The 52,644-nt window shown below is 34.2% G+C and overlaps 2 protein-coding genes and 1 non-coding gene across 5 annotated transcripts; 2 read left to right on the forward strand and 1 right to left on the reverse strand.

Moving 5' to 3' along the window:
* Window positions 1-12,534: 12,534 nt before the first annotated feature.
* PLDALPHA2 (phospholipase D alpha 2) lies at window positions 12,535-19,755 on the forward strand. Of its 3 annotated transcripts, none has more exons than XM_039024444.2 (4): window positions 12,535-12,823; window positions 15,879-15,975; window positions 16,441-18,340; window positions 19,126-19,755. In XM_039024444.2, the coding sequence occupies exons 2-4, from the start codon at window positions 15,886-15,888 to the stop codon at window positions 19,557-19,559; spliced, it is 2,424 nt and encodes an 807-aa protein (XP_038880372.1). In that variant the 5' UTR covers window positions 12,535-12,823; window positions 15,879-15,885; the 3' UTR covers window positions 19,560-19,755. The 3 variants fall into 3 exon arrangements, with proteins under 3 accessions (XP_038880372.1, XP_038880369.1, XP_090174291.1); XM_039024441.2 differs by having other exon boundaries at window positions 12,626-12,823; window positions 15,876-15,975; XM_090318165.1 differs by having other exon boundaries at window positions 12,670-12,823; window positions 15,053-15,975.
* Window positions 19,756-26,357: 6,602 nt separating this feature from the next.
* LOC120070472 (small nucleolar RNA R71) lies at window positions 26,358-26,460 on the reverse strand. The gene has a single exon (XR_005479967.1). It is a non-coding gene; the product is annotated as a small nucleolar RNA R71 (small nucleolar RNA).
* Window positions 26,461-27,357: 897 nt separating this feature from the next.
* Window positions 27,358-28,599, forward strand: LOC150038866 (uncharacterized). Its single transcript, XM_090314776.1, has one exon. The coding sequence runs from the start codon at window positions 27,358-27,360 to the stop codon at window positions 28,597-28,599; it is 1,242 nt and encodes a 413-aa protein (XP_090170902.1).
* The last annotated feature ends 24,045 nt before the right edge of the window (window positions 28,600-52,644 follow it).

Consider the following 52,644-nt stretch of genomic DNA (forward strand, 5'->3'; position numbering starts at 1 on the left):
CTTTTTTGGACATCCTCTTCTGAGTCTTCTTTGATCTGGAAAGACACCTTTCCGTCATGTATTCTTTCCCTTATTTGTAAAGGAGAGTGATTTACATTTTCGTTTAATGAACCTTCCATTGATATTTTTTTTATATTAATATTAATACTTAACTTGTTAACACTAGTTATATATAGTAAATAAACTCCAACTCACAAAGATTATATATAAACTAAGATAATGGAGAATAGTTTGACAATACACATGAGTTCATCCCTTAAATTATAAGATTCAAATTCACATATTTCATATTATTTTATTTAAAAAAAAAAAAACAATTTAACTTTAATTGTGAAACTTTGTGATAATGAACTTTTTCCCCTTTAGAGAACCCTTATAATAATGTAGTAAAAAAAACATTTCTTTTAGTTTAACTGTTACAATTTTAATCTCTTAACTTCAAGTTTTCATTTAATACATACTCACTTTCAAGCATTAATGTTAATGTTTATTAATTAATTAAAAAAATCAAAAAATTATTATTAATTAAGTTTCACTATAGTTTTTCATCCCTATTAAAATTAATTTTAAAATTTTACTTCATAATTATTTAAAATTAATTAATAGACATTAACATTAAAGACTGAAGTGAGTTTTTAGTGTAATATCGAAATTAAAAGTGTAAATCTTGAAATCTATAAACTAAATTGAAACAAAACTCAAATCTCATATAAAATAGTAGCATTTTGAAACAGAGAGACTAAATTAAAATCAAGTTCAAAACTTAAAAATGAAAATGATAACAAAAAAAAAAACCTAAACATATTTTACTCATTTTTTTTAGGGTTGATTTCTTTCATTTTCTCGGAACCAAACAGCTAGGTTCGAGCCAACCCAAACATTGAGTTTCAGAAAGTTGTGATGTTTGAAAACTTAGGGTTTTTTTTAGAAAAAAAAAATATTTTTCTTATTCAATGGAAAAATAATAAATATATAATGGAAAGTGGGTAATTTAAAATAAAGATGGCCTAACTCTTTGTATTGTATTTGTTTGGATATGGATTTTAAAGCTCCCATCCAATTTGAAAGCTAAGTCTTTATATTTATGTCTTACAACTACTCTCTATGCCATTTTCAAACTCTTCTTTAAACACACTTCCAAACATTACTTAATTTCTTTCTTTAATTTCTTATATATTGTTCCTTTCATTTCTTCAAGACAAATTGTATTGATGAACTTTTTGAAGCGTCTACCTAACTAATTATATACCTCAAATTGTTGTTGTTTTTATTATTATTTTTTCAATTTTTTTTGTTTATTAGATTTCTTTTTCTAAATCTCATTACTGATTTCACTCATTTAGATCACAGTATATATATTTTGATTTTTTCATCTTAAACGTTAGTAGAAAATAAGATTCTTTTTCTTTTCCAACTATATGCGGATTGAGGAATTCAAACTTCTAATATTTTTGGTAAAAATACATGAGTAAGTAAATGGAGTGACGATGAAAAATGAGATGAAGTGACTAGTTGTGGTGTATTATTTTACTTATTTTCTATTTAAAGTTACTTTTTTACTTATTATTTATGTTTTCTTTTTAGGGTTCTTTAGATATATGGTCAAAAAGATTGTCTTTTTTAAAAATAGACAAACAACTTTGTACTTATAAAAATGACCAGAATATTCTAACGGCATGATTTTGTATTTAAAAAGTGACAATTATACCCTCATATAAAATCTCTATAGTTCTTTATTAAGAGCAAATCCTCCATGTTTTATTAATTATCTATTTTCATATTTATAAAGAACAGACCCTCCATGCTTTATTAATTATCTATTTTTCATATTTATAAGGAGGGTATTTTTGTTTTATATTATGTTCCCCATTCCTTTACTTCACATTCATAGCATAGCATTCTGCATATATCTTCTACTTAAAAATGCTAAATTTTTCTTCATGGTTTTGCCATACAAGTACACTAAATTTTTCATTAGTCTTTTAGCAAAACAAAATACCTAAGACAATTTAAATCTTATACCATATAACAACTTAAAAAAATACCTTCCTTCCAACAACTAAAAAAACAACTAAAGTGAGTCATATTGTGCTATGAAATTACTTTGAATTCGAAATATATACGATCGAAAAATCTTCCTAAAATCTACAATGATAACAAAAAAAAAATGATCCATTTTTTAAAAAAAATTATTAAGATATATACATATAATCGTAACCTAAATAATTGTTGTTTTTCCAAAGGATTGAATGGAGTATTGGAAGGTTGGAGATGAAAGATGGGTGTTGAGAGGGTTTTCATCGGATATGGAAGATGAACGAACAAACTACAATTACAATTAATCAAATATATAGCATTAAAAGATTGAGAAATTGAACACCTAAAAAGCAATTAAACACCTACAATTTTCTTAACAAAAACCACCAGAATAAGGGAAGAAGCCTCGAAATTCCAAATGCACATTTGGAAGAAGCCTTCTTTTGCTGTTGTGTTGATCCCAATTCAAAATACACATCTGGGAAATGTAACCTCCGAAGGAAAGAATATTTTTCATCGCAATTTTAATTACATCTGAAATAATATCTAATAATTAGAAAATTCGTTCTAATAAAATCTCACCTAAATCTCCAAAATGCACACTTGGCAACGTAACCTTTAAAAAAGAAAAAAAAAAAGTCAATACTGTAATTTTAATAATTTTATTTAAATTCAAAATAATATCTGTTTTTTAATCAATAAATTGCAACAAAATCTCACTTGAATCTCAAAAGTTTAAAAACTACTTGTATGTTGCTAAAATTGTGGGATAGGAAGCATTAATTTGTGGGGGCAGTGTTGGAAAATCAAATGTGTAGAGAGGACCTATATATCACATTTTGGTCATAAATCAAACGATTTAGAAAGTGATCATATGTAGTTGTAGTAGGTGACCAGTCAAAGGGTCTTGGGCAAGAGAAATAATTGATATTGGGCTGTAAAAGCCTCAACATGCCCAAAAAAAAACTTCACTTTCGTAATATGATGAAATACTTTTTTTGTCCGAGAGTTTTGAATATGATTTTTATTTGATTTTCAAATTTCAAAATGTTACACCTTTATCTCTAATATTGAGTTTAATTTTCATTTGATGTCTAAATTTCAGAATATTACATATTTACTCTTGAGTTTTGAGTTTGGTTTCCATTAATTGGTTCATATGCTTCAAGTTTTTATACTTTCACCTTTAAATTTTAGCTAATACATATTTGGATTAGTTTTATATTAATAGATTTTAAACATTAAATTATTTATCATTAATTTTCGCTCAAATAATTACTTAGGAAAAAATAAAAGGAAAGTTATAGTGAAAGAAAACAATTAAATTGTAAAGTGATTGAATGGAGCCTCTGATCTTAAGTTGATAATAAATTCTTTGTGTCAGTCGAATTATATTATTTTGATAATTTAGAGAGAAAAATTAGAGATTTATTTATTAGAGAAATAAGACGTAGGGAAAAATTTTAGAAATATTAAACAAGTTAGAGAGAGAAAGTACATAGAGAAGGAGAACCCTTTGGGGAAAATATTTTGACATGTTCCAATAGGACTAAAATTTTTCTTCGTTAAATAAATTAATATATTAGGGGTTGATTGTAAATTATGAGAGAAGACACGTGGAAGGAAATGATTTGATAAAAGAAAAGAGTGCGAATGGTGGGACGTCCCTACTCATATAATAATATAACTTTGACAAAGATCAAAATGATTGGTGTCAACATCTTAATTTCTGACCGTCGGATGTTCCACAAAACTGTCGGCATCCTCTGTCTTCGTGCCACGTTCTTTGAAGACTAACAAATCACGTAAACTCACTATTTCAGGCAAAAATATAATGAGAAATTGAATGTTTTGTATTAATGTTTGAAATTTGAGATTTGCTTTTCCTTCTTCTTCTTTTTCTTCTTCTTTTTTTTTTAAAAAAAAAATTCTTAATTTTTAGATGTTTATACTGTTATATTTGTCTAAAACTTTAAATTTTGTGTAGATGTTTGATAATTTTCAAATTCTTAAAAAAAAAAAATAAATTGTTCTATTAGATATAAGTTTGAATTTTTTTGTCTATAATAAATTTTTAAGGCTTTGATTGATAATTATTTGGTTTTCTGTTTTTGGTTTTTGAAAATGAAGTCTATCTTCTCTCTCTTTTTTTCTAATGGTTTGTACTTTCTCAAGTATAAGAATAGAATTCTTAACTAAATTCTAAAAACTAAAACTACTTTTTCTAGTTTTCAATTTTTGGTTTGGTTTGAAAAAATGTGGGTAGAAAGTAGATAATAATGTAAGAAATCTAAAGGTGTAAGGTATTTATAGGCTTAATTTTCAAAAACCAAATAATTATCAAACAATACCTAAACTTTCAAGTTTATGTCTAGTAGAGTCGTGAATTTTAAAAAATTCGAAAATTTAGAGACTAAATAGATACAATACTAAAAGTTTAAAAACTAAATTTATCATTTAAAAAAATAATGATAATAATAATTTGACCTCTCTTTATAATTTTAAACATATTCACACTAAGAATTAATTTTAAAAATGGTTGAAAGTATAGTAACTACATTTCGACAATTAAATAGAATAAGGCTCAGAGTTTTTTTTTTTTTAGAAAATCATATTTTGACTATTTATTATCATTTCATTCGGGATTTATTTTTATTTTTATTTTTATTTTTAAGAAAAAGAAAGTAAAGAAAGGAATATGGTTATTTTTCTCAGCTTTGTCTTGAGTTTGAAGGAGAGAGATACATTATCTCTTGAGTTATCTTCGAATTCATTCTTTCTCAATTCAACCTTTATTAGTTAAATAATCATAAAAATAAGATATTATAATTAAACTTTTGGATGAGGTTGCCTTTTCAGTTTAGTTTTTACCATTTTAAAGTTTCTAATTTGATTTGTACAATATTGTTAAATGTATCTTCCAAAATAATCTATGGTGTCACGAAAAAATTGATGAGTGACATGATAATTTCAACATAATATTGTACGAAGTTAAATGATTAAGGAAATATTTTATCTTAGATTAATGGTTCGAAGTTCTATCCTCACATATTATTTTATTTATTTAGTTAAACACAATATTTAGAGGAGGAAAATCGAACTCTAAATCTTTTAATCGATAGTAACTAGTTATGTTTAAATTAGTTAAATGTCTGTGGATGAATATTTTATTTCATTTATCCACTATCATCAGCATAATAATTATTATTATTTACAATGGCATCGTCACAATTTAATGTTCATGTATAAGCTTAATTTACTCGTGTCATAATGATGAAAGCATTGCCCAAAATAAATGAATAAATATATATATACTTTTCGAGATTTAGCTGTCATTATCATGATTATTCAATTAATAAACATCAAGTAGACAATTTTGCATTATTTAATCGTTCCTTCCTAGGCTCCTTAGCCAAGCCCCCTATTGAAAATTATTCAATTTTGCATTCATTATTGTTTAATGAAAAATTAACACGGTTAAAGGTGTTTAGGACAATAAATTGAGATATGAAATTTGAAATTAATATATTAGAGTTAGAAATTTTGTATTTAGAGTGCAGAGGTGTAAGGTAGAATTTTTTGATATATGTGTAATATTCGATATTAAACACTATTAAAATTAACACTAATTTATGAAGTTGGTGGATCAAACATCTTCTTAAAGTAGAATTTATTTTTAATTATAAAATATTTTAATAACATATCAACTTTCTAATATTATATTTTTATTTTCTTTTTAGGGAAGAAACGTATTTAAAATTTGATATACAATAAAGGGTTATTGTTTTAAATAGTAAAATTGGTGAAAATATTTATAAATATAACAAAATATCATTGTATATCAGTGATAAACCGCGATAAACTACAATAGATATCTATCACTAACACTAATAGATACCAATAGACCGTGATAGACATCTATCATCTATCGCAATCTATCACTGATAGACATAACATTTTGTTAAGGTTGAAAATGAAAATTTTTAGATATGAAAGACCAAATTAAGAGAAATGAAAAAATTGAGGAGCCAATGATAAAAGATATAACTAAAATTGTTCTTTTTTTCCTCCTTACATATGTGTAAAATCTTAACGATGGGGCATATATATTTGACTTATGAGAACACTTTCTTCATAAGTACTTGATATGAAAATTCTAGTTAAATTGAATTATAAATCTTTTGGTATGTGAACCCTTAATTCTCAAATATCAAAAGCTTCAAGTTGATTGATTTTAACTTTAAGGAATTAATATCAAAAGCTTCAAGTTGATTGATTTTAACTTTAAGAGAGTTAAGGTTAGCTAACCGATATTGTTTCATAAATATGAATTTTAAATATCTAAAATAATTAATGTATATGTTTAAATATATAGAAAAATTAATGTTTGTGAATTAAATATTTATTTGTTTTATCAATTTTACATAAATAAATAAAAAATGAATAATGGCCCTAATCAAATGTAAGCGAATCATTAAGGTAGTCATGAATTAAATTTAATATTATTTAATATAGTGTTGTATTAGTTAATGATTAAATCAATTAAAATAAAAAAATCAATATCTTCACTTTAAATATTCTTTAAAAGTAATATTGATAGTTAAATAATTTAATTCCTAAAAGTAATTGACTAAGTATAAATTAATTAGAGTATCAATTATTAAGATTAAAATATTAATTGTAAATATATTAGTTTGATATTTATGAAGTATAAATAATATATTTATATTCAATAATTAATTAAAATTAATTAATAATGATAAATTGACATTAATTAGTTATATTTTTAATGTTCATATGGCAGATATAAGAATTCTACATATATGAAGGATAATGAAAAATTCATATCGAATGAATTTTAAATTTTTGGATAAATAATAACTTAGATTTTTAAAATAATCATATGAAACCAACAAGAATATTAGGCCCCGTTTGCTTCATGGTCCAAAAATTATTTTAAAAAACAAAGAATTCAATAGAAAATAAATAACAAATTTTTTTTCTTCACTGTATTTTAAAATACATTCGGTTTGAATTTAAAATTTTGAAATTTAAATTCAAAATTCAAATTTTGTGTTTGGTTATGAATTTAAAAATGCATAGTGTATTTCATGTTCATAATTTTTTAAACAAAATTAAAAACAAAGAAAACAATAATTTATTATTTTAAAAATTGGCTAATTCAATAGTTGTTTTAGGAAATCGTTTCTAAAAACAAGTATACCAAATACATTTTTTTATTGTTTTCTTGTATTTTTTTTTTTTTGAAAATATAAAAACAAAAATGAATCACAAACCAAACGAAATCTTAAATATCTCCTCAAAACATTTGGCATATTTTATTATACTTTTTTTTTGAAATGATTGATGTAATATTTGTTTTTTAATCACCAATGAGGACGTAGAAACAATAGATAAAACATTATGGACTAATAACATAACATATATATGTGAAAAGGTTGGCAAAAACTCATAGGCTTTGGCTCTTTTTCACAAAAATGACTTTTATTATTATTATTATTGAGAAATTAGAAACTAGAAATTTAAAAGATAAACCTTTTTTGGTAGATAAAATAATGTCTCAATGGCTTGCGCAATGTTCAAATATAGAGTATTGTTATATTTTTATATGCATTAAACATGTGGGAAAAGTTAAAAAAAATCATCATTAGTATGTCTTGAATATGTTATTTTGGCAGATCGATACGATCCGAGAGTAATGCATCCCAAAACCTAAATTAGATTGAGATTATGTTTGATTTTTGTTTTGAGCCTTTAATTTGGATCTATTTTGTTTAGGTTTCAAAAAGTGTGTGATATATAAACTCTCTTAATCCCTTGCATATTATTTTCGTGTTATGTATTATGTTCTAATCAAGATAAACAAATATTTCTTTAATTATAGATTTAATTAATTTTTTATTAATGAACCACCTAAATTTATGTATCACCTTTCTTCCTGTTATTTATTCTTTGCTTGTTGATTTGTTTTGTCCTAACCAGCCACTAAATTTCAAATCAATGTGTATGTTTCTTTCTGCTATTATTATTATGACAGAGGAAATGAATGCTTTTCAAAAGTAAATAACCATTTGCTGAAGTTTATTCCCACTTTAATCCTCTCCAAAGAAATTAATACGAAAGAGAAAAACATATTGTCCAATCTTCTCTTGAGACAGAAGAGGACTACAACAATTGAGTCGATTGTATCCATAAACTTCTTCCTTCCAAAATAGTAATAATAATAATAATTTACAAATTTTCAATGCAAAAAATTTAGTTCTCAAATATAGCATAATTGTAGAACCACTCATAGGTATGACAGAGACAAAAAAGGGTAAAAAAAGTCACCAACTACTTCCCTTCAAGTTTGGAATGTTGAGAAAAAATATAAATGGAGAAAGTGAACCTTTTAAAAATTAAGGGTGGAACTAGTCTGGTTAACTCGATAAAATTTAGGCCATGTTTATTTTTCAAAAAACGTAACCAATGATAATTTGAAAAGTGGGCCTTATTTGATTACGTTTGAAATTTTAGAAGATGGTTGTAAGCACTCAATATATGTCTCACACAATGTCATGACACATTCATAGACAACAGCAAAAGTAACCTAAAGAAGATTAAAATAAACACACCAAGATTGTTACCCCAGTTCGCTGATAAACCACCTATGTGTGGGATAGTATGCCCAGGAAAGATAATCCACTAATGTAAGAAAGTCAAACAAATTACAATGTTGTACTTATATGTAAAATAACAATATTACAATGACACCCGTTCAGCCCAACTCTGTTGAACATCTAGACTCTCTCTAGTTGTGAGACTCCCTCTCTTGAACTTAGGCTCCCCCTAAGTATATGAATATTAATGATGAAACACTTAGACTCCCCCTAAGTGAATGACACTCTCTCTCACGCAATAATATCTTTTCTTCTACTTGTAAACTCCCTTCACAAGAGTACTTAGGATTTTAACAGAGTCTTAAACTCCCTCTAAGACCAAACAATCTTCGTGAACAATGAAGAGAATTAATGAAAAATATATCACAACAAATGCAACACAGAAAACTTCATCTTGACGCAAAGAGAAAACACTCTTACAGAATAAGGATTACGGACAATATGTTCAAACAATGAAAGAAGTGGCAACCTTAACAAACGATCTTCTTGAGCGTAAATAGTACAGCAGAAACAAGGAAAATAATCCCACAAAAAATCGTCAACCCATCAAAAAGGAAAATTTACATAAGAAATATTCTATAGAAATATGATAAATAAGGAACGAAATATTTTGTAAAATCAGCAACTGAAAAGGCAACTTCTGAGACAAGATCCATCTGGGACAAGAGATAATTCCAGAAAGCTCAAGAAAATAAAGCTAGAAACTTAAACAAATATATTTAGCCAATATCATATTTCTAACAATGTTTATTGTAGTTTACATGTGTTCTGTAATAATCGTAATAATGTGGGATCCGCAACCAAATCCATAACAAAAAACATCATTTAGTTGCGAAGCTAAGGGTGATCAAACCGATCGTGTTTCTTGATTATGTGAGACCCACTAGGAGATATTGTTATTATTATTGCAATCATTACAAATATTGTTATCATAACAATATTAGAATCTTACTGCTACCTTTATAGATATTGTTAATGATTAACCATAAATGGTAATGGTGTTGGTCAGAAGACAATGGCATTAAATTAATGCGAAGTAAACAGCCTCAACCGTAATTAAATTATATTTATAAAATGCCTAAGTAAACATGATAAGAAAAAATCAATTAAATTACATTTGCGAAGACTCATTATGATCGGTCCATCAATGGAAATCCATTATAATTACACCAATTTGGATTATGAATGGATAAATATGACCTTATTATCAACATGAACATGATCACTTACCAATTAAGTTGCCTATTTTTTTTTTATTGTGGTTGGAGATTTAAAAATTCTTTCGCACATGAAAAATATATAAATGTGCATAGCGGTTGGAAACAATTTTTTTTTTCTCTTGAAATTATATTTTAATGGTTAAGTTACAAAAATATCCATGAACTTTGTCATTTATTCCATAAATTACTCATCTTCTTTCCAAAATTGTAGTAGTGCTTTTGATATCTCATAAAAGCTTCAAAACTACATTTGGAGTGAAAATCTGTTAGAATATTTGGATGAATATTGGTATCTAAAACAACGTTGCCTGGAGCAATATTGGTATAGGGTTCGAGTACAATTCTAGGGTCACCACCACTTTGTCCTAGGTCCCAATGTCTATCCAAAAGATTCTAACATATTTCTAGTTCAAATTATAGCTTTGAAATATTTATGAAAGATCAATAGTAATATTTATAACTTTGGAAAGAATATGGATAATTTTAGAAAAAAATAGTGCAATTTAGAGGTTTTTTTTAAAAAAAAAATAGTTTGCTTTAATTTAGCCCACCAATATAATTTAAAGATTAAATTACAAGTTTGGTCCATGAACTTTTAAGTTTGTGTCTATTTGGTTCATGAACTTTCATAGAGGTCAAATAAGTTCCTAAACTTACATGTTCGTATCTATTAGGTCACTAAATTTTAAATTGTCACAAGCTATACATTTTCAATTTTGTATTTAATAGATCCATTGATTTTCAATTTGTATATGATGTATGATTAATATATAAGTTCTTTTTAAAAATTCACGCATCTGATGGACACGTAAAATTCAATTTACTAACGCATTTATTTTTGCTTTAAATTTTCTATCATAACAACTTTAGTTTTGCTTTAGATTCCTAATTTATCTCTCTTTTTTTTATAACAATTTTAGCTTAGATAACAAAGTAGGAAAATTTGAAATTTAATTTACTAACGCATTTATTTTTGCTTTAAATTTTTAAGAAAAATTATTTCAAATATTTACAAAATATAGTAAATTTTCAAAATCTATTAATGATAGACATTGATAGACACTGATAGACTTTTTTTTCCTACCATCAAAATGAAGAAGAATGGAAAGGGAAAGAGGAAACGAAGGAAAGAGGGAGGAAGCAGAAGGAGGAAAGAAAAAAAAAGCAGTCACCGACGATCGCCAGTGGGTGACTAGTGACAATCGATGCATAATGGATGGTTAAGAGAATCTAATGATCCACGACCAATGTGTTTGATGTCATACTTTAGTGGTTGAAGCTATTAGATGAAAGAGTTAATTTCTTGCTTTTATGTGTGAAAATAAGTAAGAAAGGTAGGATGAAGAAGAACAAAAAGGGGAGGACGAGCATGTTGTAGTTTTCAGTGTTGTGGTTTGAGGGTAATATCCCTCGACATTCCTTTATTGTGTGGTTAGCAATTTAGGATAGGTAAGGGACGCGTGGTTGGTTGCATAGGAGGGATGAAGATATTTCGATTGCTTGTCTTCTATGTGTGGATGGGTTTGAGTTAACGAATCACTTGTTCTCTGATTGCTGGTTGTGTTAGGATGTTTGAAATGGTGTGGTGTCGTTGATGTCTTTGTCCCCTAGAGTGTTTGTGAAGGAGACTAAGTTGTATGGATATGCCATACTAGTAGGGCGAAATGGGTGTGTGGTAGAAGGCTGCGGCTGGCGTAGTGTGTTGTGGTCTACTTTATCTGGCAAGAGCAAAATCATCGACTTCATGGTAGTTCTGCTTGGCCTCCCCATGTTATTGTGCATTTCCTTTGATCTGTTATCCAAGTTTTTGTTGTTCTTTTGGTCTGGTGATCAGGCTAGTCGTGGTTTTGAGTGTTTACTTTTTGCTTTTAATTTTTAGTTGGTTTTTGCATGTTTTCATTATATCTAAGGTTTTCAATGTTTATCTTTAGTCTGATCTTGTGTTGGCTTATTATTTTTCGTGGCATTTTGTGCTGATCCCAAGTCGTAGGGTCCTCTTGGTTTGTTGTGTTAATATACTACCTTTTGAAAGAAAAAACAACAATGGGTGGTGGCAACAAAGAAAATTTGATGATTCATGACTAGCACAATCGATCATCACACTTCAACGTTGAAGGTCCTAGAACAAGGGAGTTTGTTTTTAATTTTTATTTGTGTGAAAATAAAGAAAGGGAAATAATAAGGCATCCAAGGGAAGGAGGAGGAATGACAGCAAGAAAAAAAGGGTCATTGATGGCCAACGATCATGGTCAACTAGTTGACGCTAATTACCAACCGATCACAGTCTACCATCCTATGGTCGACTAGTGGCATTTGTCAACTATCACGATGGTTGATCGTTGATGGTTACAACAGTTGATCATTGACGGTCAAAACGATCTACTTTTATTACATTATTGCTGACAGTTAATGATAACTACCGATAAGATATAGAAGATGTATGGGATTTTTCACAAACCCATTACATTAATTGAAAAAACTCTATTTCAAATTAAGATTTGATTTTTTAATCTCGAAAATTTTATTCCAAGTGTATAAAAGTGGGCAAACCAAACTCTCCTTAATTAAAAGTCTAGAGACATATTAAAAATAAAATTGAAAGTCAAATTAAATTAAAGAGTTTTGAATTTATAGGTAAAAGTTAAAATTTGAAACAAAATTTGTAATTTAGTAAAACTAAGACCAAATTACCTTGTGTGCAATTATTTGATTAGAGTGGACATTTGGCATCCAAAGAAGGAAAAGCCTCTCCATTTTCTTCATTTTCTTTTATTTTCCCTCAAAACTCTTCCCTTCTTCTATTATCCTCCTCCCGTCTTCTTCTTCTTCACTGAAGCTCAAGAAAACAAAATCTGCAACAAACAGCACAAAAAAAGCTTCGAAAAGGTAATTTTAACTTCCTTTAATTTCTATCTACTTTTCCTTCTTGTTCTTCCCAATGTCTTTTTGCTCGCTTTATGAGTTCACTCTACTACTTCAATTTTCTGTGCTCTGCGATTACTTCTCGGATTTTCTTTACTTTTCTCTTAAAAATCATTAATCTAAGAGGATCCATTTAGAGGATCTTGTTAATCGCCGGGATTCTGCCGACGGAGGAGCCGATTACGGCAGATCTCCACGGTGGTTAGTCGCTGTGTGACTCCGGCGGAGGTGGGGCTCTGTAAGGAGGAGATCGGAGAGTAGGATGGATGTGGACGGCGGAGATCCGCCGTGCGAAGTGGAGACCGCCGTAGCTAATTATTTTTGGATATTATTATAATAATGAATTATTTTGTCGTTTAAGTTTGAGCCGCCACTTGGTGTTATCGCGTTCGCTACTTGGGCTCCATGAGGTCCATAGATCCAAACCCAAAATGGAATGTTTTTTAAACTTTATTTATTTATTTATTTTTATTTTTCTTCTCATAATTATTACTTTTAAAAAATATTCTTTTGAGTCCTACTTTCGTGTATTTTTGTTCCTTTTTTTTAAGAAAATTTTCGCATATTGAAAAAATATCAAACTATTTATAGAAATAGAAAATAAAAATATTGATAAACACTGATAAATTTTTATCAGCATCTAATACTATTAATCATTCTCTATCAATAAAGATTAAATTTTATTATTTTGTGTAAATAGTTTCATCTACTTTTCTATTTTCTAAAATCTTTTTTTTTTTTTTTTTTTAATTTGTTCTTTTGGGTAAAGTATAACAAATACGACGGAATATTTAAAATTTTGACCTCTACCATTGAACATATTTACAATGGGTTGGATCTCTCTTTTTCTAGTTTTATTTTATAATTATTTGACTTTTAAAAACTGAATGTATAGACATAACTTTCTTTAGTTTGTTGTATATTTTCATAGATATTTTAAAATTCAAACTAAAATTTGAAAACTAAAAGATAGTTTTAATTATTTTTATTAAAAAAAAATTGACATAAAATTCATTTGTATCATCAGAATGATCGATAAAAAACGTGAGAAGAAAAATGCAATTTTAATAACCAAATAAGTCATCAAATGAATAACTTAGTTTTTTTCTAATTTTAAAAATGTCTGTTTATGATTTTGAAAAAAAAAAGAAAAGAAAAAGAAAAATTGTGTTTTTAAGTTATAGTGCATTATTTTAGTTCGTTTATTTTATTTTATTTCATTTCACTGTGTTCAATCACATTGTCCACAGAATACTACATTTACTAATTTTCTAAAACACTATCATAATTTCTATTAAATATGAGTTTTTTTAGTTTCAAAAACGTCATTTTAAATTATAAAAGTCAGTTCTAAAAGTACAACAACTTAAAATGAACAAAAGCCTAATATATAAAGATTAAGATTTCATTGGACAATTATTAATTTCTCGTTCGATAATGATTTCATTTTTCATTTTTCATTTTTTTAAAGTTGAACTTGCTTATCCACAAATTTTTTATTGTACTGATTTCTCATTTCTTAGAGAAACATCTGAAATTTTAGTCAAATTATATATAAAAAAAGACATTTTAAAAAAATATGTTACTTCTGTTCTAAAACTTGACTTGAATTTTGAAAAGAAAAAAAATTTATAAAATACATAATAAAACAAACAAAATTGTAGGTGAAAATTGTGTTTGTAAGCTTCATTTTCAAATATTAAAAATAAAAAAATTTGGACACCATTTAATAACAATTTTATTTTTATTTACTATTTTAAATTTATGTTTGTTTCCTCCAATTTTCTTATTATGGTTTTCATCTTTCTTAGAGAAACATTTGAATTCTTAATTAAATTCTAAATAAAAAAAACAACTTTTTTTAAAAAAAAAAAATATTTTTAAAACTTGGCATGATTTATAAAGACATTGATAGAAAGTTAATAACTAAATAAAGAAACTTATACACTAAAGTTTATAAAATTAATTTTAAAAAGCTAAATGCCAAATGATTATTAAACATGACGCAAGTTTTATTTTATTTTTATTTTTTTTAATGTGTTTGTTTTTTCATAGTTTCATTAACTTGATTTTTTTAAAAAAAAAATAAAAATGTGAATTCTTAAGCTTTTAAACAAAACTTTATTTCAAATGTTTAAGTGCCAAAGTCGCTCAACGGTAATTGACATGTACTCTTCTTTTCTTTGAGAATAGATGATTGCAACAAGTGGCGACGGGCGGGTAGCAATCATGAGGGAAGAAGGTTTAGAGGAGGGAGTGAGAAAGAAGAGGGAGAAAGAAGAAAAAGAAGATGGAAAAAATATATAATTGTTTTTTAATTAATTAAAAATTAGAAAAAATATTTTTTTAATAAAAATGAGTGTCATGTTAGCTTCATGTTAGTGATTAATGAAAAAACTGATAGAATGACCTAAGTGCTAAAAAAAAAGACCAACGATAAAATTGTTGAACTTAAAAATTTATAGGTAGATCCGAATGTAACTTCAACCAAATCTTGGAAACCAAAAGTATAATTTTTTTTGTAATTTATAAATCATAGTGATTATTTTCTTTTAAATTCATACATTGAAATTAAAGTATTATAAATTAAAATGATCACAAAATAAAGATAATACTTTGCTATTATCGTGTAATAACCCTTCTCAAATTATTGACATGCATAGTGTATTTTTTTTTTTTTTTTTTTTTTAACAAATGAGGTATGGAGATAGATATCAATTATCGTTGTTGAATTATACTCATTTTGACCTTATATCCTGATTGCTTGATCTTTCATTCAAATTAATTTTCATATATTTATTACGAATGGACAAAAATACCTTTCGTTGTTTGATTTTAATGTTACTAAATTTGTTTTGGGGTCTAATTAAGGTAGGTCGGGTTAATTTTTTTTTCTCCCACATTCTTTTTATTTTATTAAGTAGGAGTTTAATAGAGTGTGATTAAACCGTCGATATTGAAGATGATAATTTTTGTCTTATTCATGTGCTATGTTCATTTTTTTTCTTTTGTGAAGTAGTTGAGAAATGGCACATATTCTGCTTCATGGCACCCTTCATGTCACCATTTATGAAGTCGATAAACTTCACTCTGGTGGTCGCAATTTCTTGAAACAGGTAACCTTTTATTTTATCTCAATTCCTAAAATGTTTTAGAAAAAAAATTACATTTTTGGTCCCTAAGTTTAGGTTTAGGTTTCAAAAATATTACACTTCAAGTTCTTAAATTTTAAATTTGATTTCAATCTAGTTCATAAGTTTCAAAATGTTACCATTTTACCCTTGACTTTGGAATTTTGTTTCGATTTGGTCTCTATACATTTTAAGCTCGATTTTTCATTAAATATTCATGGATAATCTTTATAATTAATGTCTTTAAAAGAATTATAATAAACTCATTTTCAATCAATATTAAAGTTAAGGTTGAATTTTCAGTTCAGAATTATGGTAAACATTTAGTCAGTGGATAGAATATATATAGCACAGTAGAGATGCACGACGTATGTGAAGAAGAAGGATAATTGGAAGTAATGAAAGGATATATACATTAGAAAGACATTGAGTAGAATTTTTGGTTTGCAGTTGGTTGAAAACGTAGAAGAAGCAGTTGGGTTTGGGAGAGGAGTGACAAGGCTATATGCAACCATTGATCTTGAGAAAGCCAGAGTTGGAAGAACAAGAAGGCTTGAGAGAGAACATTCAAACCCAAAATGGTACGAAACTTTCCATATTTACTGTGCTCATATGGCTTCCAACATCATCTTCACTGTCAAAGACGACAATCCCATTGGAGCAACCTTAATTGGCAGAGCATATTTGCCTGTTCGAGAGATCATTCATGGTGAAGAAGTTGACAAATGGGTTCCAATCTTAGATGAACGCAAGAATCCCATTCGTGGGGAGCCTAAAATTCATGTCAAATTACAGTATTTCGATGTCACCAAGGATCAAAACTGGGGTCGTGGTATCAAAAGCCCCAAGTTTCCTGGTGTTCCCTACACTTATTTCTCTCAAAGACGAGGTTGTAAGGTAACTTTGTATCAAGACGCTCATGTTCCAGACAACTTTATCCCCAAAATCCCTCTTGCTGGGGGTAAATTTTATGAGCCTCATAGATGTTGGGAAGATGTTTTTGATGCTATTACTAATGCCAAACACTTGATTTATATTACTGGATGGTCTGTTTACACTGAGATTTCTTTGGTGAGAGATAGAAGAAGGTCAAAGCCTGGTGGAGATATAATGCTCGGCGAATTGCTTAAGAGAAAGGCAGGGGAAGGAGTTAGAGTTCTTTTGCTTGTTTGGAATGATACAACTTCTGTTCCTATATTGAAGGAGGAGGGTTTAATGGCAACTCATGATGAAGACACTGCTAAGTATTTTGCTAATACTGATGTCCATTGTGTTTTGTGTCCTCGCAATCCTGATGATGGGGCTAACGTTATTCAGGACATTGCTGTTGGTACAATGTTCACTCACCATCAGAAGATTGTTGTGGTGGACAGTGCGTTACCTAGTGGGGATCCAAACAGAAGGAGAATTGTTAGTTTTGTTGGTGGGATTGATCTTTGTGATGGTAGGTACGATACTCCATTTCATTCCCTTTTCAGGACTTTGGATTCTGCTCATCATGATGATTTCCATCAGCCGAATTTTGCCGGTACTTCCATAAACAAAGGTGGTCCTAGAGAGCCATGGCACGACATCCATTCCCGCCTTGAAGGACCCGTTGCGTGGGATGTTTTGTACAACTTTGAACAGAGATGGAGGAAGCAAGGTGGGAAGGATTTGCTTTTGAAGTTGAGGGATTTAGATGAGATCTTCATCACTCCATCACCTGTCACATTCCCGGACGACTTCGACAGTTGGAATGTTCAAGTTTTCAGGTCTATCGATGGTGGGGCGGCTTTCGGTTTCCCCGACTCGCCTGAAGAAGCAGCAAAAGCAGGGCTGGTAAGTGGAAAAGACAACACCATTGATCGAAGCATTCAAGATGCATACATTAATGCCATTAGAAGAGCAAAGAATTTCATATACATTGAAAATCAGTATTTCCTTGGAAGCTCATTTGAATGGAGAGGTGATGATGTGAAGCCTGAGATGATCAATGCTCTGCATCTAATCCCAAAGGAACTTTCACTTAAGATTGTGAGTAAGATTGAAGCTAGAGAGAGGTTCACAGTGTACATTGTTGTTCCCATGTGGCCTGAAGGATTTCCTGAAGGGGGAACAGTTCAAGCAATATTAGACTGGCAAAGGAGGACAATGGAAATGATGTATAAAGATATAGTTTTAGCTCTTAGAGCTAATGGCATAGAAGAGGATCCTAGAAACTATCTGACATTCTTTTGTGTTGGGAATCGTGAAGTTAAAATGCCTGGTGAATATGAACCATCAGAATCACCTGAAGAAAATTCTGATTACCTTAGAGCCCAGCAATCTAGGCGTTTCATGATTTATGTTCATGCCAAGATGATGATCGGTAAGTCTTGACTTTCTGTTCAATTCCTTTTTAGTAGGTTTATATATTTACTTTGGTTGATGTGCGCTCGGCATACTTTCTAAACATCCATGCTAGTTCTATTCTTTCCACTTTTCTTCATTTTAGTCTTCTGAGGAGTGTTTGGAACGCTAAGTTAATTATTATAGTTGGTAGGCTATAATAATAATAATCTGTGTTTGAGGTGTAGACTATTTTAGTAGAATGTGGATAGGAAATAATAAGCACAATAACAAATAGGAAATAGGAAATAGTAAACACAATAACAATAGTAAACAGTGTGATAAAAATGGTATTAGAGTATTATTAGAGTATTAAGGGTATATTAGTAAATAGCTAGAGAGTTTGAATTCTCTAACTATTTATTAATATACCCTCAATACTCTAATAATACCCTAATATCATTCCTATCACGCTGTAATAAAGAGAGATTTTGAAATAGTAATATTGTAGTTAATTGTAGATTATAATAGTTGAAACACCAATTACTATAGTTGGAGTTTCAAACGTAGTCCACTCCACCCATTTGAAGTTGGGAGTCCAAACACCCCTCGTAGTTTCGAAATGTCTGTTTTGACCGTGGACTCTACTATCTTGGCTCCTTTACTTTTATTTTTATCTCACACAGTATTCACCAAGTTTCTTAAAATTTACGAATAGAGATCAAATAATCATCTTATGATAAGTACATGACTCAAGTGAGACGTTTTAGTACCAAAATATTGATTTTGAGAAAGCTAAGGATTGGTTTGCAACATTTGACACAGTTGATGATGAGTACATAATAGTGGGATCAGCCAACATCAACCAAAGATCAATGGATGGTGCAAGGGATTCAGAGATAGCAATGGGAGCTTATCAGCCATATCATTTATCAACAAGAGAGCCAGCAAGAGGCCAAGTCCATGGCTTCCGTTTGGCATTATGGTATGAACATTTAGGATTGCTTCATCAATCCTTCCTGTTCCCAGAAAGTATTGAATGTGTTAAAAGAGTAAACCAACTTGCCGAAAAGTATTGGGATCTATACTCAAGTGAGAGCTTTCAACATGACCTTCCTGGCCATTTGCTTCGCTACCCCATTGCCGTCTCCGCTGACGGTCAAGTTACCGAGCTTCCCGGGTTCGAGTACTTCCCCGATACTAAGGCGCGAGTTCTAGGTAACAAATCTAACTATCTCCCTCCAATCCTCACTACTTGAACAGAAAACACTTTTTTACTAACTGTTGTAAAAATGAAAAATGCTGCCTTTTCTTCCTTCAAGTTTGCCTTTCATATGTACTCTTTGTTGTGTGATGCGAAAGCAAGACATCATCATGTGTTTTATGATATGGTTTAATGTTATGAATGTGACTGAAGTGGCTTATAATAAAATGTTTGGCTATTTGCTTGTATCATCTTAATTGAAGTAATTTAAGGTTTGTTTGGAATACCTTTTCAACTGATTAATTTAAAAATAAGTCATTTAAAAAAAAAAAAAAAAAAAAAAAACCAAGTGTTTGATAACCATTAAAAATGAGTTTATAAAATAAGTTGATTTAGGATAAACACTTGAAACCAACTTTTAGAAAAATGAATTTTGAGTGTTTAATGGGTAATTTCTCACTAATATGAGAACCTCCTACCACCACCACTCCCGGTCACTATCGCTATCCAACTCCAGCCACCACTTCTGGAACTGTCATCGGCCAACTTTGGCCACCACCGCTACCAATATTAATAAAAACACTAAGCCGAACAAATTTATATATAAAAATATTTTTGATAAAGAATTACCAAATACATGTGTGTTTTTATTTTAACTAGTTTATATCAAAAGTGTTTAAATGAAGAAATTTTTTGAAAATATTTTTTAAACCATTTCAAATAAGCACTTAATGTGTTAACTAAGTTTTTTTTATGCATGTATTTGGGATCCAAGAAAAAAGTTGGCTATTGTTTTATAATATACCATTTTCTAACCTGATAATTTGTTTTTAAATTGCATTTTATAATATACCATTTTCTAACCTGATATCTTGGCCAATTTCGTCTGAAGAAATTGCCCAAACATATTAAAATTGAAATTATAATTTCGTCTATGTTTGATTTTTTTTAAAATCATTTTAATTTTAATAAAATTCATATTATTATAATCACTTTTAACTTAATTTTTATTGGATAAAATCATTGCATATTTTTAATCTAAAAGTACACTATCTTTTAAATATATTTTATTCGTTATCTTTCAATATCATTACTTATTTACCAAATAAATTTCCTAACCGTCTCTTCAATTCTCAAACTCTAGATTCATGAAGATTATTTAATTTTACATATCAAAATAGTGATCTTATATTAAAATTAACACTATAATCAAATTACAAACAAAACCTATAGTGCAAGTGTACGATATTGAGATCGAAGATAATAGGAAAATAATTATCAAAGCAAGGTTTAAACAAATATTACATACAAAAGTAGTGAAATTTACATGTAATGGTGGATCCAAAAATTTTGTTGACAAAACCTATACATAATTTAGTAAAAATAAATATAATGAATAAGGGGATATATTTGTCCCCTCAAATCATAACGTTTTACATATGCGTATATTGATTTTTTAAAATATAAAAAATTAAATTGTAATATAGTATGTATATCATTTGGTTTCCACAAGAACTAATACTAGAGTATACTTCAACAATCAAGAAGGGCTCCGTGTTGAGCCAAAACAAGGTTTGAGTCTTTTGTCCAGCGCTTTTCTTTTTCTTTTTTAATTTTCATTGTTTCAATTATTCCATATATGTATTTATATACACATGAATTATTCACCATATTTTATTTACAAATTATTTTAATTTTTTAAAAATATATACAATATTTTAACTCTTAGCTAATTTTAATTTTGATTGTTTTAATTCTTCAATATATATATATATATTGATGAATTATTTATCATATATATACTTATATATTATCTTAATCTCAATTTTAATTTCTAAGAAATATATACAATATCTTAATTTTTAGTATACTTGAAACAGATAAGAAAACTTAATTCAATTTTAATTTTATTCAGATGTACATATATAAAATATACAAATATTTTTTTTATCTTTATAAAATTATTTTATGAAAATTGATTGAATGATTTTTTATATATATATTTAGGTGAATAATTCTATAAAGATTTATAATTACTTTGTAACTAGTATTACTTAATCTAGATATCATATATCAATATACCTAAAAGTATATTTATATGAATGTTAAATTATAAATTTAGTCCTTATGTTTTGAAAGTTATGACTAATTAATCCTGATAATTGACTCGGCCTTTAAAAATGTCTAATAAATTTATAAACTATAAATTTTATATCAAATAGATCTTGAAAATATTTAAAATGTTTAAAAATTAACTGTTTTATAAGATAAAAGAAAAGTTAGTTTTGTGTCTAATTAATCCTTAAGTTTTAAAATTTGTAGTTAATAAATATATTCATTTTAAAATAATGACCAATCGTACCTATTATGCAAAAAGTTAAATTTGATGTCTAATGACATTTAATTTTTAATATTATCTAATATCTAAGGCCTCGTTTGGTAGCCATTTCATTTTTTATCTTTAGTTGTTTAAAATTAAGTTTATTTCATTCTCATTTCTTATAATGATTTGCATCTTCACAAAGTAGAATGGTTTAATTCTTAGCCAAATTCCAAAAACAAAAACAAGTTTTTAAAAGATACTTTTTTTTAGTTTTCAATTTTTGGTTTGGTTTTTTAAGCACTAGTAAAAAATAAATGACTAAAGGAAGAAATTTGAAGATGGAAGTAATATCTATAGATTTATTTTCAAAAACAAAAATAAAAAACTAAATGGTTATTAAATGGAGCCTAAGAGACCTATTGGATGCAAAATTGATATTTTAGGAATCTATTAAACACAAAATCGAGAATTCAGGGACTTATTAGACATTTTTTTTAAGTTTATAATTATATATAAACACGAAGATGAAAGTTCATAGGCTAAACATCTAACTTTATTTACATCTGTGCTCCTCAACATGAAGTTTTAGATCGGCTACTACTGACATTGGCACATTTTTAGACGTGATTTATGGATGTTGACACTTTTGTTCTTAATCTTGTCCCACGAGATGTTCTTCAGAATGTCTCTCACAATGCTATTTTTGTATGGAAATTCTTTCCTTATCTAGAAAAATTTTAGGTGTATATTCTTAACTACTTTTTCCTTCTCTTGGCTTAGCAGATTATGGCATTGGTATGATTCTCCTTTTACGATGTGCATATTTAAGTGTTGTCTTATTTTTTTTTACAGTTACTGTTGGGTTTTTTGTTCTAAAACTCGGAGATAGTAAGTAATAACCTTAAGCGATAACTTAAATAGGTCTGTAGTATAAGAATTCAGGTTGGATACCTCATCTTGGTGACACTACGGATACGGCCCGCTTTGTAGAGGTTTGCAAGTATTGTAAATTACTGCAGATGGTAGATCCTAACCATTCATGTGGAGACGTGCGAGCGGGGGTGTCCTATACAAAGAGTTTGTATAAGACCGGACCACGAGATGACTAGACTCTGTATATAATGTCGTTGATACTAGAGACTTACATCTCACCTAAACGACCATAGGTGACATGACCTCAATCCTGAGTATTTTGGGAACTTCTTCTTTTAAGGGCGATCCTTTAACTAGTTTGGGTGAGAGTTGCCAGATTGCCAACTCAACATGCCTACCTTTTTGGGGACTTGTCTGATTTGAGAGCTAGATACTCAATCCACAAGATGGAGTTCACTCCTTTCCCGAAGCAGGGATAAGTAGAGAGATTGCTCCATTAAGGGCTGATTCCAGGGCTTAAACATAGTGACCACAACTTCTCTTTGGAAGAGAGGACTCATAGTAGGACTATGACTTATGTTCGTTAGAGAGATCAGTGGTACTTAAGGAGTTAGATGTAACTACAGGGGTATAATAGTTATTGGTCGAGCTATACTTACGAGGGATCTATGAAAGATTGTCACACTGCTGATTGGTTAAGATGGATACATAATATATCTTTAGTAGGGAGAGTTTAGGTGTCGGTCTTTAGTGGAGTGCTTGGTAGTTAACGGATGGTGATCCCGTGACTAAAGAGTTTAGTCAGTTATTCACATACCATTGGAGCTTCGAGCTACAGGTCCATAAGGTCCCCTTGGTAGCTCAATGGATTCAGTTGAGAATCAGTTCTTGGTGTTGATTTGAAATGTTCAAATTGACAAGAGATAATTTTATTATATATGATATAATCAGTATAGTATATGAGATACATCTAGTGGAGGATTAATGTAAATGAGATTTACATTAAGTACCATGGAATAGAAAAAGAGTTATGGTTTATATGTTTCATGAGATGAAATATTAAACTATAGGTTATAAATAAAGTATGATAAGTTGGTTATCATTTATATTTATAATAATATTAATTATTGGATAATTAAATCTTTTTCTCTAATAACCAATTGAGTGGGAGATTATTGGTGGTTTCATGGTAACCGTGAAATAAAAGAAAAATTGTTTTCCTAATTCTAGTAATGTTAAAAATTTTGTGATTTTGAGATTTTTTTTCCCTCTCGGAATCTCACGAAAGTTGTTGAGTAAATAGGATTTACTAAGCAACAACTTGGAGCGAGCTAAACGATCGTATAGTGTTTGTAGGCAACAAACATGCAGCTAAGCGATGAGCTAAACGATCGCTTAGCTTTTTGATAACTTGTAGAAATACAAGTTATTATGGCTCTTAAGTTGGAACAATTAAGGTTTTTAATGATTAATTCTCCTCATTTTTAGAAAAAACGCATGGAATTACTCAAACATTATCAAACTCATGCAAAAGAATGTTTATTACTAAAGTACTGCGACACTAACGCATTACATTACAGGATTTCAACAAGAGGCTAACGCATGATTAAGAAGTGTTGCAGGTAAAAGGCTAACGCATGGGCCATGCATAGGAGGGATTTAACGTAAGGAAGATTCATTAATTCAGGCTGTTTGTGTCAAATCACCACTTGCAAGCATGGGCACCTGCAGCAGGCGGCATCTGAAAAGGATCTGAGTGTCAAGCAGCTGACTAGGGCATGGACTTTAATGCTGCCCATCATCAAGATGGAGAAGACCAACGCCTATAAATAGAAGAAATCCCTCCAGAGTTCAAGTGCAGAAAATTTCAAGTTCTCTCTCTCAGTATTAGCTTAGTCATAGTTTTAGATCTTTAGAGTTTTGCTGTGGTGCCAAGAAGAGCGGAAGGGAAGAGAACCACCACAACCGTCGATCAAGAAGTAGAGGAAGCCGAGCTTGAGAGAGACACTTCGTCCAATTCTTATACAAGTGATTGTACACAACTAGAATTGAGCCAAAGAGGACAAAAGATTGTACTCTGCGGCTTGGCTCAGTTCCTTTCATCTTATTTATCGTTTTCATCCTTTCATCTGATTAAGTATTGCTTTTGTAAAAACAATCTGCTTCTTTATAAATTCACATATTTGATCTATCACATTTTGCCATTGTTTATTCCTTATTTATGATTGGATGCATCTATACTTCATGCAAAATTCCATTTCAAACGCTTAAGCCAACTAAAATTGGTAAAAACTTCTTTAACTTAGACTATTCGAGAGAATAAGTAAGCCAACATCAAGTATAAGCATAGTACATCTAGAGATAAAATTACTGGTGTTTTATTGCATCCTGTGTTTGACACATGCATCCTAGAGATAGGTTTTGTATGTTATTCGCATTGAGAAGTGTCGAATAAGAGTATGACGCATAAACAAAGACAAGCAGCCATCTCATTCACATCACATTCTAGTTCGTGTACATTCAACTTAGATCGACGCATACCACTCGCATCAAAATCCATTTTCACATGACCCATCATTCTCTACTCAACCCTTTTGTATCTTCTTGCACACACACAACACCTTAGTGTAAATAACACATTTCTCCATACATTTAGGAAATCCCTACAATAATTACAACGCAAGGTCTGCTTAGCTTAATCTGAATCCTTGAGTTCGACCCTGGACTTACTAGGAACCTAAATTAGATTTATACTTGGGACTGATTTAGGAAAACTTGAACGTCAATAGAGGAGTGCCGTGCGTTCTGTTACACATCTCTAATGCATCAACGCGTTACGAATACATAAACGCATCAAATCATCAACGCATCATTCATACTTAGAACTTATTTTTCCAAATCATTTTATACAATACACTCCTAGCTCGAATCACAATAGCAACGAACAAGTTTTTGGCGCCGTTGTCAAAGATTCAGCAACAAAACTAACCATAAATTTTGTTTGTATTTTTTGTAGGAACACTTCAGCTGAGGGAGTATTACGAGCTAAGTCTAAGCTTGTAAATGTTTATGAGCAGAGAGAGCACTCCTGAACTTGTATAAGACCCCGAAGTTGAAAGGACCTTCCGACAAAGAAATCAATCTAATCATCGTCGTAGGTTGAGGCAACAACTTCTCAGACAACAAAACAGGCAACAGGAAATGCCTGACGAATAGGCAAATCAGAACTTAGCTCAACAACTAGCCCACGCTATGCAAAATCTGATCCTAATGGCGAACAGTAGCACGCGTCCCATGAGGGAGTATGTGTCTCCTGTATTATATGATTTCTCACTATGGATCATATACCCAATGCCAGATGGGACAAGATTCAAAATGAAATATGTGATGCTACAAATGCTTCAAACTGCTGGACAATTTGGGGGTGGTCGTGGAGAAGATCCTCACACCCACATGAAACGTTTCCTGGAAACGTGCAACTCTTTTATGATTCCTGGAATCACCCCAGAAGCGATCAGGCTATCTTTGTTTCCTTATTCTTTGTGTGATGACGCAAAGCAATGGGTAAGCTCTCTGGAGCCTATTGAGATCACAACCTTGGAGAAGTTGATGGAGAAATTCATGCAAAAATACTTCCCACCCACCACCAATGCAAGGAGGCTCGAGAGATCATAAACTTCAAGTAAGAAGAAGTTGAAACCTTAAGCGTCGCATGGGAGCGTTTTAAGGGATTGGTCAAAAATTGCTCGAACCATGGATTACCACTAACCATCCAGATGGAGACTTTTTATGGTGGATTGAATAGAGCATCGCAGATGGCAGCCGACGCAGCTGCAGCTGGTGGAATTATGGATAAATCCTACACTGAAGCTAAGGAAATATTAGACCGCATTAATAAGTACAACATGGAATGGGTGGACGATACGTATAATGCAAGAGCCCATAGGAAAAGGAGATCTTAGAATGTTAATTCTATCGATTCCAATGCAATAGCGACACTCTCAGCACAAGTGGCTACTATGAAAAACCTTTTGCAGAACATATCACTAGGGAATGCATTAAATCAGTAGAAGGTAAATCAGGTAGAAACATTTGTGCAGCCCATGGTTAGCTGTGTGGGCTATGGAGATCCCCATTCCTACGTTGATTGCCCACAAAATCCTCAATCAGTATGCTTCATTAAAAATAACCCATTTTCAAATATATATAATCCCGGATGGAGGAACCATCCAAATTTTTCTTGGATAGGAAATCAACAGAAGTACCACCCAAGGGCGAACCAATAGCAAAGGCGAGGACCGCCGCCCGCATTCCGGTCAACGCATCAGCCGCACCAACAGTCCTTTAATAGAGGAGGTCAGACATCGAGCTCAGCATCTCCACTTGAAAACCTATTAAAGGAGTATATCGCCTAGAATGACGCGTTGCTGAAAAGCCAGGCGTCGTCTATCAGAAACCTGGAGATACAGGTAGGGTAGATAACGAGTGAGTTTAAGAATAGGCAGCCTGGAGTCTTGCCTAGCAACACTGAAACCCCTGGGATAACAATGGGAAGGAGCAATGTCACACGGTGACATTGCGAAGTGGCAAAGCTCTTGAAGAAAGAACCATGAATCCAAAAAACAACAGTCCTTCAAAAGAACGCAACACACGTTCAATGGCATTAGAAGATCAAGAAGAAAGAACGCCTGAAACCACAAGCCATTCAGAGCCAAGCACGTCTAACGTGGGAAAACCTGCAGTGCCGCTGAACGCACCATTCCCTAGACGCTTGATGAAGAAGAATGATGAACAACAATTTAAGCGTTTTCTTGAACTCTTGAAGAAATTGCACATCAATATTCCACTTATAGAGGCCTTGGATCAAATGCCAAAATATGTCAAATTTTTTAAGGATATTTTGACAAAGAAAAGGAGAGTCAGTGAGACGGAAGTAATCGCGCTAATGCAGGAGTGCAATGCATTAGTAAGCAACAGACTACCCAAGAAACAGAAGGACTTTAGGAGCTTCACAGTCCCGTGCTCGATCGAAGGGTTGGATGTGGGACATGCATTGTGCGATTTGGGAGAAAGCATTAACCTCATGCCACTCTCAATCTTCAAGAAATTGGGAATTGGTGAAGCACAACCCACTTTTGTTACTCTTCAACTCGTCGATAGAACAATCAAGTACCTAGAAGGAAAGATTGAAAACGTTCTGGTAACAGTTGACAACTTCATATTCCCAGCGGATTTTATCATCTTGGACTATGAAGCAGACAGGGATGTACCAATTATTCTTGGACGCCCCTTCCTACCTATTGGGAAAGTTTTGATAGACGTGCATAAGGGAGAATTGACTATGCGCGTAGACAATCAAGAGGTGAAGTTTAATGTGTTAAACACATTAAAGTTCCCAGATAGTGAAGAATGTCAACTAGACAGAATAGAGTTTCTTGAAGAAGAAGTGACCCAAGTGTGCGAGGTCCTCGCGTTGGAAGAAAACATGAAAGAACCAGAGCCGCCAAGTCTGAGTGAGCGGCGGATGAAACCAACACGCCCATCACTAGAGAAACCATCAGAACTTGAGTTGAAACCGTTACCTAGTCACCTTAAATATGCTTTCCTTGGAACAAATAAAACTTTACATGTAATTATTTCCACGAATCTTACTGAACCTAACGAACATTCTCTTTTGCAGATGCTGCAAAAGCACATGCGTGCAATAGGCTGGACGCTGGCGGACATCCGTGGCATCAGCCCATCTTATTGCATGCATAAAATTAGGCTGGAAGAAGGGAAGTCGGGATCGATTGAGCCTCAAAGAAGGCTAAACCCCATAATGAAGGAAGTGGTCAAGAAAGAAATCTTAAAATGGTTAGATGCAGGAGTGATCTATCCTATATCCGACAGCAGCTGAGTAAGCCCAGTCCAATGCGTTCCCAAGAAAGGAGGAACAAAAGTGATAGTCAATAGCAATAATGAGCTCATCCTTTCAAGGACTATCATGGGTTGGTGCATCTGTATGGACTATAGGAAGCTCAACGAGACAACCAAGAAGGACCACTTCCCCCTTCCTTTCATTGACCAAATGGCTGACAGATTGGCTGGAAAAGAATTTTATTGTTTCCTTGATGGATACTCTTATTATAACCAGATTTTAATTGACCTAGACGATCAGGAAAAGACAACATTAACTTGTCCCTTTGGAACGTTCGCATTCAGACGCATGCTCTTTGGACTATGCAACGCACCTGGAACATTCCAAAGGTGTATGATGGCAATTTTCTCTGACTTCTTAGAAAAGATCGTTGAAGTTTTCATGGATGATTTTTCAATCCTTGGAGACTCATTCCAATCATGCTTTCAAAACTTGGAGGCCGTCCTTACTCGATGTAAGGAAACAAATCTTGTGATGAATTGGGAAAAATGTCACTTCATGGTGACTGAAGGAATTGTCTTAGGCCACAAGGTATCTAAAGCTGGGTTGGAAGTTGATGAAGCCAAGATAGATGTCATAGCTAAACTTCCACCACCATAAAATGTCAAAGCTCTACGAAGTTTTCTAGAAGATGCTGGCTTCAACCGGAAGTTCGTTAGAGGATTTTCTCAAATTACGTGACCTCTGAGCGCATTATTAGAAGCGAGTCGGCCCTACGATTTCAATGACGACTGCTGCGATGCATTTGAAACATTGAAATATGTGTTGACTACAACTCCAGTACTAATAGTAACAGATTGGACACAACGTTTTATTCTCATGTGTGACGCAAGTGATGTTGCAGTAGGTCCCATGTTGGGGTAGAAGAAAGGAAATTTGATACACCCCATCTCTTACGCGTCCAAGACACTGAACGACTCTCAGGAACACTACACAACCACGAAAAAAGAAATGTTGGTTGTAGTGTTTGGCATCGAGAAGTTTAGATCTTATTTAGTTGGTGCATCCGATACCATCTATACAAATCACTCAGCCATAAAGTTCCTAATGAGTAAAAAGGACGCAAAACCAAGATTAATAAGATGGGTGCTTCTATTGCAAGAATTTGACATCGATATTCAGGATAGAAAGGGGACTGAGAATCAGGTGGTTGACCACTTGTCCAGATTAGAAAATCAGGAAATGCAAGACCAAGAAAATGAAATCAAATATTCATTTCCTGATGAAAACTTTTTCAGAGTTGAAGGCAGGGAACCTTGGTACGCAGACATAGTTAATTACTTAACTACCAAGCAGTTCCCTGAAAACTTAAACTCTCAGTAAAAGAAACGGTTAGTACACGATAGCAAATTTTATTTTTGGGATGAATTGTTTCCATATAAATAAGGACCCAACTCCATCATGCGTCGATGCGTTCCGGAGGAAGAGACACAATGCATCCTGGCAGAGTGTCATGACTCTCCTTACGGAGGTCATTTCGGAGGGCAAAGAACTGCTTCGAAGATTCTTCAAAGCGGATACTTCTAGCCCACCCTCTTCAAAGACGCGAGGGAGTATGTTCGCAAGTGTGACCTTTGCCAACGCACCGGGAATATTTCATCAAGGGACGCAATGCCCTTGAACAATATTCTTGAAGTTGAATTATTTGATGTCTAGGGCATTGATTTTATGGGACTTTTTCCCCTGTCCTGCGGTCAACAATATATTCTGCTTACACTAGATTACGTATCAAAGTGGGTAGAAGCAGTAGCTTATGCCAGAAATGATACGTTGAGTGTTTCTAAGTTTCTTACCAGGAACATTTTCACATGTTTTGGAACGCCAAGAGCCCGAATAAGTGACGAAGGTACATTTCATTAATCGCATCATTTCTAAATTACTTGCCAAATATAATGTTAGGCACAAGATCGCTACCGCATACCACCCACAAACGAACGGTCAAGCTGAGGTATCAAATCTGGAAATAAAATCAATACTGGAAAAAGTTGTCAACGCATCGCGGAAAGACTGGGCACAAAGGCTGGATGAAGGACTCTGGGCCTACAGGAGTGCCTACAAGACCCCCATAGGTATGTTTCCATACTCTTTAGTATTTGGAAAAGCTTGTCACTTACTTCTAGAGTTGGAGCACAAAGCTTTCTGGGCAGTAAAGAAGCTGAATTTAAACTTGGATGCCGCGGGCGATCAACGCAAACTTCAGCTCAACGAGCTTAAAGAGTGGTGGTTGAATGCATACGAGAACAACAAGCTCTACAAGGAGAAGACCAAATGTTGGCACGCCCAACGCATTAGTAAGAAAGAGTTTGTTGTTGGCCAAAATGTTTTATTATTCAATTCACGATTGCGTTTGTTCCCAGGAAAGTTAAAGTCAAGGTGGTCAGGACCATTCATTATCAAAACAATCTTTCCCCACGAAGCAGTAGAATTGACGCGGGAGAATGGCACAAATGCGTTCAAAGTAAATGGGCAAAGAGTGAAGCCTTACTTTGAAGATGGCATAGAACGTCAAAAGTCATCTCTCGTACTACGTGAAGCCAACTGAGGCTCACATCGAAGCATCCCTGCATTCACATCGACACATATTCCAGGGACACTTCCTCTTTCCTTATTCCTTTTGCATTCTATATTTTATCACTGCATTTGAATTTACTTTGTTTGCCTATCTTTGCGTTTTAAGATTGATTGCTGAATGTTATTGCCTTCCTAGTAAGAGAATTAGTTATTTTTTTTAAAAAAAAATATGTATAATCGGGATAGGAATAAACGGACGCGTTAGACTTAAGTCTAACGCATTGCCCAAGTCGAAAGGACGCGTCTCGAAAATTCGAAACATTCGATTGCTTGGAAGCCCAATACACGTCCTTTCGACTTCGCATTAAATGCGAACTCAGGCGCCGCCTGACATCACCACTCTCTCTCCCCAGGCCTATAAAACTCAAGACTCTTCATTTTCTTCTTCTTCCATTGCCTTCAAGCTCTCTGCGAAAGAAAAGAAAAAAACCCTAGTGCCCCTTCCTTTCACCGTCGTTCGATCAAAGCGCATTTCTCCGGTCACTCTTTGACAACAATGTCTTCAGCGTCTGATAGCCAGAATCAATCAATGAGCTTTGGAGACATGTCATTGGTAAGCTCTTTCTCTTCCTCATCTTTTTCAAGCTCACCTCTGCCAAGCCCTCGCCAAACTTTAAAAATCACTGTCCCAACCAAACCTTTGCACGACAGGCCATCTTCCACCTCTCAGTGACCATCTCGATCGAAACCCACCAAAGCCACCACAAACCCTTCGTCTAAAACCAACCAAAAGCCCAAAACCATCCCAAAACCAAAACCTAAAACCTCTTCAAAACCAAGGCAGCAGCACCCTTCGTCATCTACGATTGCCAAGAAACCTTACACCAAGCCCGCCCCACCACAATTTATCCCGAATATCACTCCGATGGGTGTGATGCATGACCCATCCCTCTTTATGTCTATAGCACACCATCGCCCACCGTGCGTCCACCTCCTCCACTGTCCATATAACCTCTAGCCACCATCTACCCAATTGAAGTAGATGCGTCTAGCCAACCGCCGCGTTCACCCATCATCATCTCATCCCCTAGGTTGCCACATACCCCATCAGGCTCCTCACCATTCACTTCACCAAGGCCCAGCTCTAACAGTCCTGCGTCAGAGCGAAACCTCGAAGAGCTAATGGAATTGGCTCAGAGGGACAAGCAAGAAGTGTTTGGAGCAATCTTAGCAAGTCTGAATCAAGGCAAAGAAGAAGAACAAGTGACGCATTCTGACCCACCCAACGCCTCACTTGAAATGGATGAAGCGGACGCTATGCAATGATGCTCGAAGTGGAGTTAGAAGAAGAAGATGAAGAAAGGGGAGTTGGCCCAGACGCATCGCAATCTTGCCAAACTAACGCAAATGAAGGGCCCTCAAAAGAAAAAAGAGTGACGAGAAAGAGAAAATTAATCTTGGAGGAAGAAGATGAGTAGTCCACATCCGGTCCTGAGGATGCAACGCGTGGAAACTGCTCAAGGCACAACGCGTTAGAGAAAGAATTTGAACATTTTCAGCCCGCAAGGCAGGGGCGAAGAAAGTCAGCTCTCCAAAGGGAATTGGAAAACAAATTAAGGGAGCTGGCGTGGGAAGCCAAGGCATATGACGTGGGCAAGCGCAAGGTAACTAACGCGTTACCTAAAAAGACAACAGGAAGGAAGTGTCAGTTCAGTGATATTCTTGCAAAGAAGGGCTTCTTTCCCGAACGCCACCCATTGCCAGCATATATAACTGAAACCGTGGAAGTAATGAGTTAGGATCAGCTATGCGTTGAGCATACAAGAATTTGGCCCAACCTTGTTCGCCAGTTTTAGAGCAGTGAGTTCGACATGGAGAAAAGTACAGCATTTGTTGATGGGGTATTGGTGCGCTTCTCAGTCGATAAGATCAATGAAGTGTTCAATATCACGAGTAATCCAGACGCAGAAGGCAACCGCAACTTGGAACAAATAACTCCGAGCCAAGTTGAAGATGTGTTAAGAGTGGTAGCCAAGCCTGGAAGCAAATGGAAAACGTCATGAAATGGAGCAAAGATGCTAGCTTCCAGGAACTTGAAGCCATACGCGAATTTACGGTATTATTTGATTAAGAGAAATATCATGCCTACAACGCATGATGAGACTTTGTCAAAAGAATGCGTCGTGGCTACCTACTGTATCATGCAGTGCATCCCCAAGATGTAGGGAGAATAATAAGGGATTAGATCAAAGCCATCAAAACTAAACCACGAGGACAACTTTATTTTCCATGGCTGATCTGCGCACTATGTGAACATGGGGGCATCCCTCTGGGGGATGATTATGAGGAGATCGACGGTCTGATGGACATCAAGTTAATCAGGCGTTTGTTTCGCGGTTCACCGCATCAGCCTGCCCTACCTTGCAAAGAAGTGGTAGCCAGACCTCGATCATCCAAACGCGCCCCCAAAAGAAGACGCGTCTGGATAATTGAACACAACGATGAAACTTCAGAGAATGAAGATTACGAAGTAGAACTTGCACTTACGGATGAAGAAGCATGGCCAGACCTAAACCTCACTCTCCAAAACTCATCAGTGGTCCCATAAGAAGGGAATCTTGATCCGACGCACCAAGAACCTAACGATATAGATCAAGAAATCCCTTGTCCCTTTCCTTCGCCCTCACCAATTCCAATTCCCACTTTTGTGCCTCCTCTAGTCATTTTTTAACCAACTGGGTTGGGGTCGAGTAACACAGGAAATTTTGAATACCCAGTTGAAAGAAGTGAAGAGCCAACACCACCACAACGCAGCACTGACATTGAGGAGTTGAAAACTTTCATTAGTGATCAACTCAGACCATTAGCCGAGTCCATTGAAGGTCTTCAGCAACAAAATAGGGTTCTAAGGGATTACTTAAGGCAACGAACAAGAAGAATGCAAGACCAATTTGTTTACATAACGCAGTACATTAATCAAGTCTTGGTCGGAATGTTTGCCCTGCCACCGCTACCTGCCCACCTTAGAAACCCTCTGCGTTTTATGGATGAAGACCCTGCAGAAGAATGCAGGGATGACGCGTTAGCACAATAAGTTTTGCGGTGTTAGTTATTTTGTACTTTGTTTTATTTGATGATCTTTTGTATTTATTTGTCTTGTTTGTTTATTTCATGTTATCCTATGAAAATAAATGAAAATTTTCTATCATTTTGTTTCATTGTGTTTGACTTTAGCATACTTTTTTTTTTGTTCTTTAGCTATTTTCTAGTCTTGTGCTTTGCCTTACCTCAATGATATTAACAATATGAACTTCTCTTTTAGTATAGAGTAGGCGTTAGGAAAATCAACATAGCCTGAACTTCTCTAAAAAGACTACATGTTTTCTTTCTAACGCATGCAAGATTTAATCAAAACTCCTTTTGAAACTCTCAAAACCTTTTCGAAATTTTATTTCTCTTTTAGCAATGAGGATTTAGTTGATCTCCAAATTTGGGAATGAGGGAAATCCGAGTTAAGATGCATTAATCGAATACATAAAAAAGAAAGGGAACAAAAAAGAAAAATGTTAAACGCAACTCCTCTCTCACTCCTCTAAAAGAAAAACCTCAAAGTTGGAACAGGCACTTAGCCGTAGTTGGATGCTCGCATGACACCCGTGGGGGCAAGCCAAAACGAAAAGTCTCCTAGACCAATACGTCCCAAAAAACTCCTCTATGTAGTCTAAAGAAGTGTATCTTGAAACGCATGAATGTTGATATGAGTTTAGTTATGAAGGGCTCTCACTCGTAGTTGGATGCTCGCATGACACCCGTGGGGGCAAGCCAAAACGAAAGTGGGACACCTGGAACAACGCATGGGTAATTCAAAATTCATACTTTTTCTTTTTAGCCGGCATCTATTTTAAAAAGCATCTAACGCATTGCTATTTTAGAAAAAACGGGAATGTTTTGAGAAACGAAAGGAGTTGTTGACAAAAAGCTTGTTGCACTTGAAATAAAACATTATTCCTTTTAGGAAAGAATCAACCTACGTTACATTTTCCAAACTCTTGTCTCAAGCTTATAAGTGAATATGATGAGAGGTGAATTCTACACACTAAAGACAAGGGAGATAACAAAGAATTATTTATGGAATGCTTGAGGACAAGCATTGTTCAAATTTGGGGGTGGTGATAACTTGTAGAAATACAAGTTATTGTGGCTATTAAGTTGGATCAATTAAGGTTTTTAATAATAAATTCTCCTTATTTTTAGAATAAACACATGGAATTACTCAAACATTATCAAACTCATGCAAAAGAATATTTATTACTAAAGTACTGCGGCACTAACGCATTACATTGCAGGATTTCAACAAGAGGCTAACACATGATTAATAAGTGTCGCAGGCAAAAGGCTAACGCATAGGCCATGCATCGTAGGGATTCAACGTAAGGAAGATTCATTGATTCAAGCTGTTTGTGTCAAATCACCACTTGCAAGCATGGGCACCTACAGCAGGCGGCGTTTGAAAAGGATCTGAGTGTCAAGCGGCTAACCAGGGCATGGACTTTAATGTTGCCCATCATCGAGCTGGAGAAGACCAACACCTATAAATAGAAGAAATCCCTCCAGAGTTCGAAGTGCAGAAAATTTCATGTTCTCACTCTCAATATTAGCTTAGTCATAGTTTTAGATCTTTAGAGCTATGTTGTGGTGCCAAGAAGAGTAGAAGGGAAGAGAACCACCACCACCGTTGATCAAGGAGTGGAGGAAGCCGAACTTGAGAGAGACACTTCGTCCAATTCTTATACAAGTGATTGTACACAACTAGATATGAGCCAAAAAGGACAAGAGATTGTACTCTGCAGCTTGACTCAGTTCCTTTCATCTTATTTATCGCTTTCATCCTTTCATCTGATTTAGTATTGCTTTTGTAAAGACAATCTGCTTCTTTATAAATTCACATATTTGGTCTATCACATTTTGCCATTGTTTATTCCTTGTTTATGATTGGATGCATCTATACTTCATGCAAAATTCCATTTCAAACGCTTAAACCAACTAAAATTGGTAAAAACTTCTTTAACTTAGACTATTCGAGAGAATAAGTAAGCCAACATCAAGTATAAGCATAGTACATCTAGAGATAAAATTACTGGTGTTTTATTGCATCCTGTGTTTGACACATGCATCCTAGAGATAGGTTTTGTATGTTATTCGCATTGAGAAGTGTCGAATAAGAGTATGACGCATAAACAAAGATAAGCAGCCATCTCATTCACATCACATTCTAGTTCGTGTACATTCAACTTAGATCGACGCATACCACTCGCATCAAAATCCATTTTCACATGACCTATCATTCTCTACTCAACCCTTTTGTATCTTCTTGCACACACACAACACCTTAGTGTAAATAACACATTTCTCCATACATTTAGGAAATCCCTACAATAATTACAACGCAAGGTCTGCTTAGCTTAATCTGAATCCTTGAGTTCGACCCTGAACTTACTAGGAACCTAAATTAGATTTATACTTGGGTCTGATTTAGGAAAACTTGAACGTCAATAGAGGAGTGTCATGCGTTCTGTTACACATCTCTAATGCATCAACGCGTTACGAATACATAAACGCATCAAATCATCAACGCATCATTCATACTTCGAACTTATTTTTCCAAATCATTTTATACAGCACACTCCTAGCTCGAATCACAATACCAACGAACACTTTTGCTAGACAATCGCTTAGTATTTGCTAAACGATTGGGCATCGACTATACGATAGGTTCAGCCTTCTCCCACTTGCTCAATAGTTAACACGATTGTTGTTTCCTCCATCTTCTACCTCAAACCTAGTCCACACAAAGCCCACCCTCTGGATTCTCATACCGAGGATACCAAGGTAGCCTTCTTGGTGGTGTCATACTCAACTCGACACCGTCGAGGTTTTGTGGAGGCCGTTCGTGCTGTTGGGGTGTTCGTGATTGAGGCGATCGCTGAGTTTGAGTACGCGGTGTTCATGTAGTGTAGCGGTCGTATTGGACAAGCGTTCGAGGTTGCTGTGTTCGAGCGTTCGTGATCAAGGACCTTGGTGATGAGTCTTCAAATATGTGTAGCATTTCTCTTTGATTATTTGTAGTATCATGCTGGAATTTCTATAATGAATGCATAACTGTATGTTTTTGTTTATGATTATAATTTGTAAAGTTCATATATGATTGTAATTTGGAATGATCTTTCCATTGCTCATGGAAATCCTCGTGTTCAATTTTCTTCAATTGGTATTAGAGTCAGGTTGTTCTGATATTCTAAATTATAAGTCTGTTTTGAACTTCATTTTACAGTCTCGGTAGGTTTCTGCATTTGTATTTAAGTGTTAAGTGCATTTATGGATGAAGTTGATGAATTTTTCGGGTTTAATTGCCTTTAGTTAAAGCTTTCTTCAATTACAATGTGTTAATTTGTAAGAGCCCCTGTGTTTTTGGGCATAATTAACTTACAATCGAGTCTGTAATTCAAAGAGTTTGAGTTAGTCGACTCGTTCATGATGAAGTTTCGAAGTATGAAGTTGTGGTTCTCAACGAAGAAGAAGACCAAGCGTTGGTCGTATCATGTAGCCTAAGGTAAACGATCGTCGAGGTCCGTTTGATATCCAAAAATTGCTCAGCAACAGTCGGACAAGTGGGGAATGCTGGGGTAAACCAGAAAAGTTTGGGTTCCCAAGGAAAATTCCGAATTGGATCCAAAATTGACGGGTTAGTGTGAGGGATTTATCTAAGCGATCGTGTAGATTTTTCTATACGATCGTGTAGTTTTTACTAAATGATCATTTAGCTAATGCTAAGCAATGGAGTAAATCATTTACTTTATCGCGTAGCAGTTGTTGCCCGATCGCGTAGGTGCTAGAGGTAGACGATTGTAATGGGAGCATGTGATGCTCATCGTTTAGTAAAAGGTGCGCGCTAGATGATCGTGTAGTTAGCAAGCCTCATCGCTTAGTAACTACCTACACGATCGTGTGTATACGATACAGAGGCGCTAGCTAAGCGATCGTTTAGGCGATGGTGCTTTGCCGCATTATAGTCATTTAGACGATCGCGTAGGCAGGCGTTGTGCGGAGTGCGCTAAGCGGTTGCATACCTCAAGCTTCATCGCTTAGTAAAAGGTACACGATCATGTAGTATTTGTTAAATGATCGTTTAGCTCTAGTAGCATTGGTAAGCGATAGAGCAAAGCGTTTGTTTTATCGTGTAGACGATCGCGCGAAGTTTAGTACATGATGGTTGGAGACGCGTTACTTTGTCCATACGGTTCAAGACCCGGTTCGCCTATTTGAACCAGAGACTCCTTGTCTTTGTAATAGTTAACTTTAATTTTTTGTTTTTAAGGCAATTTTACCCGATTCATCAACATTTATTTTTTTTATTCATGTGATGTAAGGTGTTTTTATGGCAAAGTGTTTGACATATAGTTTAAACCCACCTTAGGTTGTGCAATTATTCATGCATCATGTATTATAAATGTTATAATCGAGCATGAAGAAATTACTTGAACGCATGTGTATGCATCATGAAATATAAGAGTTATATTTTGCATACAGTGAGTATTATCATGCATCATCCTTTTATTATGTGTTATAGTATAAGGGTGAATGGAAGCATGTTTTGCTTGTTTCATTGTTGTTTTGTATAAGTGTTATATAAATGAAGTAGCGATGAATGGACAATGCATTGAGCATGACACTTAGGTTGTTTATAATCATTATAAATGTCTTGCATGTGTTAGCTTAGCATTGTGGTTATGGTTTCCGTTTATAAGTGTTATTAAGGAAATTAGACCTAAAAATCAATAAGAAAGAGTTGCATGCGAACTTAGGGTGAACTCGAGTTTTTTTAACAGGGTTTTAAAATTGGATTGAGATAGACCTAAGTTCAAGTGGTTCTAAAAAGTTTAGTAACCTAGATTAATCATCGGTTTCATAGGATTAAAATGGTTGCCATAAAAGATTAAATTTGTTTTAAATCTATCTATAAGGGACCTTTTGTCTAAGGTGGGTTCTGGCTAGGCTAGAGTTCTTAAGTTGACGGAAACGTAATACCCCTACCTGGGAACCTACCTGGAAAAGTGAATTAGATAGATTTTCAACAAGCATGAGATAATTTAGTCAAAGACTCTGTAAAGTGTTTAATGAATGATGATGAAAAGTTGTTTAACTATCCAAAAGTTACTCTTGGGAAAACCTAAAAGTCATTTAATTAAAATCCTTAGCCGTATTTTTTATAAGTAAACTAAACCCTAGGTAATAAAATACTCGGTGGGAGGAAAAGATGTATCTGATATGTCTATGATTCCACTCACGTTTCTCCTTGAATATTCACACCGTGAGATTCATGCTTGGCCTCGTGGTGCCCTGGGAGAATCCCCCTTCGGATAGTGTTTGCATAAGTCAATATCAAGGTGGACGGAGAGAATGTTTATAGTAAGTGGGTGAAGGGTGTGTGTCAACACGTCCTATGGTCTCTGTCATTGGTTCACATCGTGAGATCATACTGTACTCTCTCGTGGCGCCCTGGGAGTGTCCCCCTTCGAATGAGTTTTTTTGCAGTTGGTCAAGATCAAGGTGAACTCAAAATGGATAGGGTCGCTTTAGGTTTTGCCTCAATCGGATTTTTCCCTTTGGATTGGCTTTTTGGGGCGAATCTCTAGGGCCTAAAATGGCAGGTTACACTTACGGGAGATTGTTAAGTAAGTTAATGATCTCTCGGTCAAATCAATGATGGCTAGTTGTTATAGAAGCAAAAGTTGTTCTGGTATTAATGACTGGTTGAGAACTTCTCAATTCAGTGGAGGCATAATTGACCTCCCTTCGACGGCCTTGTTTCTAAACCTTTAAAGCATCATTGCAAAATTAGATGTCACACGAGGTTCATATTAGTTTTGCTAAAACCTTATTGGATGTTGTTTTGTTTTATAATGAGTATTTACTTAAAACCTAACGTAGGTCAATGTTTTCTCTTTTTAGCAACTCATTAGTATTTCCATTTAGTGTTTTTAATATGACCAACTACATACAGTGGAAAGAATCGTGTGAAACGTATTTTGTGGCAAACGACCTCATATTTGTCATGATTGAGGAGTGTCTTCAAGTCCCGACCCTTAATGCACCGTGAAGTGTTCTTAATGCAAACGACCTCATATTTGTCATGATTGAGGAGTGTCTTCAAGTCCCGACCCTTAATGCACCGTGAAGTGTTCTTAATGCAAACGACCTCATATTTGGCTCGACTTCACATTTTGGCTAACATACCTCATGTTTTGGCCAAAAGGGTTGAGAACATGGTCATTGCACGTGAGATCATGGACTCATTGGAAGATTTGTTTGAACGTCAGTTCTTACTTTTCGAGCATAAAGTGATGAATGACAAAACCAATAGTGTCAGTTGTTCTGACACTGATCCCACTACTCTCCAAAAGAGGCGACAAGACAGTAAATCTGATTTATTTGTCTTGAAGACATGTTTGGTAGAGAATGATGATTCTGCTTGGATCCTTGATTCGAGTGCTATCAATCATGTCAATTCCTCTTACCAAGGATTAAATTCCTAGAAAATGTTGCCACAGAGAGAGATGACTATTCGAGTCGGCACTGGTGAGGTTGTTTCAGCTATTGCTGTAGGCAGGCTGAAGTTATTTGTTGACAAGAAACGTTATCTGTTACTGGATAATGTTTTTATAGTTCCTCATATTAAGAGGAACTTAATCTCGGTTTCTTGTCTCATTGAACAAGGCTATACTGTCTTCTTTTCTGAGAATAAAGTGTTTATTTTCAAGAATGCAATGGAGATTGATTATGGTTCAATTGAAAGTAACTTATATGTACTAAGCTCGTTAGTCATAAAAGCCTTGTTTAACACTAAAATGTTTAGTACGACAACAAAAGACCAAAGGTTTTTCCTAAGGAAAACACTCATCTTTGGCATCTTAGGTTAGGTCACATCAACCTCAATAGGATTGAGAAGTTGGTGAAAAGTGGACTTCTAAAGAGTTTTGAAGAAAACTCCTTGTCGGTATGTGAATCATGTCTTGAAGGCAAGATGACCAAACGACCTTTTACTAGAAAAGGTTACAGAGCCAAAGAAGTCTTGGAGCTTGTACATTCTGACTTCTGTGGTCTGATGAATGTTAGAGCTTGGGTGGGTATGAATATTTCATCTCTTTCATAGATGATTATTCAAGATTTGGGTATCTCTACCTAATGCAACGTAAGTCTGAAGCCCTTAACAAGTTCAAGGAGTATAAGGCTGAAGTTGAAAACTTGTTAGGTAAGACGATAAAAACAGTACGATCTGATCGTGGTGGAGAGTATATGGACTTCCAATCATAGAACTATATGATAGAATATAGGATTGCGTCCCAACTCTCGGACCCTGGTACACCTTAGAAAAATGGTGTATCAGAAAGAAGAAACAAAACCTTGTTGGACATGGTTCAATCTATGATGAGTTATGCTCATCTTCCAGACTTGTTTTGGGGTTTTGCAATGGAGACTGCATGTTATATCCTAAACAATGTTCCCTCGAAAAGTGTTTCTAAAACACCTTTTGAGTCATGGAGAGGCCGTAAAGGTAGTTTACGCCACTTCAATATTTGAGGTTGTCCGACACATGTGCTAGTAACTAACCCAAAGAAGTTGGAACCGCGTTCGAAGTTTTGCCTCTTTGTAGGCTACCCTAAGGAAACGAGAGGTGGATACTTCTATGATCCGAGTAAGAACAAAGTGTTTGTTTCTACAAATTTTATCTTTTTGGAAGAATACCATATGAGGGATCATAAGCCACGAAGTAAGCTCGTTTTACATGAGATCTCCAGTTAAACTGAGACTACTAAGGGTTCAATAAGAGTTTTTGAACAGGCCGACAGATCAACAAGATTTGTTGAGGTCAGAACATCTAGTCAACCACTCAAGCATTGAGACTGCCTCGACGTAGTGGGAGGGCTATGAACCCACTGGATTGCTACATAGGTTTGACTAAAGCCCAAAACATCATTATGAATGATGAGGTTGAGGATTCATTGTCTTTTAAGAAAGCAATAGAGGATGTTGACAAAGATGAATGGGTTAAATCCATGAACCAGGAAATGGAGTGTATGTACTTCAATAACGTCTGAGAGCTTGTTGATCCACTTGATGGGGTAAAACCTATTGGGTGTAAATGGATCTATAAGCGAAAGAGGGGTGTAAATGGAAAGGTGCAAACCTTTAAGGCTAGACTCGTGGCAAAGGGTTATACCCAGGGTGAGGAAGTTGACTATGAGGAAACTTTATCACCTGTTATCATGCTCGAGTCTATCAGGATTCTCCTGTCCATAGCCACATTTTATGATTATGAAATATGGCAAATGGACGTCAAGACTGCCTTTCTTAATGGTAATCTTGAGAAGACCATCTATATGACTCACAGAGGGTTTCATAATTCCATATCAAGAGCAAAGAGTTTGCAAGCTTAATAGGTCCATTTATGGGCTGAAACAAGCATCTAGATCTTGGAACATCAGATTTGACACTACTATCAAATCGTTTGGCTTTGATCAGAATGTTGATGAGCCTTGTGTATACAAGAAAATCATCAACTGCTCAATAGCTTTCCTGGTACCGTATGTGGATGATATCCTACTCATTGGGAATAATGTAGGGTATCTGACCGATATTAAGGAGTGGCTAGCTGGCCAGTTCCAAATGAAAGATTTGGGTGAGGCAAAGTATGTTCTCAAGATCCAGATCATTCGGAATCGCAAGAACAAATGGCTAGCCCTATCTCAGACATCGTACATTGATCAAATGTTGATCAGGTACAGGATGCAAGATTTCAAGAGGGGTTTGTTACCCTTCAGGCATGGAATCATTCTGTTTAAGGATCAATTTCCTAAGAAACCTCAAGAAGTTGAGGAGATGAGATGGATTCCTTATGCCTCTGCTGTAGGAAGCTTGATGTATGCAATGTTGTATGCCAGACCCGACATTTGCTATGCAGTAGGGATTGTCAGTTGGTATCAGTATAATCAAGGATTTGATCACTGGACGACGGTCAAGACGATCCTCGAGTATCTTTGGAGAACGGGGGACTACATGCTTGTGTATGGAGATAAGGATCTGATCCTTACAGGATACATGGACTCTGACTTTCAAACCGATCGAGATTCTCGTAAATTGACATCGGGGTCAGTATTTACTCTGAATAGAGGGGATATAGTATGGCGAAGCATCAAGCAAGGATGTATTGCGGACTCCACTATGGAAGCCGAATACGTAGCCTCTTGTGAAGGAGCTAAAGAGGTTGTTTGGCTAAGGAAGTTTCTTTCAGATTTGGAAGTTGTTCCAAATATGGATTTGCCTATCACTCTTTATTGTGATAACAGCGGGGTTGTGGCAAATTCGAAGGAACCTTGGAGTCATCGTCGAGTTAAGCACATAGAACGAAAATATCACCTAATCAGGGAGATTGTGCATCGCGGTGATATGATAGTCACGAAGATCGCATCGAAGCCCAACGTTGTCAATCCCTTTACAAAGGTCGTCACGGCTAAAGTGTTTGAGGGTTACCTGGAGAGTCCGGGTCTGCGGGACATGCGACATCTTGTCTAGGGCAAGTGGGAGATGATACTGAGATGTGCCTTAGTTTATTGTATATTGTACATGTTTTTTATTATATTGTACATTAGTCTCCCAAGTCATTAGGACAAGAGATTGTTGGGATTGGTGTTCTAATTCTCCCGGAATCTCGTTGTTTGTAATAATACACATTGTTTGATGAATAAAATAAATGTTATTTCATTCTGGCATTTACTCATATCCAATAAACAAAGCTCCATGGTTATCTTATGTGAACATAAGCATGTACATGCAATATACAAGTGGATCATGCCTTAAGTGATAACCTAAATAGGTCTGTAGTATGAGGATTAAGGTTAGATACCTGATTCTGGTGACACTACGGATATGGCCTGCTTTGTAGAGGTTTGCAAGTGTTGTAAACTACTATAGATGGTAGATCCTGACCATTCATGTAGAGATGTACGAGCGAAGGTGTCCTATACAAAGAGTTTGTATAAGATCGGACCACGAGATGACTAGACTCTGTATATAATGTCGTTGATACTAAAGACTTACATCTCACCTAAACGACCATAGGTGACACGACCTCAATCCTGAGCGTTTTGGAAACTCCTGGCTTTGAGGGCAGTCCTTTGATTAGTATGGGTGAGAGTGGCCAGATTGCTAACTCAACATGCCTACCTTTTTGGGGACTTTTCTAATCTGAGAGTTGGGAACTCAATCCACAAGATGGAATTCACTTCTTTCCTGAAACAGGGATAAGTAGAGAGATTGCTCCCTTAAGGGCTGATTCCGGGGCTTGAACATAGTGGCCATAACTTCTCTTTGGAAGAGAAGACTCAGTCATAGTAGGACTATGACTTATGTTCATTAGAGGGATCAGTGGTACTTAAGGAGTTAGATGTAATTATAAGGGCATAACGGTTATTTGTCGACGAGCGATATGTGAAGGGTTGTCGCACCGCTGATTGGTTAAGATGGACACATAATATATCTATAGTAAGGAGAGTTCAGTTGTCAGTCTTTATTGGAGTGCCTGGCAGTTAACGGAAGATGGATCCTGTGACTAAAGAGTTTAGTCGGTTATTCACGTATCATTGGAGCTTTGAGCTACAGGTCCATAAGGTCCCCTTAATAGCTCAATGGATTCAGCTGAGGATCAGTTCTTGGTGTTGATTTGAAATGTTCAAATTGACAAGAGGTAATTTGTTTATATATGATATAGTGTATGAGATACATCTAGTGGATTAATGTAAATGAGATTTACATTAAGTAGCATGGAATAGAAAAAGAGCTATGGTTTATATGTTTCATGAGATGAAATATTAAAACTATAGGTTATAAATATAGTATGATAAGTTGGTTATCATTTGTATTTATAATAATATTAATTATTGGATAATTAAATCTTTTTCTCTAATAACCAATTGAGTGGGAGGTTATTGGTGGTTTCATGGTAACCGTGAGATAAAAGGAAAATTGTTTTCCCAATTTTACTAATGTTGAAAATTTTGTGATTTTATAATTCCATAATTTCCTATATTTTCCTATTTTCATAATTTTGTAATTTTAGTCATATTTTTTTCTCTCTCGAAATCTCACGGAAGTTATCAAGTAAATAAAATTTACACGATAACTTGGAGCGAGCTAAACGATCGTGTAGTATTTGTAAGCGACAGACATGCGGTTAAGCGATGAGCTAAACGATCGTTTAGCTTTTGCTAAACAATTGGGCATACGACGGGTTCATCCTTCTCCCACTTGCTCAATCGTTTATACGATTTTTTTTTCCTCCATCTTCTGCCTCAAACCAAGTCCACATAGATCCCACCCTCTGGATTCTCACACCAAGAATACCAAGGTAGCCTTCTTGGTAGTGTCATACTCAACTCGACATCGTCGAGGTCCTATGGAGGCTGTTTGTGCTGTTGGGGTGTTCGTGATCAAGATGATCGCTGAGTTCAAGTGTGTGTTCGTGCAGTGTAGCGGTCGTGTTGGACGAGCATTCGAATTTGCTGTGTTCGAGCGTTCGTGATGAAGGACCTTGGCGATGAGTCTACAAATGTGTGTAGCATTTCTCCTTGATTATTTGTAGTATCATGCTGTATATTACAATTACAAACTATAGAACCCACAAGATTTAAGGCATCAATCCCAACATGATTAACTTGGTTAATGAGTTTAGCCAATTAATCTCATATTGTTGGAGCTTCTACAAGTCCACTAGGTCCCCTTGTTAGCTCACAAAAGGATATTAAAGAGGAATGATTTGAATTGTTCAAATCAATTTGAGGAAATTGTATATTAATATGATTAATATGAAATTGATTATGGATGTGATCTATAATTCAAATTAAGTTGGAAAGAAACATTTGATTAAGATTAAAATAATTGATTCAAGTTAGATTCACAAAGAATTAACTAATAAATAGAGAGGTGTTACACATAGACATACGATATTTATGATAATTATATATATATATATATATATGTGTGTGTGTGTGTGTGTGTGTGTGTGTTAAATTAGATTTAATGTATAAATAATTATTTAATTAATGTGCTAATTAATTAAATAAGTTTTATTTAATTAATATGCACAAGGAAAATTTGAAAAAGACTTGGAGAAGGGGGTTGACTCTTCTTTATATAAAGTCTTCCTTATGGCCCTTTTGGGAAAAAGTATTCATTGTGCAAATTTTTCCCTAAGCCATAAAAATAAATCCTCTCTACTCTCCCAAAGGTTTTTTCTCCTCACCCTCTTTCAATAGTTGGATATCACCTATCCTTCTATTGGAATCCTTGAGAATAACAAGGTTATTCTCGTGGTTGTGTTCAAGATTGTTCGAAAAGACATTCGTGTTCAAGATCATTGGAGGAGTTCATTGGAATATCGAGAAGGAAGATCGTTCTATGAGCTTGAAAATCTACAAAGGTGAAAATGGTTCTTTCCTTTCTCTAAAGCATACTATTTTACAAGTTTATATTGAGTTAATGCCCTAAATCTCGTAGGGTTCTATAGTTTGTAAACTTTATATGAGCAAACTCTTTATGTAATTAATAAAATATATGGTATTTTATTCACTTTGTCTATAAAATATGTGATATTTTAACTGCATTAACCACAAACCAATAAACTAATATCCAAGGTTATCTTTGTAACTTAAACATGTATGTGGAGACATATGAGCAGATCATTAAGTGATAATCTGAATGGTTTGTAGTATATGGATAAGGTTGGGTACCTTATCCTGGTGACACTACGAGTATGACCCGCTTTGTAGGTGTTATAATTATTGTAAAGTACTACAAATGATCTAATCCTGATCATTTATGTATTAAATTGCGAGCGAGGATATTCTATACGAAGGAGTTTGTATAAGACCAGACCACAAAATGTTTAATCTTATTATATAACACCGTTCATAATAGAGACTTACATTTCACCAGGATGACTATAGATAATATGACTTGAATCCTGAGTGAGTTGTGAAAGGAGCCTATGAGGGTAGTCCTTTGATTTGTATGGGTGGGAGTGGTCATATCGCCGACTCAACAAGCCTACCATTTTGGGGATTCGTCTGCTTGGGGAGCTGGAAACATAGCTACACAAGATGGAATTCACTCCTTCTCCGAAATAGGGGTAAGTAGATAAATTCTCCCTTAAGGGCTAATTCTGGGTCTTGAAAATGTGGTACCACACCTTTCCTGGCCCGAGAGGGGTTTAGTCATAGTGGAACTATGATCTATTGTTCATTAGAGGGATCCGTGGTACTTAAGAAGTTAGAAGTAACTACAGGAGCAAAATGGTAATTTGACCCAGTTGTGTTTACGAGCAATTTGTGAAGGTTCATCGTACTGTTGATTGGTTATATCTAATGGACACATAAATATATTTGTAGTGTGAAGAGTGCAGCTGTCGATCTTTAGTGGAGTGCCCGACAGTTAACGGATAGTGAATAATGTAATTAAAGAGTTTAATTAATTATTCATGTACCATTGGAGCTTCAAGCTATAGGTTCATGAGGTCCCTTGGTAGCTCAAAAGAATTTAGTTGAGAATCAGTTTTTGGGTTAATTTAAATTGTTCAAATTAATTGAGAGATTTAATTATATATGACATAATTAAATTGTTTCAATTATATATGATATAATTGTCATAATGTATTTGATATAGTATAGTTTAATGGGAGGAAATATATATTTGAATGAGATTCAAATATATTTTTTATGAATGAGATTCATTGTTGTTAAAGTTAATATAAATATGATTTATATTAAATGTCATATAGTAGAAAAAAGCAACTATAGTTTATACTGTATGTGATACAATATTACAACTATAGTTTATATGTTATATTTGATATAACATATAATTTAATATAAATATAATATGATAAGTTGGTTATCATATTTATTTATATTATATTATTATTATTTGAATAAAAAGAAGGGAGTTACAACTCCATTCCCCATCTTTTCTGTCCACTCACTTTAGTGGGGCGGTTATTATTTTATTGAAAAAGGAATAAAAGAAATTTGTTTTTCTTCTTCCTTAACGATTTGCAATTTGGCTGAACAATTAAGAGAGTTTCTACAGAAAAATTTTGTAAGTTTGCCTTATGTGAAAGCTCTCATTCTTCTTCCTTCTCCACCTAAACTTTCCTTCCTAACCAAAATAGTAAAAGTCCAACAATCCTGGGTTCTCACCCCGAGAATACCAAGGATTCCATTGAAATCCTTTTTCTTATATAGCATGCTTAATTTATTTTAAATGCATATCACTTGTATGTTTACTGTAAACTTAATGCTCGATAATTAATGAAATTTGGACGATCCGCTTCCGCTCAAGGTTCTCCTCATAAGAGTTCCTTCAATTGGTATCAGAGACAGGTTGTTGGTTTTTTATTCCAAATTCCATTCTTGTATTGAATTCTTTTGCAGTACTAGTGGATTTTATAATCTGCATTGCATTTATGTGATAAATGTTTGTGGATGTATTGTTGATGGATGTTTCAGGAAGAAATTTCAGTTTAAGGCTTTCTTTAAATTTACAAAGTTGGTTTATAAAAGGTCCCTGCGTTTTTTGGCATTAAACATTGCAATCGAGTCTGTAAATTTGTTAGTTTTGAGTCGCTCGTGAAGCTTCAAAGAAGGGTTGCAGTTTAGAGTTTCGATAGAGAAGACGAAACAGAGGTTACCGCATCGTGTAGCTAGAGCTAAATGATTGGATAGCTTTTGTTATGTGATCATGTAGAGTTTCCCACACGATCGTGTAGCATTTGTTAAACGATCGCATAGCTAATGCTACACGATCATGTAGGTTTTGCTACACGATTGTGTTGCATTGGCTACATGAAGGCATAGGCGCTCGCTCGTTGAACGATCGCGCGGTATTGGATACTCAATGCTTGCTTGCGTGTTACACGATCGCGTAGACTATCATGCTCATCGCATAGTCATTAGCTACGCGGTCGCATAGTGTTGCATACTCGATGCATAGCTGCTCGACTCATGGTGCGTTTACTACACAATTAGCTACAAGGTGTTCTTTGTGGAGCAGTTCGAGGTGAACGGTTCAAGACTCAGTTCACTTGTTCTGAACCGGTTGACTCAGTTCTTGTAATAGTTAGCCTTTTAATTTCTTGTTTAGAGAGGTTCTATCCCAATCCATCAACTTTTAGTATAAATATACATGTGATGTATGTTTTTATTATATGTCATAATGTATGTCATATAGTTTTAAAACATACCATAGGTTATGCATTTATTTTCATGCATTAGTTTATATTATAAGTGGTATAATCTATTAGTATGCATGATTTAAATTACATAAAGAATGCTCATGCATCATATAATATAAGAGTTATAGTATATGTATGCATGCATTACAGCATATCCATGCATCATTTATATTATAGCATGGTTCTATGGAATGTATGTTATAGCATGATTCATTATTTAGTTACATAAATGTTATATATTAGTAATGAATAAATATTGCATGAAGCATGACATTACCTTAGGTTAATTTATAAATGTTATAAATAACTTATGTATGTCTAGCATGCAATAGTTAGTTTTAATTGTTTCATTTACTTATAATTGTAATATTAAATGAAATTAGACTTAAAATCAATAATAAAGAGTTGCATGCAAACCTTCAGTTATAATCATTTTTTAAGGGACCTTTTGTCTAAGGCGGATTCTAGCTAGGCCGAGGTACTTAAGTCGATGGAAACGTTGCACCCCTACCAGGGAACCTACTTTGAAAGGTGAATTAGATAGATTTGTAATATGCATGCAAGTTTGATGAAAGTCTATTAAAGAGTTTAATGAGACTTGGGTCAAAGTTGTTTAATCATCAAAGACGAGTTGCTTTTTAGCAAATTAATCTTGAGTTAATTAACCCTAAGTAGAACACTCAGTGGGAGGAAAATGAGGTATATGATACTTCAGTTTTGCCTCTACACGTTTCTCCCTAAAAGTTCACACCATAAGATCTACTCTCGTCCTTGAGGCACCATGGGTGTCCCCATACAAGTGGTATTTGGGTAGGTTAATACCAAGGTGAATGAAGAGAGTGTTTATAGTAAGTGAAAGCGGAATGCGTGACAACACATCCCTCGGTCTCTCTCATTAGATTGAATAAAGTTTCATACATCGCCTCGTGGCATCATGGGTGTCCCCCTAAAGGATGGTTGTATTGCATGACGCTTTATTTGATCTCCAAAAATGGATAGGGTTACTTTAGTCTCTTGTTCCAATCGGTTTTTCCTTATGGTTGGCTCATTGGGGTGGGACTCTAGAACCTAAAATGAGGGACTACATTTACATAGAATTGTTAAGGATGTTAACAAATTCTGAACCAAACAATGGTGACTATTAATTACAGTTACAAGGAGTTGTTTCTGTCTAATGGTTGAGAATGTCTCATTTCAGTGAAAGGGCACTTGATCACCCTACGATGACTTTTGTCCTGCCTCACTTAAGCATCGTTGCAAAATAGTCTATGGTACACTAGACTATTTTGCTAAACTTAATTGGTTTTCTAAAAGTGATATAATGCAAGTAGACTAAAATAAGTTCGTTCTTTTTCAGAAAATTTTAAATGGCTATCGCTACACTTAGTTTACTTGCCACCAATAAATTAACTGGCGAGAACTACACTAGTTGAAAAAACACGATCAATACTATTTTAATCATTGATGACCTGCGTTTTGTCTTGATGGAGGAGTGTCCTCCCATTCCACCTCCTAATGCTCCTCGAAACGTTCAAAAAGCATATGAGCACTGGATATGGGCAAACGAGAAGGCCCGAGCGTATATCTTGGCAAGCCTTAATGAAGTCTTGGCCAGAAAGCATGAGCTCATGTTCACAACCTGTGAGATCATGGAGTCCCTGAAAAGGAATGTTCGGAAAACCGTCTGCACAGCTCAGACACAACACCCTAAAGTACATCTTCAATGTCTGTATGCAAGAGGGGGCATCCATTCGAGAACACGTTCTCAACATGATGATTAACTTTAACGTGGCGGAGATGAATGGGTCAAGCATTGATGAGGCCAACCAAGTTAGCATTATACTGGAATCTTTACTTGAAAGTTTCCTATACTTCCGTAGCAATGTTGTTTTGAACAGGATTGACTACAACCTGACAATCCTACTCAACAAGCTACAGACTTTCCAATCATTGTTGAAAAGAAAGGAGAAGAAGGGTGAAGCAAATGTTGTTTCATCTTCTAAAAAGTTCCACAAAGGTTCGACCTCTGGAACTAAATCTGTACCTTTTTCCTCCAGCACCAAAAAGTAGAAGAAGAAAAGGGGTGGAAAGATGAAGGTTGTTGCTAACTTAGGAGTTATTGAACCAATGGGTATACAACAAGTCAGGGTTGACAAAGGAAAATGTTTGCATTGCAACCAGGATGGGCACTGGAAGAGGAACTGCCCTAGATATTTGGTGGAAAAGAAGAAGGCCAAAAAATGTAAATGTGATTTGCTTGTCTTAGAAACATGTTTAGTGGAAAATGATGATTCTGCATGGATTATTGACTTTAGGTCCACTAATCATGTTTTTTCTTCATTTCAGGAAATTAGTTCCTGGTGGCAATTTGATGCTGGTGAGATGACGATGCGAGTTGAAACTGAGCACGTCGTCTTAGCTGTGGCAATGGAAGATCTCTGGTTGACTTTACAGAACAAATTTCTCATTCGGAATTATGTATATGTTGTTCCTGATTTAAAAAGGAACTTAGTTTCTGTAAAGTATTTATCAGAACATTATTATCAAATCAACTTTTCTCTCAATAAAGTGTTTATTACAAAGAATGGTGTTGATATATGTTCTGCAAAACTAGAGAACAATTTGTATATGCTCAACAAATGCGCTCCATAACATAGAGATGTTTAAAACTGTTGAAACTCAACATAAAAGACTTAGAATTTCTCCTAAGGAAAATGCCCAACTTTGGCACCTAAGACTAGGACACATTAATCTTAATAGGATTGAGAGGTTGTTGAATAATTAACTTCTAAGCAAGTTAGAAGAAAATTCTTTACCTGTGTGTGAGTCATGCCTTGAAGGCAAGATGACTAAAAGGCCTTTTACTAGAAAAGGTTATAGGGCCAAAGAACTTGTAAAGCTAGTACATTCAGACCTTTGTGGTCTGATGAATGTAAAAGCTAAGGGAGGTTATGAATATTTCATCACTTATACTGATGATTATTCAAGATATGGGTACATTTATTTAATACAATATAAGTCTGAATCTTTTGATAAGTTCAAAGAATTCAAGGTTGAAGTTGAAAATGCATTAAATAGAACGATCAAAATATTTCGATCTGATCGAGGTGGAGAGTTTATGGATTTAACATTCCAGAACTATATAATAAAACATGGAATAGTATCCCAACTTC

The sequence above is a fragment of the Benincasa hispida genome, chromosome 1 (genome assembly GCF_027475165.1).
Source record: "Benincasa hispida cultivar pf3 chromosome 1, pf3_genome.v1.1, whole genome shotgun sequence".
In the NCBI taxonomy this organism is placed as follows: Eukaryota; Viridiplantae; Streptophyta; class Magnoliopsida; order Cucurbitales; family Cucurbitaceae; genus Benincasa; species Benincasa hispida.

Excerpts from the sequence above, each read along its gene's own strand:
- PLDALPHA2 (XM_039024444.2), top strand. The coding sequence starts at position 15,886 with ATGGCACATATTCTGCTTCATGGCACCCTTCATGTCACCATTTATGAA. Across the intron at positions 15,976-16,440 it reads GTCGCAATTTCTTGAAACAG|TTGGTTGAAAACGTAGAAGA; the intron begins GTAACCTTTTAT and ends TTTGGTTTGCAG. Across the intron at positions 18,341-19,125 it reads TCATGCCAAGATGATGATCG|TTGATGATGAGTACATAATA; the intron begins GTAAGTCTTGAC and ends CATTTGACACAG.
- LOC150038866 (XM_090314776.1), top strand. The coding sequence starts at position 27,358 with ATGGCATTAGAAGATCAAGAAGAAAGAACGCCTGAAACCACAAGCCAT.